The sequence below is a fragment of the Bos javanicus genome, chromosome 5, assembly GCF_032452875.1.
Source record: "Bos javanicus breed banteng chromosome 5, ARS-OSU_banteng_1.0, whole genome shotgun sequence".
NCBI lineage: Eukaryota > Metazoa > Chordata > Mammalia > Artiodactyla > Bovidae > Bos > Bos javanicus.
The window spans coordinates 38161192-38233280 of NC_083872.1; the positions used below are offsets into that span (position 1 = coordinate 38161192).

The 72089-nt window shown below is 39.7% G+C and overlaps 1 pseudogene; it reads left to right on the forward strand.

Annotated features, from left to right (window-relative positions):
- The first annotated feature begins 5310 nt into the window (after positions 1-5310).
- Positions 5311-31059, forward strand: LOC133248609 (NADH dehydrogenase [ubiquinone] 1 alpha subcomplex subunit 12-like; annotated as a pseudogene).
- Positions 31060-72089: the final 41030 nt, after the last annotated feature.

A 72089-nucleotide genomic window follows, 5' to 3' on the forward strand; every position in this document is an offset into this window, starting at 1 on the left:
TTTAGCCTAAATATTCCTGGCAGTCAACAGCCTGTCTGTGCCAGCCCCCTTCCCTGCTCCCACCAAGCTGTTCACATGCCCTGGGTCTTTTACCTTCTAAGATAGCACATTTATCTGATATGCATGTAGCAAGGATAGAATAAATGGCCTCTCCAAAACCAAAATGATCCATAAATCAAAATCAATAAATCAAAACTGCAACCATCCTGACTAATGTCTGAAGTAAATGCCTAATATGAATGAATATGTAATCATACAGAAGACTGACAATGGGTTCCCAAACAAGCAGTCAAAAGTCTCCCAATGCCAGATATTTTTAACCCAAGCCACATAATGGGGACTGCACTGGAAATTCTTTTATTTGTTTGCAAGCCACTTGTGGGCCCACCAAGGGTCCATAGATCTAAGACTTACTAAATCCTATGCATATGATATGAAAAATATATTGGTCAAAATGTGTGTTTCTCCAAAGCTCAGTAATCTTGATTATACTAAAAAATCCTAAGGACAAAACGCCTTGGAACAGATCATAGGACATTTGTTCATGGATCAAAGACTTTTCAACATAACATGAAATAAGTCATGACAAAGTGTTACTAAGAGCCATGTGTTTATTCGATATCTACACCAATTGGCTCTTACCATGGAAGTTTTTCAGTCCATAACGATTCCTCTTCCAGACTCTGGTAACTCAATTTCCTTGCATTGGTGTGCATTTTTATTAAGAATCAGTACTCTCTTGTCTCCCTTCATCCTCCTCACTAGCATTATAGCACATGCACACATGGCTTATATTTTGTATTGTGTGTAAGAAAAAAGCAAGGTATTGCATGAACATGGAAACAGTTAATGGGACTAACAAAGACTACTACATAGATACAATTACCCAAGTATAGATCCGATTGTCTTCATTTCAGGAAGGATTCTACTACTGACTAGCATTTTTGGTAAATCTTCCATTTTCAGCAAAGAAGGATCATTAAGACCTTGATCCACTACTTCTTTTAGGCTTCTCTGTGGGTAAATGTCCCACATTAGAAAACATAGAACCAAGTATTTGAAAAGTTTTTCTTTCTCTCGAGGACAGAGAAACAACCTTTAGAAACAACTTTGTTGTTGTTGTTGTTTAGTCGCCCAGTCATGTCCAGCTCTGTGACCACATAGGCTGCAGCACGCCAGGCCCCTCTGTCCCTCACAGTATAGGGGTATAGTCAGATGGTCTGGGTTTGAAACCTAGCTCCACCAATTACTAGCTATATGCTTGTAGATAAACTACTAACCTCTCAATACCTCTTTCTCCTCAACTGCAATAAGGGTTGTTGTGGGGGGTCATATGGGATAGACATGTAAGCACTTGGAACAGTATTTATCTCATAGCAGCTGCTCATTTTTGTTGTTTGTGAACAATAAGAACTATGTGACTGCCCCTGTTTACCTTCTCATTTTGACCACCAAGAAATTCAGGTCAAGTTTTCATCCCAATTACAGCAACTGATTATGCTTCGCAACCCTAGTGATATTTTGGACGTGAGTCTCAGTGAACTCCCGGAGTTGGTGATGGGCAGGGAGGCCTGGCGTGCTGCGATTCATGGGGTCACAAAGAGTCAGACACGACTGAGCGACTGATCTGATCTGATCTGATCTGACTTTTTCAAGTTTACATTTTTTGCCTGCTTGACTTTTTATGATTGTCTGTATTAACGTAATTTAAATTCTTTATGTAAGAGTGAAGAGAAAAAGAAGTAAAACTAACTCTAGAAATTGTCATTGTTTGTAGCTACAAATGTATATAGATTTGGAAGTTCCCAAGGAATTCTGTGTAACTAGGATGATTATGTGCTTTAAAGGAAGAAACTGAGGCACTGCTTTGTGGCCTGACATACAAAAGCATTCAACAATAAAGTTACTTTACTCCTCTAAGCATAAACTCCGTCACCTGTGAATGCTGGGCTTAAATGATCTCTACCTCTCAAAGTACTTTTGAAGATTAAAGGAGATAATATTTTTAAATTAAAGCATCAGATCAGGTCAGATCAGATCAGTCGCTCAGTCGTATCCGACTCTTTGCGACCCCATGAATTGCAGCACGCCAGGCCTCCCTGTCCATCACTAACTCTCGGACTTCACTCAAACTCACGTCCATCAAGTCAGTGATGCCATCCAGCCATCTCATCCTCTGTCGTCCCCTTCTCCTCCTGCCCCCAATCCCTCCCAGCATCAGAGTCTTTTCCAATGAGTCAACTCTTCGCATGAGGTGGCCAAAGTACTGGAGTTTCAGCTTTAGCATCATTCCTTCCAAAGAAATCCCAGGGCTGATCTCCTTCAGAATGGACAGGTTGGATCTCCTTGTAGTCCAAGGGACTCTCAAGAGTCTTCTCCAACACCACAGTTCAAAAGCATCAATTCTTCGGGACTCAGCCTTCTTCACAGTCCAACTCTCACATCCATACATGACCACAGGAAAAACCATAGCCTTGACTAGACGAATCTTTGTTGGCAAAGTAATGTCTCTGCTTTTGAATATGCTATCTAGGTTGGTCATAACTTTCCTTCCAAGGAGTAAGCATCTTTTAATTTCATGGCTGCAGTCACCATCTGCAGTGATTTTGGAGCCCAGAAAAATAAAGTCTGATACTGTTTCCACTGTTTCCCCATCTATTTCCCATGAAGTGATGGGGCCGGATGCCATGATCTTACTTTTCTGAATGTTGAGCTTTAAGCCAACTTTTTCACTTTCCACTTTCACCTTCATCAAGAGGCTTTTGAGTTCCTCTTCACTTTCTGCCATAAGGGTGGTGTCATCTGCATATCTGAGGTTATTGATATTTCTCCCGGCAATCTTGAGTGCAGCTTGTGTTTCTTCCAGTCCAGCGTTTCTCATGATGTACTCTGCATAGAAGTTAAATAAACAGGGTGACAATATACAGCCTTGATGTACTCCTTTTCCTATTTGGAACCAGTCTGTTGTTCCATGTCCAGTTCTAACTGTTGCTTCCTGACCTGCACACAAATTTCTCAAGCATAGTTAGCTTAAAATGTGGTGCTAGTTTCAGGTGTACAGCAAAGTGATGCTGTTTATATAAATATATTCTTTTTAAATTTTTTCCTTTATAAGTTATTATAAAATACTGAGTATAGTTCCCTGTGCTATATAGTAAGTACTTGTCATTGTTGTTTAGTCACTAAGCTTTGTCCAGCTCTTTGCAACCCCATGGACTGTAACCCATCAGGCTCCTCTGTCCATGGGATTTCCCAGGCAAGTACACTGGAGTGGGTTGCCATTTCCTTCTCCTATTTTCTCCTATACACACATATACATTAGTGTGTATATGTTAATTCCAAACTCCTAATTTATCCCTCCTTTATCCTATGTCTTTGGTAACTGTAAGTTTGTTTCTATGTTTGTGGGTCCACTTCTGTTATGTATATAAGATCATTTGTATCTCTTGTTTTAGATTTCACCTATAAGTGATAGCATCTGATGCTTGTCTTTGGCTCATTTCTCTTAGTATGATAATCTCTAGTTGCATCCATGTTGCTGCAAATGATATTATATTTTTTTAAGCTGAGTAATATTCCATTGTACATATGAACCACATCTTTATCCATTCATCTGCCTATGGATATTTAGGTTCTGTCCGTGTCCTGGCTGTTGTACATAGTGCTGCAATGAACACTGGGGTATGTGTATTTTTTTGAATCATGGTTTCCTCTGGATATACCCCCAGGGGTGGGATTGTAGGGCCATAATATAGCTCTGTTTTCAGTTTTTTAAGGAATCTCCATACCATTCTTAAAGGAGATACTTTTTGTTAAAATCTCAAACACAATATCCAGCACATCATAAATGCTTCTAATGATTATCGACTGTTTGTTTCTTCAGGTTCATTCTCAGCCCTTTCCTGTACTTCTGAGTGTCCAAGAGAATGATCTTGATGGAATATAAGCCTGTGCCCCTCAACTTTCCAGTTAAGTCAGCAGTTTGGAGACTGGGAGGAGGGAGAGGATGAGATATTGATTTCCTAAGTTTTTCCACCTCCTTCTCTCCACCTCCCCTATATCCAGCCCCCTCTCTGCTCATTATTGGTGTTTACTCACTAAGTCGTGTCCAACTCTTTGCAACCTCATAGACTGCAACCCACCAGACTCCTCTGTCTATGAGATTCCCCAGGCAAGAATACTGTAGTGGGTAGCCATTTTCTCCTCCAGAGGATCTTCCTGACCCAGGGATTGAACCCACATCTCCTGCATTGGCAGACGAATGCTTTACCACTGAGCTGCCAGAGAAGCCCCACTCTCTCTGCTGCTGCTGCTGCTGCTAAGTCACTTCAGTCATGTCCGACTCTGTGCGACCCCATGGATGGCAGCCCACCAGGGTCCCCTGTCCCTGGGGTTCTCCAGGCAAGAACACTGGAGTGGGTTGCCACCTCCTTCTCCAATGCATGAAAGTGAAAAGTGAAAGTGAAGTCACTCAGTCGTGTCTGACTCTTCTCGACCCCATGGACTGAAGCCTACCAGGCTCCTCCGTCCATGGGATTTTCCAGGCAAGAGTACTGGAGTGGGGTGCCATTGCCTTCTCCGCTAGGCCCTGGCTAATCACTGGCTATTCTGCATCGGTGCTACCACCCTGTCCCTGAATCACAGGTCTTGTTGGTTTCCTATAATAATTCCCTCCTCTAACTACAGTAATCAAGTTGTCTCAGTTTGCTGAAGGATTTTCCCTGCCTTATCACTAAAGTCATGTCCCAGAAACCCTTCCAGGCCTGAGCCAACAGGAAACAGTTGACTAACCTACCTCCCTTTGATCCCAAAGTAGAATAACTAACCTCTCTAGCCCTCCATCAGGTTATTTTCTAAAGTTACAGGCTTATGAATGATTTTTACTTTTATGGGGAGATTTCTGTATTTTCCAAAAGTAAATAAATCTGAGCAGAGCTCTGGAAGATGAAAACCTAGGCTGAACTCCAGTGATATGACCTTGGGCAAATGACCAGCTTTCTGGTCCTCTGCTAGATCATTTGTAAACTAGATGATTTTGCCTGCTGAAGTACTGATGTTGCCTTCTTCTAGAGGGAAAGCTATACCCATCATTACCTGTAGATCTACTAAGTCATGAGCTGAACAAGCAGCTTGAAATTCCTCTCCTGGAATTGCTCTGATTCAAGTCATCAATAACTTTCTTCTTGTCAATCTAATGTCCAATCTTCCTTCCTCTGACATTTGGTATGACTTCTGTAGTGAACTGTGTTTCACAGAAACCTGTATCCTAGTCCCAACCTCCAGTAGCTGGGAATGTAAACTTATTTGGAAATGGAGTCTTTGCAGATGCAATTAAATGAAAGATCTCAACATGAGAGCATCCTAGATTTAGAATGGGTTTTTAATTCAGATTGGTGGTATCCTTATAATGAAAAGAAGAGGGAGATTGAGACACAGAAGCAAAAGGATGAAGGTCATGTGAAGAGAAAAGCTGAGGCTGGAGTTGTGCTGCCCAAGCCAAGAAACACCAGGAGCCACCACATGCTGGAAGAGGAAAGCAAAGATTCCCCTGCTTCAGTAAGAGTATGAGTCTACTGGGCTCTTGATTTCAGACTTCTTGTCTTCAGAACTGTGAGTGAATAAATTTTTGTTTTAAGGCAAGCTTGTGGTAATTTTTATGGCTGCCTTAGAAAGCTAGTATACCAGATCTTCCTTGATTTTCAAGAGAGCCTTCATTTTTGTTCTCCTCTGACCCATATGTATATATAAGCCATTGGCTCATTGGTGAAGCCAATGACCCTTCATTGACTCACCTCACCCTTGTTTCTTATTATGACCTTTCCCTGCAAAGTTTTGTTCTTGGCTGTCTTCTGCATACTTTAGACAATTGTCCTTCAATGGAGAGTTCCCCATCAAGGTATCAGACTCCACCATGGGTGGTGATACCCAGTAATCTATATTTTGGAAGATTTCAGATACCTCTTTCTGGATTTCAAGTCAAATATGACCAATTTCAACTCATTATCATCTCTCAAAAACTTACTCCTATCCCCCACACCATATTCTCTAATTCAATCAATGACATCAACATCTACTGCTGCTGCTGCTAAGTCGCTTCAGTCGTGTCCGACTCCGTGCGACCCGTAGTCATAGACTGAAGTGCTAAGTCACTTCAGTCGTGTCCGACTCTGTGTGACCCCATAGACAGCAGCCCACCAGGCTCCCCCGTCCCTGGGATTCTCCAGGCAAGAACACTGGAGTGGGGTGCCATTTCCTTCTCCAAGTCATAGACTAGTAATTTCTATCTCAGAAAGATCTCTTAAAAACTGCCCGTCTCATTTCACCATCCCCAAAGCCACTAAGATCATGATTTCTACTGATCCTGGTCATGACTACTACCACCAGCTCTCCAGAACAAACATCTTTCCATTTCTTTCCCCTTCTCAGCATCACCTTCAAAGTTATCCTGAGAAGTCAAAATCATGTTCTCACTGTTCTACTTCAAAGTCTCTGTTGGATTTCTACCATCCAAAGCAGTGAGCTTCTTTTCTGCCACACACACAACAGGTGTTCACATTCATCAGTGGTACCAGTTATACACAGTTGTCTAAATGCTTGTCACAGCTCTGCCCCTTTCCCTCCCAGTGAAGAAACACATCAAAATACGAGCAAGGATGGCTTATTTACCTGGATAATTTCAAATCCCACTAGTTGAAAACAAAACTAATTATTTTAGAAAACTTCAGCATTTTATTATTCATAGTAAATTACTTACAATGTATCTCACAGGCACATTGTATTGTGACAGAGAAATTGAGGACAAACTGCCCAGAGAAAGTCTAGTTCTCTAACATGCCATACAAAACAGTCACAATTTTTGCTCGTTTTTCTTATTGTTTCTCATTCCCCACATCACTCCCTGTGCTCCAGCTACACTGATGACATAGCATTTTCTGAAGACACATTTGTTAACATTGAACTCGCTGTAAGGCTCCCTCTGCCTATAATGTCTTTTACCCCACTGAGCAACTGGTGAACTGATCTCCTTTCAAGACTCTGCTTAAGTGGTACATCTCTGAGAAGCCCTCCCTGAGCTTTTAGACACAACTGTTCTCTGATTCTTCTTTTAAACATATCTGTAATCATTTCCTAAGGTGGTCGTAACAAATTAGCATACACAGGGTTGAAAACAATAGAAATGTATTCTCTCACAACTCTGGAGCCCAGAAGTCCAAAATCAAGAGTGCGCCAGGGTTGACCCCCCATGGAAGCTCTGAGACGTGATCCTTCCTCACCTTTTCCTGGCTTCTCCTGGTTGTTGGAAACCATGGCACCCTTCAGCTGTGCTGTGCTTATCACTCAGTCTTTCAACCCCACAGACTGTAGCCCACCAGGCACCTCTGTCCCTGGAATTCTCCAGCAAGAATACTAGAATGGGTTGCTACGCCCTCCTCTAGGAGGTCTGGGAGACCTAGGGGGTCTTCCCAGCCCAGGGATCGAATCCAGGTCTCCCACATTGCAAGTAGATCCTTCACCATCTGAGCCACCAGGGAAGCCCCACCCTTGGGCTAATGTTGTTTAAATCCAATCTCTGCTTCAGTAATCACCTGGCATTCTCCCTGTGTGTCTCTGCATCTCAAGTGCTCCTCTCATTTCTCTTATAAGGACACCAGTCGATAATTCAGGGCCCAGTCTTAGTCCAGGGTGATCTTACCTCAAGACCTTTAACTTAGCTACATGTGCAAAGACTCTATTTCCAAATAAGTTTGCATTCCAGGCAGCAGGAGTGAGGGCTTGAACCTAGCTTTCTATGGAACACAACTCAGTTCACTACAGTTCCTCTGCCAGAATCATATAGTAATGATTCCTTCACATCTTATGCCTCCTCCATCACACTCTGGGCTCCTTGAAGGCAAGGGCCATCACCTACTCTTTTTTTTTAATTCCCACAGCTTATCACAGGTCCTAGTACCTAGTAGGTACTTAACAAATATGTTTTTTTTTTTTAATTTTATTTTATTTTTAAACTTTACAAAATGTATTAGTTTTGCCAAATATCAAAATGAATCTGCCACAGGTATACATGTGTTCCCCATCCTGAACCCTCCTCCCTCCTCCCTCCCCATACCATGCCTCTGGGTCATCCGAGTGCACTAGCCCCAAGCATCCAGTTTCGTGCATCGAACCTGGACTGGCAACCCGTTTCATACATGATATTATACATGTTTCAATGCCATTCTCCCGAATTTTCCCACCCTCTCCCTCTGCAACAGAGTCCATAAGACTATTCTATACATCAGTGTCTCTTTTGCTGTCTCGTACACATTGAAGAAGGAAAGGAAAAGCAAGTGAAACTGACTCTCTTTTCCTCACTCACAGCTTCTCTCAAGCCTTAGGTTTCCAAGAATCTTCCATGCCTAAGACATTTACATTTATTTATTTATTTAAAAATTCTACAGTGCTTTACAATGTTCAAAAATTTCACACACGATTTCCTACAACCCCATAAGAACCTTTTCTTTTTTAACATCCCTTGCCCCTATCTTGCCCACCCCCCTTTCTTCTCCCCACTGGGAGTCAATAGCTTTTTCTCTATGTTCTCTATATCTGTGAATCTGCTTCCTTTTCTTTTTATTCACTAGTTTGTTGTACCTTTTTAGATTCCATATATAAATGATATTGTACAGTATTTGTTTTTCTCTGTCTGATTTACCTCACTTAGCATCAGATCAGATCTGATCAGTCGCTCAGTTGTGTCCGACTCTTTGCAACCCCATGAATCGCAGCACGCCAGGCCTCCCTGTCCATCACCAACTCCCGGAGTTCACTCAGACTCACGTCCATCGAGTCAGCGATGCCATCCAGCCATCTCATCCTCTGTTGTCCCCTATTCCTCCTGCCCCCAATCCCTCCCAGCATCAGAGTCTTTTCCAATGAGTCAACTCTTCACATGAGGTGGCCAAAGTACTGGAGTTTCAGCTTTAGCATCATTCCTTCCAAAGAAATCCCAGGGCTGATCTCCTTCAGAATGGACTGATTGGATCTCCTTGCACTTAGCATAGTGCCCTCCAAATCCATCCATGTTGCCGCAAATCATGCCTAAAACCCTTAAAGGCTGTGACCAAGGACCAGCCCCAGAGGGCTAAGCAACACTGAGGGTTTTCCTGTCTCTTTACAGAATTGCAGATCTGAAAGCATTTGGAGTTCATTTGGTCTCTGCCTTGAGGCACATCTGCACAGTTGGATTGTCCTAGCATCTGATAAACTAGACTGAAGAGAATCAATCCTGTTTTTAAAACTCAACAGAGAGGTGTTTTTGAAAACCCTTTGTGACACTGTTCCCACTTATACTCAGTTGAAAAAAACAAAGCAATGTAGTGTCTCCTTACAGGTCCTGTTGCATTTCCCAGGTTCCCCTCCCTCTGCCACCACATAGAAGCTCACATTTTGAGACCAGCAGAAACACTTTTCAAAAGCTTCCATACCCTTGAAAACTGAGCACAGCTCAAGAGCCAGAAAATCTAGAGCTCTTGGCCTAAGGAAGACCACTGAGACTTCCAAAGGCTCTTTGGTGTACCTAGAAAATTCAGATAAGCATCACAGTACCCCTTAGAAATAGAGTAGTGGATCATGCAATTAATTATTCCAAAAATCTCCATCTACAACTATACACTAATTATCCATTTCTTTCACTCTTAACCCTGGGCTTTCAAGCTGCCTATAAAGCCAAGAATATTGTGTCTTGCTATTGCAAGATTAAGTTTCATATTTGCCCCAGAAAGAAGTCAAAGCAAAAAGGAAAGGGGGAGAAGGAAACACCTCTAAGCCATGCATAGTTAAGGATTTGGTTTCAGATCAACGTTAAAAAGCAGAGATAATTAGAAACATCATATGATTTGTGTACAACACAAGATCTGCATTGCTAACTAAAACCATAACTGACCTAATTTCACTGAATGTTCTAACAAAAATGACAGACATGTGAAGAAAGAAATATAATACAAGCAGTGGATGATCCATGTTTTCCTCTTGAGTTTCAAACATATTCCTTACCCAGCAGACAATACTGATGTGTTACTGACAAGAACACAGACCCTCGCACAGCCAGCAAAAGGGTGTGTGCACATCCCCAAACCCACAAGATTACAGCTGCTTGACCCCAATAAGATTAAGGTGTTTTTCTTTTTTTTAATTAAATTCCAGTGTACTCAGAGAATGGGACAGAAAGCTAATCAAAATCCAATCCATTACAAAATCTGTCTCTTTTTATCAAATCCATTAAGAAAATGTAAAGGAAACTATAATGGGAATTCATTTCTCTCTTTCAATATAGGATAAAATTAACAAAGTCTCTACCCTCTCCTAAATGATTCAAGAGTCTCCAACTGTACCCGGGGGTATCAAGACACAAGAGACACCTCAAGGTCTAATCTCTCTTGCAGACAGTTTCCTCTCTTCTCACTGTAGCTCTTCCCTTACACAAGCATGCTTGGGAAAAGGTCACATTGTGTAAGTTATTTCTGGTCTTCTGGCAGGATTTAAGCTCTAAGCTGGCATTTTATTTGCCTCACTCTACTTGGAAATCCCTTGCATCAATTCTGCTTTCACAAAGAAATCGGGCGGTGCCGCTTTCTCTTAAATGTTCTTTGCTATATATTTCCTGTTGGGTAAATGCTCATGGAATGTACCCAATAAAGTGTCAAAGGGAGAACAATGTCAGCAAGAACAAGATTTAGGAGACTCAGGGAAAATTCTTGTCCATACTAAATATGGGTGAGAGCACCAGGAAATCAGAAAGTCCCATCTCTGGGACTTCTTATCCCAATCTGACATGTGCTGCCTTGTCTAAGGCTGCTTATCTGCCTCCCTGCTTTTAAGTAAGCCTCACTTTTGCATTCTCAACTCCCATAGCTTTAGCTGTGAAAGATAGGAGACTCTCCTGCAGAGGTGACTGTGTTCTCTCCATTATTTAGAGCAAGCTCCTCTATTAGACAGGTTTTCTCACAGCAACTACATACAATAATATTCGTTCCCTGTTAACATGCTTATGTGGTACTATGTGTTGAAGATTCAGGTAAAGATAGCCCAGGCTCGTGGCTACACACTGGATGCTACCATTGCCAATATTCTCAAAATGGAATCAGTAGGGACTGCAGAACCTGGGCTTCTAAGTATGGCTAAGAGTTGTTCCCTTTCCCCTGGAAGGCGACTATCTCTTTCACATGAATACAGCCTTGTGCTGATTTTCTAGAAATTATTCTGCAGGCTGTTCACTCATTCAAGGGAGACTGATTGAGCCTGAGACAGTGCTTGATGCTCGAGAGCATCACAGTGAACAGAAAAATCTCCCTTGCAGTGTGGCACATGGAGAACGATTCAAAAGGAGATCATCATAATCTACAAAGACTAAGGCTAGAATGGATACAGGGTTCTGCTGTGGAAAGAGTTAAGACAGAACCAGGGTCAGATTCCAATTCTTCAGTGTTTCCTTGTGGGATCTTCAATAATCTTGGGTAGTTCCCAGCTCCAACCTCCTGGTCAATGTAAAGAGAATATCGTTTTTATAGATTTATTTTGCGAGATCAGTGAGAAAATGTATGTAAAAGGCCAAGTACTGTGCCTAATACACAGGAGATAGTCAGCCAAAAGTGACTGCTATGACTGCTTTGGACAGAGGAACATGGGAGAAGTTGGGGGAGATTAAATCTGTCCCCCAAATATGACACTTACTGCCCATGATCTTGAAGGATATTGTTTCAGGTGTTTAGTACTATGTAACAAACTACACGAAAACCTACTGCCTTAAAGCACTCATCTTATTTTGCTCATGACATTGCTGGTCAGGAATTCAAGAAGAGCTCAGGTGAGTGGTTCATCTCTGACCCATGGGTGTTAGTTGACGCAGCTAGGGCAGAGCATCCACTACACGAGGCTCCCTCCCTTGTCTCCCTGGTACCTCAGTGTCCCCTGGCCTCTCCCTTTCTTCACGTGCCATTTCACCCTCGATGGCCTCTCCACAGGGCATGGGCTTCTCACAGGCATGGCAGTCTCAGGGGAGCCAGACCTATCACGTGACAGCTAGTTTCCTCCAGAGCCCGCATTCCAAGAGATAGGAAGTGGAAGCTGCCAGTCTCCGAGGCTTGGGATCATCAGAGTCTATCAGTCAAGTAGTCACAGAGTCAAACCAGATTCAAAGTGAAGGGATACAGACTCCATCTCTCAATGAGAGGATTAGCAGTCATCTTTAACCTATCACAGACGTGTGGGAAATCATCAGACAGAAAAGTGGAGGGAAGCATTTCCAGACCTAGAGAACAGGCTGAGTGGACAGAATTTGGAGGTGAGCCCTGCATTTATCTCCTCCCCCTCTGGAGTATCGGGCACATGGTTGGAACTGGGAGCAAGGTGGGGCTATTGCCTACTGTTGAATGTTTTAAATCCTGACTACAAGTTGCACCTGTGTGGAACTATGAAACATCATCACCTCACTGGAAACAAGGGAACTGATTCTCTAATTCAGCATTTCTTATCTCTAGTTTCAGCAGTATCTAGTGGTAATAGGAAAAGTCAAATATTCAGTGATTATAAGTCAAGTTACTCGGTGACCACACTCTCTCCTCCTTCTGCCTTTACAACCAAATAATTTATGACCTATTGTCCCCTGGGTCACATATAAATTTAGGATTTATTGCCATATATTGACATCATAGACATTTTTCACTCCAGAGACCCCCACTGAACCATAAGCATCTACGTTTGGACTTCCATCTACCCATCACCACCCTAGCACCATGCCTGATCCACTGGCTCAGAAGCCATAGGCAGTTTGAGTTCTGGGAAAACATAAGATGGAATTTGTGTCCTCAAGGGACTTTTCTTGTTGGGCAGTGAAAAGAAGACAGACCACCACAGTGTACTGTAACAAGCACAGACCTGGAGGAAATGAGATGTGCTTCAGCCCGCAGGCAGACTTCTTTGGGGCCATTATAGGCTTCCAGGTGACTTTATAAAAAAATAAACACACACGTGCATGCACACATACATGCACACAGTCAAAGAATACCTAGGAATCAAATTTAGAACAGAAAAAACATTCTCTGAGTAGCATTTTAAGGAGAAGCATATGTTTTAGGGGTGTGACATACATTGACCACACAAATGATATTACTAAACGTTTTGTTAATTCTGGAAATTTTTGCCTCAAATGACATTATGGGGCATTTGGGATTAGCAGTCATTTTTGTCTGTTTTTAACTACTGCCCCTCTGACCTAATGTTCCATTATTTTAACTATCACTTAAGAAACTTTGTGAACAAAGGTCCTTCTAAGCAAGGCTATGGTTTTTCCAATAGTCGTGTATGGATGTGAGAGTTGGACTATGAAGAAAGCTGAGCACAGAAGAATTGATGCTTTTGAACTGTTGTGTTGGAGAAGACTCTTGAGAGTCCCTTGGACTGCAAGGAGATCCAACCAGTCCTTCCTAAAGGAAATCAGTCCTGGGTGTTCATTGGAAGGACTGATGTTGAAGCTGAAACTCCAATACTTTGGCCACCTGATGTGAAGAGGTGACTGACTCTTTTCAAAAGACCTTGGTGCTGGGAAAGATTGAGGGCAGGAGGAGAAGGGGATGACAGGGGATGAGATGGTTGGATGGCATCACCGACTCAATGGACATGGGTTTGGGTGGACTCCGGGAGTTGGTGATGGACAGGCAGGCCTGGTGTGCTGCAGTTCATGGGGTCGAAAAGAGTTGGACACGACTGAGCAAGTGAACTGAACTGAACTAAGGAACTAATGAATTTCAGACTAAGCCTGTCATTTTCAACCAGTAAAACTCACCGCCTTCCTTTTCAACACACACCCAGCCTTTCCTTGTGGTGTGAGATCATTCAAGGTATCGTGGAGAAAGCTACCGGAAACAGAGGGAGGAACGAGAGCCAGGCTGCTAGCCACGAAGAGCCACCCTCACATCATCCCACATGTTCTCCACTTTTTGGGTTTTCTTCCTCTGCTGTTTTGCTGCCTTTCTCTCTATCATCTGTTTCATAGAACCCAGCTTAATCAGCTTTTTACAATTTCTATATAATGTAAAGGGAAGTCAAAGAACATTCCATTTAATGTCTCACTTTGCAGGGAGAGAGCTGAAGCTCAAATATACTGACTTGCCCAACATCACAGGGTCAGAGTTTCTCACTCCACTGAAGCCAGTTGCCTTTCAAGCCATGTCCAAGAAATAGAGAATGAAATCCATCATCTTTCCTACAAAGCATTGTGAACAAGGATTACAGGAAAGTTATTATTTTAAAAACATTATCTGTTCTGTCTATTTCATTACATATGGCTTGAGAATATCTCAAATTTAACCCAATTCAAGATAACAGACTTTCTAAAGCAAGTCAAGACTTCTACTGCAGGTTAAGAAATTGTCAGAAATACATACTCAGTAAAAAAAAAAAAAACAACAACACACTATACATTCCAACATCTTTTCTAACCGGAAAGAACCTTGGTTAATTATTTTGTATTGAAATTAGTTCTTAAGAAAATTCACTCTAAGAATAAGGCAAGGCTATGTTTTACTGCAAATGTAAAATTCTTACCTTCCATAGAGAGGTAATGATAATGTTGAGTAAAATTTTTTGAGTATAAGATGATGGATGAATCCTGAATGATACAAATAGTGTTTTATTAACCAGTGACATTGTAGAACTGTATAAAACAGTCTCTTCTTTAACCAGAAGAAAGGAAATCAGTTTACATAATGGCAATTATATAATTAGGAGAAACTACAATAACATTTGGCTATCCTGACTTAATAACTGTGTTATGATAGAAACAAAATATTATTTATGTTATCCTCTCATTGAAGCCAATAAAAATTATAAGGCAGCTGATTTTATTTATGGATGTCTATTTATTACAGATTTCTTTTAGATTTAGCTACCACAAAAATGACTCTTTGGCAATGAATATGGATGATTGGATAATTTAATACCATACTATCTCAGCCAAATTAAATGAAAACATATTGGACTTTTATCTTCCACCCAAGTAATTTTTCTTTAACTGTCTTTTTTTCCAAATACCCTTGACATGTCCTGACTTGCTTATTGTCTAACTTTCAGTTAGTGACCACAGCCATCCACAAAGACAATGTGCAGAACATTTAGGAATCAATCTTGCAGACAGGTGTCAGTCCCATGCTGGGAAGTGGTTCTCTGCAGGATAACGAGCTACAGCGCAGATGGTCCGGAGCAGCAAGACTGGGGGAGGAGGGGAAAAAGTTAAAAGAAGATCCTTGTTGACCAGAGTTCAGAGCTCGACTAGGTTGGCAGAAGTAGACTCTCTGATCCAGGAACACAGGGAATCACATTATTTGTCAAGCAGGCACCTTTCAGCCTCTGCCTCCACAGGGAGGCCTGTGTGTTCATGTACAGAGTCCTGACCCTTCAGTTATGGTCAAGACTGATGGAGACTATTGGTGGGAGTATCCTGAGATGTGATAAGTAGTGAAATGAGCAAAGTTCCACAGTCTATCCCACCCAGGAGTCAATTTTTGAGATGGAGAAATGGATATAAATAAGTGAAATATGAAAAATAAGTGAATGATCTAGAGAACAAGGGAGAAGGCAATGGCACCCCACTCCAGTACTCTTGCCTGGAAAATCCCATGGACGGAGGAGCCTGGTAGGCTGCAGTCCATGGGGTCGCGAAGAGTCAGATATGACTGAGTGACTTCACTTTCACTTTTCACTTTCATGCATTGGAGAAGGAAATGGTAACCCACTGCAGTGTTCTTGCCTGGAGAATCCCAGGGACAGGGGAGCCTGGTGGGCTGCATCTATGGGGTCGCACAGAGTCGGACACGAATGAAGTGACTTAGCAGCAGCAGCAGCTAGAGAACAAAGAGCAATATACCTAAATACAAGGAATGGTAACTTCATGAGCCATTAAAGTGAGACATTGGGACTTCCCTGGTGGTTCAGTGGTTAAGAATATGCCTTCCAATGCAGGAGACATGAGTTCAATCCCTGCTTGGGGAACTAAGATCCCACATGCCACAAGGCAACTAAGTCTGCATGCCACAACTAAAGAAGCCTGTGCACCACCACAAAACCCCGCACAGCCAGCAAATAAATACATGTGTGTGTGAAGTCGCTCAGTCGTGTCTGACTCTTTGTGACCCTGTGGACTGTAGCTGCCAGGCCCCTCTGTCCATGGGATTCTCCAGGCAAGAATACTGGAGTGGGTTGCCATTTCCTTCTCCAGGGGATCTTTCCAACCCAGAGATCGAATCTGGGTCTCCTGCTTTGCAGGCAAACACTTTATCCTCTGAGCCACCAGAGAAGCCTCAAAACAGAGGGGATTTATATATACCTATGACTGATTCATGTTGAGATTTGACAGAAAACAACAAAATTCTGTAAAGCAATTATCCTTCAATAAAAAAAATTAGTTAAAAAAAGAAAAGAAGAATATCATCAAGCATACAAGAACCCAGAAATTTTGTTCTTCTTCTTACTCCTTATATAAAAGGTAACTTCTTTGTGAGTTACTTGAAGAAATGAGATTTTAAAAAATTAAAATGAAGTGGAATATTGAAGCTCCTGCCTAAAAGACATGGCTGGGTTTTTTTTTCCATTGAAAGATCATTAAAATAACTAGATCAAGCTTTGGATCTCTTTTGGTCATTAGAACACACTTTTTCTAGATTTTACTATTTTCTTATCTTCACAGTGTTAAGATGAATGCCAAGCTCATTTTCTATTCAGTATGGCTTAAAATAAGAATGTAAGTTGTGTGAGGACATGAAAAAAATATACTATTTCATATCTCACAAGATAGTTAACAAGGTACTGAGTGTTTAATTGGCTGTTTCTGATACCCAAATGTTTTAATCCCAAGAGGAAATGAAATGACTTATCTTAAACAAATTATTTTATATCTTATCATTCCAAGATAGCATTTACACATCAGTGCTTTTATTCAAGAGTGAGTAATGGGAATGGTTAGCACAATGGCTGATTGAGGTGGGAGTCAAAGACTGAGATGTTATGAAGCACAGAACTTTTGGAGAAAGCTTAAATCTCAAAAGAGAGGTGTGTGCCTCCTCCATGGCTCCTAAGGCCAGACATGGCTCTGTTTCCGGTATGAAACAGCCAAACCAAATATTTGGTTAAAATGATATGTTCACCATCAAAACGATTGCCTTTCTATTGCATAATGTCATTTCGTATCAAAAGATACAATAGTCCAAAAACCATTATCCTAAATAATGTTTAGTCGATATCAATCAGGATACAAAGATTATAAGAAGTTTCTGTGTAACAAAGGACTCTCACAAAATTTATCCTGTTTTGTCTGTAATTGAAAGCATTTTCAAGCTATTCTGAGTTTTTACATTATCCCATTCCAGCGGACATTGGAGTTGTCATACGAAGACTCTTCCTCCTCTGGGATAACAATCAACAAAGAGGGGAAAAAACTACTTTTGCTAGTAGGATACTGTTTTATATGATCCTATATTTAACTGCACATTTTATTACCTTTTTAATATTTACATGGATATGTATTTAAAAGACATTGAAATATTAAATACTTGTCAAGTGTATATTGTCTCCTTGATAATAGCTTCTTTGCTTTTTTTTTTTTTTTGATGCATTATAGTCACTTGAATTGCTTTGAAACATTGAAAGATCCTGGTTGGAAAGATATATAGAGTTAGACACTTTGTAGTCTAGTCTAAGTAATGAGATTCAGGGACAACAATAAAAAAAATTTTAGAAGTGCAATTGTTCTTAGGATTTTATTCTTATACCATCAATTATGTGCCAGCATTAGGGAAAAAAAACTAGTGTTTTTACTATAACTTTCTTTCTCTATTCCTGCCTAGTCCTTGATGGAAGTGCTAAATGCAAAGAAATGACAAAAATAATAGAAAGAAGAAATCAGAAGTAGAGTAACAGATAATTCACAACCAGCTTCGGACTCAACTCAGTAACTGAGTATCTGTAGCTGTATCAAAGAACTAAGCTTTGGGGGCCGTAATAGCCTTGGTAGTCTCAGTTTTTTAACTATTGTTTGACACAGAAGAAATTTTGGTCTTGTTTGATTAATTGATGAATTAACTAATGATTCTACAATCTGTTTATCTATAACTTGTCTCTCTTATTGAAACAGTCTCATTCCTAGCACTGGACTATTACCAGTTCTCATATTCATTCACCTGGATTTTTTCCAGGTTGTCTGCAATTATTAGCCTACTACTTATTTTTCTCCTTTGCAAATTAATCATTATCTAGTCATTAGGCCCTCTTATCTTTTCACTCATTTTATAGGAGCTTTAAACAATACCCATAGTTTTACTTACCTGTATGTAAATGACACAAAATACGTCTTTCTAGCCCAGAACTCTCCCTGAATTCTAGCCATATATCCATCTCCCTTTGGACATCTAATAAATATTCATGATTTGCCCCACCCCATGCCAACCAAATATGCTCTTTCTAGTGTCCTTATCTCAGTAGATGACACTACTACCCATGCATAATTCTTGACAACTTCCACATCTTTGAATGCACATTAAGTATCTTAAAAACTACTTATTCTTTTCCTCTGCCTCTTCTAGTACCACCTAGCCTAAGCTGCTATCATCTTTCACCTTCACTACTAACTACTTTGTCATTACTACATCCACTGATACATTAAGAAAAGTCAAGATTAAGTGGAGCTATTTCCTGCAAGTTCAAGACCATGGCAATTGCTCAGTACTCCAGGATAGCAAGAGTAACAGGGAAAACCTTCAACATGCATGGCTCCCAGCATTTGCACCAATGTACATACAAATTACATACAAGGGGCTTCTCTTGTGGCTCAGCTGGTAAAGAATCGGCCTGCAATGCGGGAGACCTGGGTTCTGTCCCTGGGTTTGGAAGATCTCCTGGAGAAGGGAAAGGCTACCCACTCTAGTAGTCTGACCTGGAGAATTCCATGGACTGTATTGTTCATGGTGTTGCCAAGAGTCAGACATGACTGAATGACTTTTACTTTCACATACAAATTAAGATCCACAAAACAGCACGTTTGCCAACTATGAAAACTTTAGTACTTTTTAAATTAAATTATAGCTGATTAACAATATTGTGTTAATTTCAAGTAAACAAAGTGATTTTGTACAAATAGATATGTATATATCTATATTCTTTTTTGTGATTTTTCCCCATTATAGTTTATTACAAGATATTGAATATAGTTCTTTGTGCTATACAGTAAATCCTTGTTATTTATCTATCTTATATATGGTACTATTAAGTTCATACTCCTAATCTATCCCTCTTCTATTCCCTTTTGGTAACCATAAGTTTGTTTTCTATGTCTGTGAGTTTGCTTTGTAAATAAGTTTCTTTGTATCATTTTTTTTTAGATTCCACATATAAGTTATCACACAATATCTATCTTTCTCTCTTACTTCACTTAGTATGATAGTCTCTAGGTCCATCCATGTTCCTGGAAATGGCAATACTTCATTCTTTTTTATTGCTGAGTATATATATACACAACAATACCATATCTTTTTTATTTATTCATCTGCTAATGGACACAAGTTGCTTCAATGTCTTCCCTATTGTAAATAGTGAAGTTTCTATGTTTTCACTGTTTATTTTTCTTTCTGTTTGTATATACTAGTCTTGCAAACTTCCTAATGCATATTTTAATCACAAGGTCCAGATCTACAGTTGCTTTATCTGATTGAGTACTCACTCAGATGAATGCCAGAGACTTTTAAAGCCCAGAGCTGAGCTGATTTAGTCTGATGGCTGGGTATTAGATTTTATATCTTTATTTTCACTTTTTCAGAACAGGCCTAAAATAATGAAATGCATCTGGGTAATCTACACACCGCAGTATTTTGGAAGACAAGCTGGTGTGGTGGACTTCAGCCTGCAGAAACCAGGGTCTGAGCCCAGCTCCACCACTTACTAGCTGGCTAATCTAGGGCAAGTACAATTCTATACAGTCCCAGTTAAACTCCTTTTAGACGTTCAAGCACTGGGTTTGAAATCTGAAAAATTTGGCTTCAAGGCCAAGTCTTTCACTTACAAAAATTTAGGAAAGTTTCTTAACCTTCTCTGGATCCCAATTTCATCATCTATAAAATGGAGATATTCTACTTACTTCACAGAGTTGTTTTCTTTTTTTCTTTTTTTGACCATACAGCATAGCTTGCAAGATCTTAGTTCCCCAAGCAAGGACCGGATCCAGCGCTTGGACAGTGGGAGTGCCAAGTCCTATCCACTGGACTACCAGGGAAGTCCCGCCTCAGTGTTGGTTTAATGATTAAATTAGTTCAGGGACAAGTGCTTATGACAGTGACTGGCACCAGGAGCTGCAATGGGGAAAATAAACTAAAAGCAGGTGAGACACATGCTTAGCAGGTCCCTGACCAGGAAAAGGTGAGAGGTTCATGGGGCAGGTTGCCAGCAGCCAAGTCAAAAAGCAGAGTGAGAAGAGAAGAGTGAAATCAGAAAACGGAGTTATTGAGCATCAGGAATCTATCATCAGTTAGTAAAAAAAACAGAGAGAGAAAGAGAGAATGAAGAAAACACTCAGAATAAAGGGAATGGGAGAGCCTATAGTCCCAAAGAGAAAATATCAGTAGCTTCCTGACAATTTTCAATTCCTGAGGACCCAGCTAGAATTCACTTTGTGAGGTTTCTCTGAATTATTTCAACAACAACAAAAATTTGTTATGAGTAATTTTAAAGTGGGGAAACCCGACAACATTACCTCTGCCAGGCAATCAAAGTCAACATCAACAGTGAAAAGTCATATTGATAGCACATAACCTTGGCATGATGTAATAATGACAATGCTTTATGTCTGTGTTCCTCCTCCCCAAACATATAACCCCAGTCAAAGTATGAGAAAACCACTGGCAAGCCTTGGTTGAGGGACCATCTACAAAATACCTGACCAGTATGCCTGAAAACTGTCAAGGCCAGCAAAAACAAGGGAAGTCTGTAAAACTATCACAGCTAAGATGAGCACCAGGAGACAAGATCACTAAATTTCATATAGTATCCTGGCTGGGATCCTGGAATAGAAAAAAGACTCTGAATTAAAACCAAGGAAATCTGAATGAGGAATAGAGCTTAGTTCACAATAATGTATAAATATGGACTTTTTCATTATGACAAAAACTATTCAATATGTTAACAATTATTTTTAATTATGACCAAGAAACTATACAATTATGTTAACAAGTGAAAGTAAGTGTTATGTATAAGGGAACTCTGTACTCACCTCACAATTTTTTGTGTGACATATTCTAAAATAAATTAAAAAAAATAATAATAAAGTAAAACGCTCTTTTGTTCCTTGAGCTAGACTGAGATAAGGGCTGACCCTGCAACCAAACCAAATTCTGGCTTAGGTACTAATCGAGACCTTGAACAAGTTACTTAAAATCACCAGCTTCTTTATTCCTCTGTAAAGCAGACAGAGTACGTTTAAAGTTTGCTGGAAGAATTAAAAGGCTAAATGTGCGGACAGAGCAAGAGCTTATTAAAAATAAAATTATTTTTGCTATCATCATCCATCATTGCTGTTTTTGTGTGCTGTGCACAGTCATGTCTGACTCTTTGCAACCCCATGGACTGTAGCCCATCAGGCTCTTCTCTCCATGGAATTTTCCAGGCAAGAATACTGAAATGGGTTGCCATTTCATACTCCAGGGAAATTTCCCACCCAGGGATTGAACCCATGTCTCTGGTGTCTACTGCATTTCCTGCATTGGCAGGCAGATTCTTTACCACAGTGCCACTTGGGAAGACCCATCATTGTTATCATTATTTAGGTAAGGTACATTACCTAAAACATGGAAGGTGCTCAGCAAATATCGTCTCCTTTATCCATTCCCCCTCGTTGGTTCTTTATAATACACACACACACTACCCTAGAGCATCAATACATCTCAAATGTCTGTATAAACTCTTTATTAACATGAGCCAAATATACGCAATTGACCACAGAAAATGTCACTCTAAACTAGGGTGATTCATCCACTGAAGGAATCTTCTGTGGAGAGCTTGTCCTGTATCTGCTTGCTCTTGACCAGGGCTGCCAGGCTGACAGTGGGCCAGGGACTGGCCTTTGTCCCTTTAACCTTTTTCTCACTCTAGGCTGCCTGGCCTCAGCCTTGTCTACTCATAAAATATGCCAGTGTTTCCCACAGGGTCTGGCCCTCTATTCCACCACACAATATGGAGAATTTTTAAAAGGCAACAGGGTAAACGGGCTATCAACCCTGTGCAGGGAACTTCAATAATAATATAACATTTTATGAAGATTTTTTAAAAGACAACTTTCTAACACAGGTCATTAAGGTGGCCTGTGTGTTATTTAGGATCATATAAGCATAGAAAAGGAAGAAAGTAATATTTCGGTCTTTTTGCTATTTTCCTAAGGAAACATACTTTCTTTTAAGCCTAAAACACAATGTAGTTAACTCATTTTTGATAATATAAAATAATCATATCATAGAAAATACACTATGAACAGAAGAGAAAATCTTCTCCAAGATTGAAAAGCAATTGTTACCCTATCTTAAGTCTGATGTTTAAAATGTTCAGAATTTCTTTTGTTTCCTTTATCAGCAGACTGTTTTTCAGGCTTTCTCCCAACCCTGCCCTATCAGTTAACATGTAATTCAGTTTCCCTTAGAGCAAAAACATTTGGAGGATATGGGATATGTACTTGGCATGGTGTTAGGCCTTGTGAGGACACAGTGGAGAAAAGACACAATCCCTGCCTTCAGGTGGCTTATTATACAGCAGAGGAAATAAAACATGATGATAATTATAATATATGCTTGGCTAGAATCTTATGAAGCCTATAAAGGATGCCTATTCAAATCCCCGTCAGAGGCAATCAAGGTGAGGGGAGCTATTTCCAACCAAGAGGGATCAAGAAACATATGAATAAGAATTGTCCCTGAAAAACAAGGACTATTTTGACTCCTGGAGAAAAGGCAGGAGGATCCAGAAATGAACCTCACATATATGAGGATGTTCATGGAGCCAGTAAAGTGGAGTTCACAATACAGTTTACTTTTAACTAAGTAGTTAAATTCCATACCTACAGCAGTTTGTTGCTTATTAATGATAATACTCCACTTTCGTTGAGTTCACCAGACATGATTCTTCTTTATCAGTCGTTGTAACTGGGTGAAGCTCAGTATTCAATTTTGCCCTAATTTCTGCAGAAACTTCCTTTCTGGGCCTCTCTCTAGCCTTTTATAGAAGAGACACATGATGTCACTGTGTTTGTCCCTATTATTCCATTTGTCAGGTTTTGTTTGTGTGAATAATTCAACATGACTCAGAAACCTGACTTTTAAAGAATCAGTACTATTGTGAAACAGGCAGCACATGCTCTCCAGAGTTATTTAGTATGACTCTTATAAACCGAAAAATATATAAAAAGAGACATCAACACAAATGTGAAACTCAGAAAAACTGGCCCTGTCTTTCTTGCCATCAAATGTCCTAATGTATTCCAGTTCATATATAGGTCCAACATCTTAGAATTGGAGAATGTTTCAGTTGGACAATATATGACCTTAGGAAAATTTGTTTAAATCTCCCTGAACTTCAGTTTTTCATGGGTAAAATAAGTCTGAGATATCAATGTGGAATCAGAACATCAATGGATCAAAACTCTAGAATCTGTTGAGAAGTATGCTTGCTGCTGCTGCTGCTAAGTCACATCAGTCGTGTCCGACTCTTAGTGACCCCATGGACTGTAGCCTACCAGGCTTGAGGGTATAGTTAAAATCTGATCATTTTAAGACCTGTGTCTTGAGACCTTGTTGTTGTTTAGTTGCTGAGTCTTGTCTGACTCTGCAACTCCATGAACTATAGCTCTCCAGGTTCTTCTGTCTGAGGGATTTCCTAGGCAAGAATACTGGAGTGGGCTGCCATGTCCTTCTCCAGGGGGTCTTCCTGACCCAGGGATCAAACCTGTATCTACCACATTGGCATGCAGTTTCTTTACCGCTGAGCCACCTAGAAGCCCATCCTGGGAACTTGGCTAATTCTAAATTTCTCAAAACCACTTAATGAGACATGGATGATGAAACAGCTCACCTAGGAGCTAACTGACTCTCTGTGAAGCAATGTTGTGGTCTTTAGGGTGGCCTAGAACAGGACTGTCACTGCTGAGAATGCCTGAGGTCTGTCCAGGGTGGGTCCTAAGGGCTCTCCTTTCCTTTCCCTTCTTGTCTAATTAGCTCCTCAGAATAGAAATGCTCTCCCCTAGACTGTGGTATCACCAAGAAAAATCCAACTGAATTTGTATAATTGTATTTTGGGGGTTGGATCACAGGGGTCATGGTGCACTCAAATATTACACAATAAATCAATTAAATATCTTGATAATTATATTCAAGGTGCACATCACAGGAGGGAGAGCAAGGGGGTCAAGTTGAGTCTGGTAGGAATTATCAACGTCCTCTACCTTAGTTGAGAAAGGCTTTCTGAAGAAACAGGATTCACTTTAATAACCACTGGGACTCCATCGGCACCTGGTATGTCTGGTTAAACCCAGTCTGGCCAGGACTCACAATCAGACTCAAGTGGGCTGGGACACAGGAATTCCAAGCTTTGAGGGCTTGACATATGCCACCTCACCTAGAATTAGTTGTGCGTGTCTTGTTCCTCTACTGGAGTGCATGCTTCCTGAAGGCAAGAATCTTGACATTACTGAAACCTTTGTGAGCCCCTAGACAGTGTCTGGTACCTGGTACTTGGTAGCTGATAGGTGTCAAATAATTGAAGTAATTCATTTAACCCCAGAGCTGGCATGGTTTGAAATCAGAGTTACTATTCTTTGAACCTTTTAGAATGGCTAGACTCTCTTCCCAGCCATGACCCAGGGAAGAAGAAGAATCCTTTTCGATGAGGAAGGAAAAGTCTAGAACTGAAGCTTTCCTTGTTCCTCCCTGGTGCAAATGTGCCTTAAAAGAAAGCAGGAAGGTGAGCAGACAGGCTGGGCCTCTCACGGGATGCACACGAAGTGTACTTTTCCCCTACCCCATCCCCATCACATCCCACTTCACCCCTTCTTCATGTCTGCAAAGTCTGGAGTATAGAGTTAAATAATGATGTTAAACTGAATTCCGTTCACATATCCTGGGTGTACGGGAGATTTGGCACTATTGTTCAAAACATGTGCTGCTCTTCCTTGTGAGAGAATTCTATTTCCTTTCCTCACTGAAGCAGACTTGGCTGCCTCACTGGCTTTGCAATGGAAAGCAAGTGAAGGTAACTCTCCCTCTGAGCAGAAGCTTTAAGACCCAGCTTGTGACTCAACATCTCTCTTCTCTCTTCCATGAGACCTGCCACATTCCAGATTTTAAAAATGCTCATTTGTCTAGGTTCCAGATTAAACAGGAGGTGGGACAGTGCCCAAGCTGACCAACTCTGGATATGTGGTGCAAAAAATAAAAACCCTTTTTCTTACAAGCCACCAAAATTTGAGGGTGGGGGTGGTTTATTACTGCACCATCATAACAGCCTATACTGTTGATCCAAGTATACTTTCCAGGTGCCGGGAACTGTGCCATGTGCTGGTATATAAAGGTAAATGGCATGGACCATCATCTTTAAGAGACTCTAATCTGTGATGGAGACAGAAATATACTCAGCAAAGTATTATATAAGTCAGATATGTGAGGAAAACAGACTCGTAGAGTCTCTCTTGATAAACTATCTTGAGAAAAAGCCTCAAGGAAGAACAGTTCAGGGCATATATGCAGCTAATCAGGTAATTTGGTTACTGTGCCCAAAGAGTGGCATTTGGAGATCACAGTGTACAGGGGACCCCAGGGGATGTTTATTATTCACAGTATATCCCAGTTTGAATTTATGCCATTTGTCTTATGGCACAAGACATAAGTGTCTTGCGGGACTATGAATTTAATCATTCATTCTCCTTACTGCATCAAGTATCTCAATTTAGATAATAAATTATATAATCACCTTAACATTGATGTGCTAGATCTTATTGGTTGTTCATGCTCTAAGGCTGGCATCCTGGACAGGCCATGCTTCTCAGACAGGCTGACTGCACAGGTCAAGTTCCATGATGAGCCATGCCTACTGACAGGATGAAATATCAGATTGCCTACTACACCTACAGATCCCTACTGAGAAAGTAGCCCAGGGGTCTCTTTCAGAAAAATACTCTTGTGCTATTGCACTGAGACCCTAATTTACGGCCCTGATACTTCAGCCACAGCCAATTAAACCTGAGAATATGCAGCCAAAGTTGGCTGTGGACAGGCTGGAAGAAAGGAAATCAACCACTTGGGAGGTGACACATTTTAGAACTGATTTGTTCATTCATTCAAGAAATATTTACTGAGCACCTGTTCTGTAGCAGGTCATCCATACTGAACAGAGACAAACTAGCCCAGCCACGTGCTTTCTTGGGAAATATGACAGCAAGATGCACGGGGAGCAGGGATGGGGGGAAGAAAAGCAGCACCCAGTGGGCTCCCCTTCTGAGAAGGTAACAAAAGGGCACTCGGACTGCTGATAAATCAGAACCCAGTGGTTCTAGCACTCCTTCTCCCCACGGAGCACCCCGATGCTGAGGTGGGTTAACCTACCTCCTGATTCTCACCTGCACCCTGAAAAATCAACGACCACCTAGGGTTGCCAAATTTGGCAAATAAAAGCACAGAATGCCAGTTACATTTGAATTTCAAATAAACGATGAATACTTTTTAAATCTAAGTACATCCATACAATATCTGGGACATAATTATACTAAAGATTATTTGTTGTTTATCTAAAATTCAAATGAACTGGGTGTCCTAGATTCTGTCTGGCAACTTTACCCTTATGGCATTGGCAGGGATGGGCAGGGAGGGAGGGTGGGCCCAGGGAGTGGGATTGGCAGAATCTTAGTGGCTCAGGGATTTTATACTAAGTCAGCCCTAGTGCTGTTTCCACCTTCACCATCCCCAGAACTTCTGATCTGAAAAATTCCCCACATAGTACCTGCGGAATCTGGGGCCTCTCCTGTCTCATCATCTCTCTGACACTCACAGGAAATGGGAATAATGATACCTCACAGGGTTGTTGAAAAATGTACGCTCACTCACTCAATCAACAAACATTTACCAAAGGTTTATATGCCAGGTACCCTGTTCAGTAATCAAGGCATATACAAACCTTTCTCTCCAGGAACTCGCTATCCTGTGACATGCACTCGAGTGAATAAACAGATGACGTGCATTATGACAAGAGCAGTGACGGGTGTACAGAACATTGCAGCCCAGTGCCTGCCTCTGTTGCTCCATAAATGCTGGCTGATATGACGAGTCTGTAGGGATAGAGCTCTGGGCTCTCCTTCCCACTCCATCTTTGGACTCCTTCAAGAGTTGAAGATTTGCTCTGGTTTTCAGCCCTGGAGTGAGGTCCCCTCTGGCAAGGGTCCCTGACATCATGGGCTGCCTTTCCAACTTCCACCTTTAATGCTCTGTCCACGTCTCCTGCCAGGACCTCCTGCTGCCTCCCTCTAGGCCTCCTTGATGCTGACCTCCCACTCTGTCGGCTGGCCCTCACCCAGCAGTTCCATTAATCTGACTTCCAGGCATCAGGCATCCGCAGGAGAGCTTGTCCAAGTGAGAAAGAGTCCTGCTGTACCCTTTCACTTAGGCAAAAAAAAAAAAAAAATGCCTGTGTCACAAAGCAATTCCCTGTATGACCTTGTGAGTGTGGGCAATCACTGTGAGATGAGCCTAGTGTCGATGTTAAAGGTCTGTAAGACTTTCGGGATGGAAATGAAATATGATCCAGGTTTTCCAACCCAGAAGAGAGTCTCTTCAAGGAGCTACATCTTTCACGCCACTTCAACTTTCTAGTTTCTGGGTTGGCTCAAGCCATGTCAAACCTGTGATGCAGAGCCGGCAGCTTGAGTGTGGGAGTGTCAGCGCAGATCTATTTCTGTGGCAAGTTCAGTACAGGCTGAATTTAAAATATGAAAAACAAAAGTGAGGCTCATAACTATGTTACCCAAAGAGGGGGAGGGGATAAAAACACAAGACTTCTACAGAAGCACCACTGCCCCTCTCCAACTGCAATTTATTACAAATGTGTCTCTATTCCAGCTCCTAACATGATGTGCCAAGCTGAAAAAGAGGCAAATCATTGTGAGGTTTCACTGTGCCTGCTTTTAGTAGCCAGCTCTAGTCCTGCCAACCCTTCTATCCTCTAGCCAAATAGAAAGTTGCAACACAGAGGAAATTGTCTTTTGCTCAGTGGAGGAATGGCAAAGTCCCCACAAACTAGGTCTTACTGTTTGCTTGGGGTCCAAATGGAAAAGAGAGGTGATGCTACTGCTGTGTTTCAAGCTGACACAGATTCTCCAACATCCCGGGCAGGGGAGGGAGGAGGGGGAATGACCTAGGGGCAGTTGTGTGTGTGTGTTTTAGCCTAACTACCTAGAGGTACCTCCATCAATAGCTGGAGTCTAACATCAGTGAATAAGACTGAAATGATCCAGTTATAACATTAGCATTTCTCGTGTTAGGCAGTCTTGTTTTGTGGCAGTTGCTTCCTGATGGGAGGCTAATATATCCTCTCATACACCCATATAGGACTAAAACTAACAGAAATGCAGCTAACTGAAGTGCTATTGACCTGGCCTGCTCTCTCCTGGCATTTTCATCCATGGACGTTAGCTGGGCCTCCACAGTGACTTGACAGCATGATCATTTTACACCACAACTAGTTTTGAGGGGCTCGAACAAAACTGGTCATTTTTACTCATAATGAACAAGGAGTTTGTGAAAAAAGTCTTATAAAGGGAGAGGGAGAGAGGCAGGGAGAAAGGCAGGGAAATGTTCGAACTAGCCCCCATCTGTTCCCTGAGGTCTACCCTTGGATTTGCATCATCTTTTCTCTGGATCTCATGAGTCTTCGTTGTTTTGAGTAGTGATTTGTGGTGCATGGCTGCTGACTAATTTTCCTTTCTCTTTAAATTCCTGTGTCTGCTTTTTTGGCATTTTTATCTTTCCATTTCTTCTTCATGGAATGTACTTCAAACAGAAATGGAAAAAAAAGGGATCTTCAACACAAGAACTCTTGCATTCCCAGCTTTTGCAACAGAACTCTTATTTGCAACATAAATTCTTTCATCACTAGACTGGAAGAGATACGTAAATTCCTCTAACCAGTATATCATTGACTCAGATTGTCTCCCATTTTTTTTAGTATAACTTCTCAATTATATAAGGAAATTTCCAAAATTGAAAATATATTTTCAAATTTGCACATAATGATATTTGCTGTAGGCCATGTAATTTTAATTCACTCATTAACCCAGTCAATAAAATGTTTATTGAATACAATGTGCCAGACCCAAAACTAACTATTCTAAGTTTAACAGTGAACAAGACAAGCACGGTCCCTGCCTTCAAGGAATCAGACTTCATTCTTCCATTCATTCTTTATTTCATAAGTATTTGAGTCTAATAATCTACAAGACATTTTGCCAAACCTGCTGACAGAGGAGCCTGGTAGGCTGCAGTCCATGGGGTCGCTAAGAGTCAGACATGACCGAGCGACTTCACTTTCACTTTTCACTTTCATGCACTGGAGAAGGAAATGGCAACCCACTCCAGTGTTCTTGCCTGGAGAATCCCAAGGATGGCAGAGCCTGGTGGGCTGCCATCTATGGGGTCGCACAGAGTCGGACACAACTGAAGCGACTTAGCAGCAGCAGCAGCAGCAGAGGATATAAAACAATTTCCTGGTCCTCATGGTATCTCAGTGTTCTTGATTTTTTTCCTCAGTTCTAATAGCATATTTTTCATATAAACTTTTGGTTCTACAACTGAAAAATAATTGTCATTACAATTACCAGTAGCCCAGGACAGTGTATTTCAAAAATTTCAAACTCTATTAATTTTCAGCAGTTTTTTTCATATAATTAAATCTGCTGAAGGTGAAACTCCAATACTTTGGCTACGTGATGCCAAGAACTGACTCACTGGAAAAGACCCTGATGCTGAGAAAGATTGAAGGCAGGAGGAGAAGGGGACAACAGAGGATGAAATGGTTGGATGGCATCACTGACTCGATGGACGTGAGTCTCAGTGAACTCTGGGAGTTGGTGATGGACAGAGAAGCCTGGCATGCTGTAGTCCATGGGGTCGCAAAGAGTCAGACACGACTGAGCGACTGAACTGAACTAAACTGAAACCCAAGTCAGACTTGTCCCGTTTGAGACTTCATTAAAACTGAAGTATTTGCTGTTTGAATGCTATTTTGTAAAGTAAACATAGCCAGAAAGAATAAGAATTGTCGGAATGTGCTTTGTCAAAATGTGCTTCATTTTCCAGAAGGTTCTGCTTCCCTGCTCTGCTCATCCTAAGTTTTAGAATTTTGCTATAAAATATACATTTGTATATTCATCCTAATGTGTTTCCTAAATTAAATTTTTATTATGACAATGAAAAGAATTAGTTTTAAATGCATAAAACCAACTTCTAATTCTTACAAAAGAAGACATAACCTGGTGGCTTCCCCAAATGGGTTTTTGTGTGGTGCACCCTGGAAGCTGGCCCCATAGGACATGACAGAGCTCCTGTGAGCCCTAAATGCAGGCTGCAGCAGGTCAGAGGCCATGGCGACCTCAGCAGCAACATATGAATTTTCCTCAGGGCAAATGATGTGAGGACTGGTACATAGTGGGGAAGACAAATACGGAAATAAATACTCTGAAGACAATAAACAGTTTTTTGACCATCACTGAGGGGTCATACACACTATAGAAATAAATGGCAAAACCATATCATGGGATGTGAAAAGAAGCATGGTGCCACCAGCATGGCTTCCTTGGCTTCTCTGTACAACCAATGACCCTCCAACAATAAGACCACAACTGCTGGTAAGTTTATTTGGACAAACCATAAAAGCATCAAACTGGCACTCTCAGAACAGTGTGTAGTTTATTCTACCAGAAAGAAGAGTCAGGAGTGGGCTCCTGCTTCAACACCTTACAAGTAAAGACAATGAAAAACAATTTAAACACATAAAATATAGGACTTTTCATGTAATTGCACTTTAACTGCTTACTATTAACTTGATTAAAATTTTTTGACTATGGGAAAATAGTGTCAAATTAGAGTCAAATAAAAAAGTGGAACTAAAGTATACTGATGTTATTCAAATGCAAACTACGTAGATTCCTCATAAATTATAAGGATCAAGGTAGGAAGGAAAGAGATGCAACATTGATGGAAATATTCCTAAAGTAACAGGCCAAATAAGTTTAAAAAATTAAAAGTTTGACTCTTAAGGCATTGGGCATCAGGCAACACATGGGAGTGATTTGTGAGAAGAGACCCTATGATTGTCCCAAATTGCGGCCTTGGGAGCCTTTCCGGGTTGCAGTACAGGGACAAGGGAGGAAACCAGGCTGAGTCCCAGAGCTGCCCTGAGTTGAGGAGACAGAGTTGATTGTCCACAGAGGCCCAAGCAGCTAGAATTCACAAGGCAAATGATGGTAGAATGAATGAATATCCATTGCTTCAGTCGTGTCTGAATCTCTGCAACCCTATGGACTGTAGTCCACCAGATTACTCTGTCCTTGCTATTCTCCAGGCAAGAATACTGGAGTGGATTGCCATGTCTTCCTCCAGAGAATCTTCCCAATCCAGGGATCGAACCCACATCTCTTATGTTTGCTACATTGGTAGGCAGGTTCTTTACCACTAGTACCATCTGGGAAGCCCTAAGGACAGTAGAGGAGAGAGATATTGTTTAGGTAAAGAAGAAAGCACCTTTTAGTTTGCATAAGAACTACAAATATTTCTTCAGCCGTTCAGAGGTAGTTGGTCTAGGGTCTTATCCTGTATAAAAGAAACAGCTCTGTCATCCCTTTGCCTGAAACAAAACAGTATTACAGCTTGATAGGTAGGGCCTAGATTCTCAAATTAATTGCATTTGAAGGAAACCTCCTTCCTCTTGCCACTTTTATTCAACATAGGTTTGGAGGTCCTAGCCACTGTAATCAGAGGGAAAGAAATAACAGGAATACAAATAGAAAAGGAAAAGTAAAACTGTTTGCAGAAGACAAGATATTTTACATTAGAAATCCTAAAGATACCACCAGAAAACTACTAGAGCTTATCAATGAATTCAGTAAATTGTAGGATATAAAATTAATATATAAAGTCTGTTGCATTTCTATACACTAACAACAAAGTATCAGAAAGAGAAATTAAGGAAACAATTCCATTTAACATCAAATCAAAAAGAAATAACTACGAATAAATCTACCTCAGGAGGTAAAAACCTGCACTCTGAAAACTATAAGATGAAAAAAATTAAAGACAACATAAATAGATGGAAAGATATACTATGTTCTTGGATTGGAAGAATCAATATTGTTAAAATGACCATATCACTCAAGGCAATTTACAGATTCAATACAATCCTTATCAAAATACCAAAGGCATTTTTCATAAGACTAGGACAAATAATTTTAAATTTTGTATGGAAACACAAAGGCTTACAAATAGTCAAAGCAATCTTGAGAAAGAAGAACAGACTTGGGAATGCACATGGTCTGACTTCAGACTATACTACAAAGCTACAGCAATCAAAATAGTATGGTATTGGCACAAAAAACAGACACATAGATCAATGGAACAGGATAGAGTCCAAAAATAAATCCACACACTTATAGTCAATTAATCTATGACAAAGAAGGCAAGAATATACAACAGAGAAAAGACAATCTCTTTAATTAGTGATGCTAGGAAAACTGAATCACTACATGTAAACAAAGAATGAAATTAGAATATATGTATATGTAACACCATATACAAAAACAAACTCAAAATGGATTGCAGACATAAATGCAAGGTTGGAAACCATAAAACTCCTTGAGGAAAACATAGGCAAAATGCTCTTTTACATAAACTGCAGCAATATATTTTTTGAGTGTCTCCTAAAGTAAAGAAAAGAAAAGAAGAGAAAAAATAAACAAATGAGGCCTAAGTAAAGCTTTTGCACAGCAAAGTAAACTATCAACAAAATGAAAAGACAACCTAGTGAATGGGAAAAAAAGATATTTTCAAGTGAAACAATCAATAAGGGATTAATATACAACATCCATAAATAGTTCATGTAACTCAACATCAAAAAAACAAAGAACCTGATTTTAAAATGGGCAGAAGAACGGAACAAACATTTTTTCAAAGAAAAATACAGATGGCCAACAGGCACATGAAACTATATTCAACACTACTAATCATCAGAGAAATACAAATCAAAACCGCAGTGGATATCACCTCACACCTATCAAAATGGCTATCATCAAAAAGAACACAAATAACAAATGTTGGCAAGGATGTGGAAAGAAAGGGAACCTTCGTTCACTGCTGGTGGGAATGTAAATTGGTGCAGCCACTGTAGAAAACAGTATGGAGGTCTTTCAAAAACTAAAAATAGAACTACCATGAGATGATTATGATTTTTATTTTTCGTTTTGTTAAAGTGGTAGATCAGCATTACGTTGATTTGAGTTTGTTGAAACATTCTTATGACCCTGGAGTAAATCCAACTTAATAGTGGTGTATGATCCTTTTTACATACTGTTGGATTCAGTTTGCTAATATTTTATTGAGGACTTTTGCATCTATTGATTATTTATAAAATATTGGCCTGTTATTTCATTTCTGGTAGTGTCTTTGTCTATTTCTGGTATCAGAGTAATGATGGTCTTGTTAAATAAACTTGGGAGTATTCCCTCTTCAATGTTTTGGAATAGTTTGAGAAGAATGGGTTCATATAGGTTGATCCATAGTTTTATCTACTTTCTTTAAACGGATAGTCATTTAGTTCAAAAACATTCTAAAATATTCCATATTTTACTCCCCTCCTCCACATTTTGTGTTTTTGATGTCATATTTTACACCTCATGCTTATCCTTTTACTAGTTATTGTAGTTATAGCTGCTTTTACACTTTTTATCTTTTAATCTATGTGGATTATTTAAGTGATCTTCAACCCTTACTGTGGATTTCCCTGGTGGCTCAGATGGTAAGAATCCACCTGTAATGCAGGGGCCCCAGACTCAATTCCTGGGTGGGGAAGATCCCCTGGAGAAGGGAATGGCTACCCACTCAGTATTCTTGCCTAAAGAATTCCATGGACAGAGGAGCCTGATGGGCTACAGTCCATGGGATCACAAAAAGTGAACACAACTGACTAACACACACACACACACACACACCCCTTATTATACATTATCTGTTCCTATTGGGAGTTTCTCTTTCCTATAGATTCTTACTTCCTTTCCACTTACATAAGACCCTTTAACATTTCTTTTAGGGTAAGTTTACTACTGCTGACTTCTTTTAGTTTTGCTTCTCTGAGAAATTCTGTTCTAAATGATTATCTTGCTGGGTAGAGTATCCTAGGTTGCTTTTTTTTCCCTTTTAAGACTTTGAATATATTATGCCACTCCCTTCTTGCTTGCAAGGATTCTACAGAGAAATCAGTTGGCAGCCTTATGAGGATTCCCATGTATATATGATTCTTTGTTTTTTTCTTTTCTACCTTTAGAATTCTCTCTTTAGATTTAACTTTGGTCATTTTAATTATGATATATATTGGTGTGAGGCCTTTTCTATTTATCTTGTTTGGGACCCTATCTGCTTCCTTTATCTGGATATCTGTTTCCTTATTTAGGCGTGGGAAGTTTTCAGCCATAACTTCTTCAAATACATTTTTATCTCATTCTTTCACTCTTCTCCTTTGGCTTCTACAACGTGAATGTTGTCCTGTCTTATGTTATCCCATAGATCCCTTATATTGCTTATTTTTGTTATTCATGTTTCTGTCTGCTATTCTGATTGGATGATTTCCATTATTCTATTTTCCAGATCTCTAACACCTTCTTCTCTGTCATTTAGTCTATCACTTAGTCTGGATATTTGTTTTTGACTGAGTCTTCTCTATATTCTCTAGCTCCTCATCAAAATGACTTGTGCTTCAGTTCAGTTCAGTTCAGTCGCTCAGTCATGTCCGACTCTTTGCGACCCCATGGACTGCAGCACACCAGGCCTCCCTGTCCATCACCATCTCCCGGAGTTCACTCAAACTCATATCCATTGAGTCAGTGATGCCCTCCAGCCATCTCATCCTCTGTCGTCCCCTTCTCCTCCTGCTCCTAATCCCTCCCAGCATCAGAGTCTTCTCCAATGAGTCAACTCTTCGCATGAGGTGGCCAAAGTACTGGAGTTTCAGCTTTAGCATCATTCCTTCCAAATAATACCCAGGGATGATCTCCTTTAGAATGGACTGGTTGGATCTACTTGCAGTCCAAGGGACTCTCAAGCGTCTTCTCCAACACCACAGTTCAAAAGTATCAATTCTTTGGCCCTCAGCTTTCTTCACAGTGTAACTCTCACATCCACAGATGATGCAAGAAAAACCATAGCCTTGACTAGACGAACTTTTGTTGGCAAAGTAATGTCTCTGCTTTTCAATATGCTATCTAGGTTGGTCATAACTTTCCTTCCAAGAAGTAAGCGTCTTTTAATTTCATGGCTGCAGTCACCATCTGCAGTGATTTTGGAGCCCAAAAAATAAAGTCTGACACGGTTTCCACTGTTTCCTCATCTATTTCCCATGAAGTGATGGGACCAGATGCCATGATCTTCGTTTTCTGAATGTTGAGCTTTAAACCAACTTTTTCACTCTCCTCTTTCACTTTCATCAAGAGGCTTTTTAGTTCCTTTTCACTTTCTGCCATAAGGGTGGTGTCATCTGCATAAATATGGTTATTGATATTTCTCCCGGCAATCTTGAGTGCAGCTTGTGTTTCTTCCAGTCTAGCGTTTCTCATGATGTACTCTGCATAGAAGTTAAATAAGCAGGGTGACAATATACAGCCTTGATGTACTCCTTTTCCTATTTGGAACCAGTCTGTTGTTCCATGTCCAGTTCTAACTGTTGCTTCCTGACCTGCATATAGGTTTCTCAAGAGGCAGCTCAGGTGCTCTGGTATTCCCATCTCTTTCAGAATTTTCCACAGTTTATTATGATCCATACAGTCAAAGGCTTTGGCATAGTCAATAAAGCAGAAATAGATGTTTTTCTGGAACTCTCTTGCTTTTTTGATGATCCAGTGGATGTTGGCAGTTTGATCGCTGGTTCCTCCGCCTTTTCTAAAACCGGCTTGAACATCAGGAAGTTCACGGTTCTCATATTGCTGAAGCCTGGCTTGGATAATTTTGAGCATTACTTTACTAGTGTGTGAGATGAGTGCAATTGTGCAGTAGTTTGAGCATTCTTTGGGATTGGAATGAAAACTGACCTTTTCCAGTCCTGTGGACACTGCTGAGTTTTCCAAATTTGCTGGCATATTGAGTGTAGCACTTTCACAGCATCATCTTTCAGGATTTGAAATAGCTCAATTGGAATTCCATCACCTCCACTAGCTTTGTTCTGTGCTTAGATCAGTTCTTTTCCTAATTCAATTAGCAATTTTACTCCCAATATTTTGAATTCATTGTCTGGTAGTCATTTTTTCCCAGGAGTTTTCTCCTGCTCTTACAATTGAAAGTAGTTCCTTTGCCTTTTCATTTTACTTAACTGTCTTTGTCTGTCTGAATTTAGATGAAGAACTTAGGTGTCTTCCTAAGCTCCCCAGCATGGGCTGAGTAAATGCCACAGCCTTGCTCACCCCATGCCACAACTTGGCACTGGATCTAGGATGGCCAGGACTTAGGGAAAGAATCAACCTAGTAATTCAGAAGTGACCTGTGGGGCTGGGGTGTGGTCTAGATGGAGTGGCAGTGGTGTGTGGTCTAGGTGTTGGTGTTCAGTCAAACAATGCCTCAGAAGCAGCCCAGACTCTGATGGTAGTGCAGCTGCTTGAATTCCACAACCACCATGCCATGTTCCCATGAACGGTGAATTCGTGGTCTTAAAGGGGTGTTCTTAAGTGGCAGTGTCCCTATGTAGACTGCATGTATCCAATTTCTTTGGTGGGAGGGCTGGGTCTGATGTAGATGCCAGTCACATTCTTCCTCAGGGTGTGCTGGCTGCTATCACCTTGGTAGGAGGTATGGCTTATGATGGAGAAACTAGAGCCTGCACAGAGTATGAGGTGCCACCCTATCAGGGGCACAATCTGCTCACAAGTTGCTGGAGTGGAAGCCCTGAAGGTTGTGTTCAGTTGACTCTATTCCCTTTAAGTGTGTGCTTTTCCTTCTCCCCACACTGAGGCATTTGCCCTAAAGGAGGGGAATGCTGAAGCAAGTGGGACTCGTACACTTACAGAGGTCCAATGCACTGTCTTTGTAGGCATGTGTAGCTCTGCTCAGATGCAGCCCAAATTTGCATCTTTTCCTCTGTCATGGTCACTTCAGATCTAAAGTTAGACTGTGGTGTGGATTAGGCAGGGCTGAAGCGTCTGCTTTGCTGGGACTAGAGAACATGGCATGGTGGTTGTGGAATTCAAGCAGCTGCACCACCATCGGAGTCTGGGCTGCTTCTGAGGCATTGTTTGAGTGAACACCAACAGTGGCCACTGCCACTCCATCTAGACCACACCCCAGCCCCACAGATCACTTCTTAATTACTAGGTTGATTCTTTTCCTAAGTCCTGGCCATCCTAGATCCAGTGCCAAGTTGTGGCATGGGGTGAGCAAGGCCATGACATTTACTCAGCCCATACTGGGGAGCTTAGGAAGACAGCAGTTGCTAGGTAAGATTTCTCTCTGCCCTGTTTGGGGGCAAGATAGAACCCAGACTTTCCTCTTGAGTGGAGTCTAGGCTTCTCTAGCCTTTTCATCTGTCCCAGTGGTTCTGCCATCAGACAAGGGGGCTTGTCTCCTACACATGGGACCTTAGGACCTGGATGCCCAGTTTGTGGCTCTACTCTCTCTCTCCATGGCAAGTGTCTACTTGTGCAATCTCATTTTTTTTTCTTGGTTTCCTCCCAGGGGCACATGTCCTGACCTAATACTCTTCTTCCCATCCTACCCACTTACATGTGTTTCTTTCTTACAGTTTTGGCTGTATAGGAGTCCTTCTGCCAATTTCCAGTTAGTTTTCTGTGAGAATTTCTCCACATATAGATGTATTTTTAAAGTTTTTGTGGGGAGAGATGAACTTCATACCCTCTTACTCTGCCATCTTGATCTCCCCAATACAACAAAAATCTTAATAGTGACCAGAGAAGAAAGACCGATAACCAAAAAAGGAACCATAGTTAGTGCAGTAGCAGAATTCTCACCGACCATAATAGAAGCTAGAAGATAATGAAAAATAAACTTTAATGTTAATGGAAAAATAACAATTATAACCAGGAAAAGTGACATAATTCAACTCAATAATTGAAGAAATTTCAGTGAAGGAACTAGCTACAAAAGTAAGGGTAGGATTTAGAAAAAAACATCAAGGAATGTTATAGCATCACAGGCTTAGGCTTAATAACATCTGGAAATTATACACCTCTTAAACCTGAAGAAATAGAGAGAAAAGCAATTATTGGAACCTGTAGAAAGTTGGTGGGGAAGTTCACCTAATGGTAGCTTTGGCCTTTGGTCAAGGGAAGCAGTCAACCTATAGTAACTCCATCAGAGAAGAGTGGAGGAAATAAATATCCAATCATCCTCCTCCTCCCTCCAATGAGAGACTCCAATGCCAGACCCATCCATTGCTTTAACCAATTTGAAGTCAGAGATATTGATTCAGTTTCTATAGCTCAGCTTCTTGATCAGTGAGAATGATGTCGAATAGTGGAGAGTGAGTCTGCTTAGACGAAAGGGTGATATCCTGTCCAACTGTCATCCCGAATGTCGTACAAACTAAACTTTCAAATATGAGGTCAAAATAAAGATTTTTCCAGATGAAGACTAGTGATCTTTATGTACCAGATACCTGAAATAGCTGGCAAATAATATATGTATTTTAAAATAAATAAAATAATCCCAAAAGAAAATTATAGGTTAAAGATAATTTACCAAGCAACAAAAATCTAAAGCCTTTAGTAAACTTACACAAGCATAGGTTGTTATTATAATAATAGTAATATTATTAATAAAATAATGGGAAAGGGGTAAAAACAATGCCAAACAATTATTTGGAATCCAAAAGGCAATAATAACTAATGATAAAGTACCTATATTGGAGAGAAGGGTAGAGATACAGACTAGTTTTTTACTTAACACTTGATGTTAAAAAATTTAATGCTAGCTACAAAAAGAACAGAAATAGAATGTTTAACTTCCAGATAAGTAAAGAGAAAGCAGATAATGATGAAAATGTAATCTGTCCAGTAAAAAATAGCAAAATAGGAGGGCAGTGGGGCACGGAAACCACTGCAAAAAAAAAAAAAAAAAAACACAATAAAATACTAGAAACAAATTCAAATAAAAAAAATAGGGAAAAAGATTGTATATGTACAAGAAGGTAATTTAAATGTAAATGAAGTCATCTTTCTGGTTAAAAGACAAAATATGTATCCTGCCATGCCTCCTTGGTATCTGTCCAAACACTTTCGCAACGATACACTCACCAGACTCTGTCTGGCTCAAAATTTTACAGGATTCTTTTGACTGTAAATTACAGAAATCCAACTGAAACTTGCTGTAGCAGAAAAGGAAGTGGAATTATTTGCAAAACTGGAAAGAGAGAGCCAAACCACCCTGAGAAGATTCTCTTTATTTCCAGGGTGCCAGGACTGACTCTTCTTTGCAGAGTTTAGCACTTCTTTATATAAATATATAATAGCAATTATGCATTGTTCCAATCGTTCATCTACATATCTGGGCCCTGTCCCAGTTACCCAATCTTTTGGGAACAAATACTGTGTTCTCATCTTCATATTCTTATCCCCTAGCATATTTCCTGACACAGAGTAGTCGGCTAATAAAAGCTTAATGAAAAATAAATGAATGAATGTCTCAGATGGTTATTTCTATACATGATCTCTCTTCCCTATTAGAATGTCAGCTTCTGGAGGTGCTCTCATTCCATCTGTTTATACATTCAATTCTACTGCTTTTCATGCAGTAGGTAGCCAAGTTATATTGGGTGATTGTGTGAAGAAAAAAATTAAACACTTTCTTCTTTTTAAAGATAAGTGGCCTGTACATATTAAATGCTATAGTGTGTATGTTCAGCTTTAAATTTTCAGATGTACTTCTCAAGTAATTACAAGGGTGCTTGTACCAAACACTGTGGTCAGGAAGTGGTGACTCAGCCAAAACAACTGGATGGAGCCATGTCCTTCTTCTGCACCCCAGATCCAAGGCTGTCTGTACAAATAGAAGCTCATCCTCCACGGGGCCTTTTGTACCACAGTTCAGCACTTCGTAGGCATTCTTTACAAAGACACTTTCAAGCTTCATCAGTAATGTTGAATATCCTCACATCAATCAACAAGAGTATTACCCATTTACTCTAATATGCAGTCAAAAGAGGATATTGATTTGGATTTAAGAACCTTAATTTAGGTAGAACCTTAATTTGTAGAATTAGCAAAAGAAATGAATTTTAAAAGCCATCAATTAGTAGAAATGTAGGTAATCATATGAAAGATTAACAGAGGTGCAGATTGGATGGGGCAAGAAATGAGTGCGGGCAGGGCGAAACTTGTCTGGTTGAGCAAATTCTCACCCTCCTGGTTCCTCCACCTTCCTAACAGACATTAAAAGCACTTAATTAAAACCAGTAAAGAAATTATAGCAAGGAAAAAATGGAAGGCACCAGATATAATTAGCATTTTAAGTACCTTAGAAAGCTTGCCTAGAATAGTCTTTTCCAAGCTTGTCAAGTTTCAGAGCTCACAAATCTTGTCCCCAGGCTCAGCTCAGTTCCTGGTCGCCCATCCCCTCTACTATTCTTCTTAGCCTCCTGAGAAGGCATGTACATCCATATGCTTATTGTGTGTCTCATAAAATGCATTGCTTCTATATGAAAAATGTATGAGACTTATCATACTGTGCAAAACAATGTCTCCAAATTGGCCAATTATATTTTGTGCAAGTTCAGAATTGTTCATGATGTCTCTAAACCTCAGTCAACTCCTAGCTGTGAGAACTGTGCTCTGCATAGTTAAAACAGAGGACTTAATAGCTTAATTGTGTCTAATGAATGAAAAGGTGTTTAAAAATAACATGGAAAGTGATGCCAGTGTTTTTTTAAAGGTGTGCTTTAGTATTTACAAATTACACAATCCTTTTGAGAAAGTGGGAACTATGTAATTTTTAAATTAATGTAGTAGTTCTTTTGCCCTACCCCCCTCCCGTCTTTCCAAAAGAGGAAGCAAATCCCCCATCCAATATTTCCATTCCTTCTTATCTACTGCTATATATATCCCAGGTGGCTGTTCCTCTCTTCTGATCCATCCTGCTGTCTGGTGTCCATATGTTAATCTCAGCCATCCACTTATCCCATGGACCTGCTTCCTATGTGTCTTTTTTTCTGTCTTCTTTTATTACTTAAATACATATGTCCTGTTAGCTCTTTTCTTTCTGATTCTTTCACCAAATTGCCTTTGTTAGATTCCACCTTGGCTTTTACTTATTTCTTATCATAATTCTTCGAGTTTTCCCAGCTGTTCTCTGAAGTCATCTCACATTTCAAATGCTATCACTGAATTGCAAATCTGTATATTGTCTGTGTACAGATCTATAGGTTTTGTAAAGCCCTCTGATAACAAGAGAGAATTACAATGATCTTTTCCTGAAGATGTTCTAATAGCAATGCTGTTCTTTTATTCAGAGATGCCCTTTCTCTATTCCCACTGAAGCCTCACCAAGAGAAATTTATATGAACTACAGCAATAAATGGGCTTCCCTTGTGGCTCAGCTGGTAAAGAATCTGCCTGCAATGCGGGAGACCTGGGTTCTATCCCTGAGTTGGGAAGATGTCCTGGAGAAGGGAAAGGCTACCCCCACTCCAGTATTCTAGCCTAGAGAATTCCACGGACTGTATAGTTCATGGGGTCACAAAGAGTCAGACACGACTGAGCAACTTTCACTTTCACAACAATAAATACCTCTTTCTTTAAGCAGAAAGAAATTTCATGGTTATTCTCTTGCAAAAATGGTTACCAAAACAAATTAAAACTCCTTTCTGAGGAGTTCTTAAAAATTGAAAATCTTCTCTAACTCCATTCACAGGGATAACCTCCTTTTTTCCACTCCAGGGTATTTATAACTTAAGCTACTCAGCTCAACAACTAGTTACATAATTCCTTATATCATTATCTGATTATTTCGTGGATATACATGTTTTCTCTGTGGTTAAATTATAAGCTCTTTGGTGTAACAGTTTTGTCTCCAATTATATCACTTGTAGATGTGTGTGTGTGCTCAGTTATGTCCAACCCCATGGACTGTAGCCCACCAGGCTCCTCTGTCCATGGAATTTTGCAGGCAAGAATACTGGAGTGGGTTGTCATTTCCTTCTCCAGGGGATCTTCCTAATCCAGGGATGGAACTCTAGTCTCTTGCTTCTCCTGCACTGGCAGGTAGATTCTTTACCACTGAGCTTCCTATCCTTTAAATAATTTATGTAAATGCTCTAACTTTATCAAATACATTCATGATGACTGATTGGTTTTGGGTGGGTTTTTGTTTTTGTTTTGTTTTTTTGGTTTTGTGTTTTTTTTAATTGAAATACAGTTGATTAGTTTCAGGTATACAGTAAAGTGATTCAGTTATACATACATATATATTTTTTTCCACATTCTTTTCCCTTATCGTTATGATATAATATTGAGCATAGTTTCCTGTGCTATACAGTAGGTCCTTGGTGGTTATCTATTTTATATTATCTGTTCAGTTCAGTTGCTCAGTCGTGTCCGACTCTTTGCAACCCCATTAATCACAACACGTCAGGTCTCCCTGTCCATCACCAACTCCCAGAGTTCACTGAGACTCACGTCCATCGAGTCAGTGATGCCATCCAGCCATCTCATCCTCTGTCGTCCCCTTCTCCTCCTGCCCCCAATCCCTCCCAGCATCAGAGTCTTTTCCAATGAGTCAGCTCTTCGCATGACGTGGCCAAAGTACTGGAGTTTCAGCTTTAGCATCAGTCCTTCCAAAGAACACCCAGGGCTGATCTCCTTTAGAGTGGACTGGTTGGATCTACTTGCAGTCCAAGGGACTCTCAAGAGTCTTTTCCAACACCACAGTTTAAAAGCATCAATTCTTCGATGCTCAGCTTTCTTCACAGTCCAACTCTCACATGGATACATGACCACTGGAAGTGAAAGTGTTAGTTGCTCAGTCATGAGAAGGCAATAGCACCCCACTCCAGTACTCTTGCCTGGAAAATCCCATGGACAGAGGAGCCTGGAAGGCTGCAGCCCATGGGGTCACTGAGGGTCGGACACGACTGAGCAGCTTCACTTTCACTTTTCACTTTCATGCATTGGAGAAGGAAATGGCAACCCACTCCAGTGTTCTTGCCTGGAGAATCCCAGGGATGGGGGACCCTGGTGGGCTGCTATCTCTGGGGTCACACAGAGTCGGACACGACTGAAGTGACTTAGTAGCAGCAGCAGCAGTCCAACTCTGCAACCCCATGGACTATAGTCCACCAGTCTCTTCTGTACATGGGATTTCCCAGACAAGAATACTGAAGTGGGTAGCCATTTCCTTCTCCAATGTATATGTTAATCCAATCTCCTAATTTTGCCCTGGGGCTTCCCTCATGGCTCAAATGGTAAAGAACTTGCCTGCAGTTCAGGAGACCTGGGTTTGACCCCTCGGTCAGGAAGATCCCCTGGAGAAGGAAATGGCAACCCACTCCAGTGTTCTTGCCTGGAGAATTCCGTGGACAGAGGAGCCTAGTGGGCTACAGTCCATGGAGTCACAAAGAGTCAGACACAACTGAGTGACTAACACACACAATTTTCCCCTCCCATTCTTTTCCCTTTGGTAACCATAAATTTGTTTTCTATGTCTGTGGATCTACTTCTGTTTTGTGAATAAGCCCATTTGTGTCTTTTTCTTAACTCCACATATAAGTTATGCAATATATTTGTCTCTGTCTGGCTTACTTCACTTAGTATGACTATCTCTAAGTCTACCCATGTTGCTGCAAATTATATTATTTCATTCTTTTTATGGCTGAGTAATATCCTATTGTATATTTACAGTAAATTCCCTATGTAGGAACAAATTCCATTCCAAGAGCATGTTCTTAAGTCCAGTTTGTTTGTAAGTCAAACAAAGTTAGCCTAGGTACCCAACTAACACAATTAGCTGTATAGTACTGTACTATAATAGGTTTATAATACTTTTCACACAAGCAATACATTAAAAAAAAATACAAAAAATAAAGACAACATTTTTAATCTCACAGTACAGTACCCTGAAAAGTACAGTACAACAGCTGGCACACAGGGACTGGTATCGAGTGAACAGGAAAGAGGAGTTAATGAGCGGAGAAGGGAGAGGAGGTGGGAGATGGTAGAGCTGAAGGATCGTCAGCAATAGGAGACAGAGGGCAAGCTGCATGATTGGACTAACATGATTGGACATGTGAACACACATTCACATCTTTGAAAGTTCACAACTTAAAGGTTCATATGTAGGGGACTTACAGTATACCACATCTTATGTGATGGATGATTGTTTAAGAAATACTGTCCTAATTAAAGAAAATACACAGAATACAACCAAAAATCACCCAGGATTCTTGCCAGTTTTATGATATTCCTGTCTGCTAGCTCTTTCATGAATTTCCCCCCAAATCACATGCTGCCACACTTTACTGGCTTCCTCTCTTCCATAGACCTCTCAGTTCCCTTCTCATGGGGTTTTGTGATAAATCTTCTGCGGAAATAGGACTCAAGTTCAGATGCCAGTCAATCTTTCAATAAGAACCATTTTTCATTTAAAATGGCTATAGTCACATTGAAATTTTTGGAATACAAAGTCCAGTCAACTCTGTGGTTCAGTGTTTTAAGTCAGTGTTTTACCAAATATGTGCAGCAAAAAAAGACAATGAATTTACACACAAAATTTTCCATAGCAAAACAAAGTTTGGAAAAGCTGATTGAAACAATGTTAAAGGAGTTTCCTGTAGGATTGACCAGAATCTTTTAGGTGAAAATTATTACAGAAAATCTCAAGGGGCAACATAGTGTGTAGAGTTTACCTAACAACAGAAAGCTTTTCTCAGCAGAATGGGCCCCAGAACACATTTTGAGAAATATTTCAAGACTAAATGGATGAATAAAATAATTTTTGAATGAGTTAGTTCACTGGCATCTGTCCTTTATTACTGGGACATTTATGTCTGGGCAGCACATGTTGCCAAATTTTCACTGCCACTTAGAATTCATCAGGCCCCTTAAACTGATTTTACTTTTTAGAATTCCTCTTTTGTAGCTCTTAACTTGTCACACCTCTTGGGCATAACAATACACAATAAGCATTGGGGGGAAAAATCAATATTTCATAAGTACTTTAATGATATGAAACACATTTAATGTTTCTTCCTTCTCTCTATTTTCAAGATAGACGATGGCAATCAGTTCTATATCTAGAAAGATAATCAGGATTTTGAGGGGAGAGGGAGCATGTCATATAATGAAAACTTAAAGGGTAATGAGGGTTACACAGCTATCTTCGAAACCTGAAATGGATGAGGATTATTCTGTTTCATTCCAAAAAATACTGAACTACAATGGATGAATATAGCAGAGAGATAACTAAGTTCAGTATAAAGAAGAATCTATAGCCCCACAACTGTCCAAAAATTGCAGAAAGGTGATAACTTTTCAATGATTCCCTTTTGACAATGCTATTGATTGTAGAAAACACAATTTTGGGGAAACACTGATACGCTGTATCTGAAAAGAAATAGAACATTATTCGTGTCAAATAATGACTATATTACCTATTATATAGGATCAACTTTACCAAAAAAAAGAAGAATTAATTTGAAAAAATAATCCAGTTTGCTCTACAGTAGTCCTTTGTTGGTTATCTATTTTATATATAGTAATGTGTATATGTTCAATCCAACCTGCTAATTTAGCCATCCCCCATCTCCCTTTGGTAACCATAAGCTTGTTTTCTATGTCTGTGGATCTATTTATGTTTTGTAAATAAGTTCATTTGTATCTCTTTTTAAAGTTCCACATATAAGTGATAACATGTGATAATTCTCTTTCTCTGTCTGGCTTACTCCACTTTGCATGATAATCTTTAGTTCCATCCATGTTGCTGTAAATGGTGTTACTAATATTTCATTCCTTTTTATTGTTGAATAATATTCAATTGTGTATATTTATACACCACATCTTCTTTATCCATCATCTGTCAATGGACACTTAGGCTGCATCCATGTCTTGTAAAATAGCGTTGCTATGAAAACTGAGGTGCATGTATCTTTTCAAATTAGAGCCTTCTCTGGAATATGCCCAGGAGTGGGATTGTAATATCAAATGGTAACTCTATTTTTAGCTTTTGAAGTAAACTCCATATTGTTCTTCATAGTAGCTTCACCAGTTTCTATTCCCACAACAGTGTAAGGAAGTTCCTTTTTCTCCACACCCTCTCCAGCATTTATTATTTTGCAGATTTTTAAAAATGATGGCCATTCTGAGCAGAATGAGGTAATACTTCATTGTAGTTTTGATTTGCATTTCAATAATTAGTGATGTTGAGCATTTTTTCATAGGTGGGTTCAACCCCTGGATTGGGAAGATCCCCTGGAAGAGGAAATGGCAACCCACTCCAGTATTCTTGCCTGGAAAATTACATGGACAGAGGAACCTGGTGGACTACAGTCCATGGGATGGCAAAGAGTTAGACAGGACTGAGCACCACAATGATGAGATAGAACTGAATCACTGTGCTGTACACCTGAAACTAACACAACATTGTAAATCAACTATACTTCAACTTTTAAAAATTGAAAAAAATACTGTAATTATAACATAAACATAGCAAATAAACTTTCATATAGTATGGGCTCAACAAATGGGGCTGTTCTTGGATTGCTAGCTTCTTATACTAATTGTTCCACTACAATTCTTGTAATCACTACTCTCACGGGTTTAAATTACTTTTATCTGGCAGACTTCAAGGTTTATTCCAGCTTTAAAATTCCATGGGTTCTCTGTCTCCTAACTGTATTTCCAGGTAAAGCATTTCCCCTGAGAAATCTCTGGCAAAGTGAATATTACAAGAAATGAGTCTTGATTCTATACGGCTCCCCTGTCTCCTCTGTAGAAATGTCCTTCCTTCCTTACATATCTATTCTCTACTTCCCTCTTTGCTAACAGCAACTTATCTTAATATTCTTCCTCACTCAGCGTCAGTTGGGAGTGAAAGCTCTACCACAGGAACAGGAATTAAAATGAAAAACTATCAACAAGGAGTGAACGAGACAAAAAGCCTCCACACTGACACGTGGCTCATCCCGGTCTCATCTGAAGTCAAACACTGATTAGTGGTAAATGAATGCAAGGATCCAGTAACTTACAGAAGCAGTATCATTACTTCATTGCTGTAGTTACACTTCAACATACACATCTCAAAAAATAATCAAGCAGGAGGAAATCATTTTTTACCTTCTATTGAACTCTTACATTCCAGAACCTGTTCTAAACACTTTATATGTACTAACTCAGAAATGTTTCAAGCCAAGCTTGTTTCAAACTGAAATTACTTTATAATTCTTGATGTATAATTTATCACTTTAATTGATATCTTATTGTATCTTATTCATACATTTTGCACAAAATATATGAAACAAAAAAAAAAACATGTAAATTTTACAACTAAATTCAAATAAAAGGGAAAGTCACTCAGTCGTGTCCAACTCTTTATGACCCCATGGATTATACAGTCCATGGGGATTCTCCAGGCCAGAATATTGAAATGGGTAGCCTTTCCCTTCTCCAAGGGATCTTTCCAACCCAGTGATTGAACCCAGGTTCCCACAGTGCAGGCAGATTCTTTACCAACTGAGCCACCAGGGAAGCCCCAAATTCACATAGCCCATTATTAAAGATCAAAACTCAGTTCACGGTATATACACTTAACAAGCTATAGGGCATGCCTCATACTATTTTCCATTCATATATATTAAAAATGTCCTGAAATACCCTAAAGTGATGTCAAATTAATAAATGTGTTTCATTTCTAGTGTTATCAGCAAGTTTTATAAATCAAAGACAATGTGTTAAAGGAAATTATAAAAGAAATATATCTAAAAGAGATTGATGCTTTAAATAAGATGCCTGAAACATAATCAGGCTTGATTTTTCAATCTAGATGTTTTGATTCTTATGTAAGTTGTTTTTACATTTAGTATACTCAAATAATACACAGGTGTATTGTTCATACTTCAACAGTTATTATAGTTGTTACAGATCATTTTGGGGAAAGCTTGAAAATTATATGAAGTCTCTATCTTCATAAAAGTAAATATCTGACAGTAGACCCAGTCTAGAATAATTTAGTATCCAGTTGCAAGATCACATACTTCTTTTGCTACCTTATTATTTCAGGACATTTTTCTTGAAATATTTCCTAAAATTAACACTTTAAAATGAATTTATTAATTTCCACTTCTGACCAAAATGAATTAAAAAGAACTGGATGCACCCTCTTGCCTAAAAAAAAAAAAAAAAAACTGAAACAGCAGTTGTCAAGACACTGGACATTGGAGCAGAGATGGAAAACAAAAGAGGGGAGCACTATGATTGCACTAACTTACTTCCCTGAGAAAGATTTCAAGAAGTGGAACAGAAAAATGCATAACACTAGGCAGAGGCTGGTGGACTATCTGACTTGAGAAAACAAAATAAATAGTCCATGGAGACCAAGGTGTTCAGAGTCCTGGAGAGAAGAGAGTTGTACAGGAAGGAACTCCAGAGATCTCCAGAGGTCACCTTGAGTCACTAACATACTAATCAGGGCAAATTCATGGGAAAGAAAAAAAAACTTGAGGCCAGGGAAAGTACTACCCAAAGGATTAGAGGAAACACTAATCGCCCAGGGCAAGAAAAAGTGTCTGTTCCCATTAGTCAGACTGAAATACATTATTTTTGCCAGTGATTGAGTACTCAGAAGGGACTCGCATCAGCTGTGAGAAATATCTAGCCCTAGATTAAACAGTGCTCTGGTCATACCTAACGACTCTCAAAAACAAAACCCATGAAGACTAACTGATTACAAATAACCTAATAACACCACAGATCAAAGCCCAAGATGATAGGTCTACAAAAGTATCTAGTACGCAAAGGTAAAAAATATAGTGTTTGGAATCCAATAAATAATCCCCTGGCATGCAACACAGCAGAAAAATGTGACTCATAATAAGGGAAAGTGTGACTCCTAAGGAGGGGAAAAAAAACATCAGAAAACTCACTGGGAACTGATACAGATGTTAGAATGGGTACATGAAAACATTTTAAAAGTTATGTTCAAAAAATTAAGTCAAAACATAGAAGAGATATTTGAAAGAGCAGATGGTGATTGCAGCCATGAAATTAAAAGACGCTTACTCCTTGGAAGGAAAGTTATGACTAACCTAGATAGCATATTCAAAAGCAGAGACATTACTTTGCCAACAAAGGTCCATCTAGTCAAGGCTACGGTTTTTCCAGTAGTCATGTATGGATGTGAGAGTTGGACTCTGAAGAAAGCTGAGTGCAGAAGAATTGATGCTTTTGAACTGTGGTGTTGGAGAAGACTCTTGAGAGTCCCTTGGACAGCAAGGAGATCCAACCAGTCCATTCTGAAGGAGATCAGCCCTGGGATTTCTTTGGAAGGAATGATGCTAAAGCTGAAACTCCAGTACTTTGGCCACCTCATGTGAAGAGTTGACTCATTGGAAAAGACTCTGATGCTGGGAGGGATTGGGGGCAGGAGGAGAAGGGGACGACAGAGGATGAGATGGCTGGATGGCATGACTGACTCGATGGACGTGAGTTTGAGTGAACTCTGGGAGTTGTGATGGACAGGGAGGCCTGGCGTGCTGCAATTCATGGAGTCTCAAAGAGTTGGACATGACTGAGCCACTGAACTTAACTGAACTGAAAGGTTTACAAGAATATCCAGCCTTCAAAGATCTAAATTCCACAATATCTGGCAACCAATCAAAAATGATCAGGCATGGGAAGAAGCAGGAAAATGTAACCCATGATGAAGAGAAGAGTTGATATCAACAATACCTGACCTACATATAGAGTTAGCAGACAAGAACAATAACAATTTAGTTCAGTGCTCAGTCATGTCTGACTCTTTGTGACCCCATGGACTGCAGCACACCAGGCTTTCCTGTCCATCACCAACTGCCGAAGCTTGCTCAAACTCATGTCCATTAAGTGGTGATGCCATCTAACCATCTCATCCTCTGTCGTCCCCTTCTCTTCCTGACTTCAATCTTTCCCAGCATCAGGGTCTTTTCCAATGAGTCAGTTCTTTGCATCAGGTGGCCAAAGTATTGAAGCTTCAGCTTCAGCATCAGTCCTTCCAGTGAATATTCAGGGTTGATTTCCTTTAGGATTGACTGGTTTGATCTCCTTGCAGTCCAAGGGACTCTCAAGAGTCTTCTCCAACACCACAGTTCAAAAGCATCAATTCTTCCACTCTCAGCTTTCTTTATGGTCTCTCAATATCCATACATGACTACTGGAAAAATCATAGGTTTGACTATAAGGACCTTTGTCAGCAAAGCACTGTCTCTGCTTTTTAATATTCTGTCTAGGTTTGCCATAGTCTTTCTTCCAGGGAGCATCTTTTAATTTCAGGCTGTAGTTACCATTTGCAGTGATTTTGGAGCCCAAGAAAGTAAAGTCTGTCACTGTTTCCATTGTTTCCCCATCTATTTGCCATAAAGCGATGGGACCGGATGCCATGATCTTAGTTTTTTGAATGTTAAGTTTAAGCCAGCTTTTTCACTCTCTTCTTTCACTTTCATCAAAAGGCTCTTTAGTTCTTCTTTGCTTTCTGCCATAAGGGTGGTGTCATCCACATATCTGAGATTATTGATATCTCTCATATCAATCTTGATTTCAGCTTGTGCTTCATCCAGTCTGGCATTTCACATGACATACTCTGCATAGAAATTAAATAAGCAGGGTGACAATATACAGTGTTGACATACTCCCTTCCCAATTTGGAACCAGTCTGTTGTTCCATGTCCTGTTCTAACTGTTGCTTCTTGACCTGCATACAGATTTCTCAGGAGGCAAGTAAGGTGGTCTGATACTCCCATGTATTTAAGAACTTTCCACAGTTTGTTGTGATCCACACAATCAAAGGCTTTAGCATAGACAATAACAACAAATATAACTCTATTGATACATTCAAAAGTTAAGTCAAGACATAGAAGATATACAAAAGACACAATTCAAACTTCTAAAGATTTAAACAACTACGTTTGATGTGAATAATACACTGAATGTAATGAATAACAAGCTAGACACTGAAGAAGAAAACATTAGTGAACATGAACATACAGTAATAGAAATTATCTGATTTCCTGAACAAAGTTCAAGAATATTTGTAGGAATATAAAAGTTGTAGGAATACAAAAATACAAAAGGAATACAAAACTACACCAATGTACATCATAATTAGTTAACCCAGAACTGTGATAAATAGAACACCTTAAAAGTGGTCAGAGAAAAAACAGGACATATTATACACAGAGGGACCTAGATAAGAAGTCCAGAAGATTTCTCATTGGCAACAATGCAAAGAAGAAAACAGTTGATAAATACCTTGAAAGAACTAAGAGCAAGCAACTGCCAACCTAGCATTGTGTATCTTGTGAAAATATCTTTCAAACATGAAGATTAAATAATGTCTCTGTCAGACATCCAAAAGCTTGAAAAATGGGTTTGATGACTAGTAAACCCCTATCAGGAGAAGGCAATGGCACCCCACTACAGTACTCTTGCCAGGAAAATCCCACGGACGGAGGAGCCTGGTAGGCTGAAGTCCATGGGGTCACTAACAGTCAGACATGAATGAGCGACTTCACTTTCACTTTTTACTTTCATGCTTTGGAGAAGGAAATGGCAACCCACTCCAGTGTTCTTGCCTGGGAAATCCCATGGACAGAGGAGCCTGGTGGGCTGCCATCTATGGGGTCGCACAGAGTCGGACACGACTGAAGCGACTTAGCAGCAGCAGCAGCAGCAAACCTCTATCATGGGGCTTCCCAGTTGGCACTAGTGGTAAAGAACCCACCTGCCAAGGCAGGAGAGACATAAGAAAACCAGGTTCAGTCCCTGGGTCAGGAAGATCCCCTGGGGAGGGCATGGCAATCCTCTCCAGCATTCTTCCCTAGAGAATCCTGTGGACAGAGGAAACTGGTGGGCTCTGGTTCATAGGGTTGCAAAGAGTTGGATGCAACTGAAGCAACTTAGCACACGTGCAAACCCCCATCGTAAGAAATGTTGAAGTCCTTGTGGTAGAATGAAAATCATATTCTATGTAGGTTAGGACATTTACATAAGTAAATAAATAAGATGTTTGTATTAGCCCCAAACTAAAAACAATTCAGATGCCCATTAACTAGTGAATAGAGCTATTTACTCCAGTACTCTTGCCTGGAAAATCCCATGGATGGAGGAGCCTGGAAGGCTGCAGTCCATGGGGTCACTGAGGGTCGGACACGACTGAGCGACTTCACTTTCACTTTTCACTTTCATGCATTGGAGAAGGAAATGGCAACCTACTCCAGTGTTCTTGCCTGGAGAATCCCAGGGACGGGGAGCCTGGTGGGCTGCTGTCTGTGGGGTCACACAGAGTCGGACACGACTGAAGTGACTTAGCAATAGCAATAGCAATGCGGTAATATAACCAGTAACGGCACAGTACAGCTGCTCTATGCAAAGATGTGTTTGTCACTTCTGAAGAGTACTATACATTTAGTTTTGATTTCCTCTTTAGCTGAAGAAATTATGAATGTATTCACTTTCACATCTTTAGTACTTTTAATTTCTTAAATATTCATTCCTGTCATTATAATTGATATCTTTATGCTATGTGCATTTGTCTATATCCACTTATTTTAAACTGTTTTTATAATAAAAGAAAGACTTTACACAATAAGTTAAAAAAAGCAGAGTACAGAATTGTACCAGTTAAAAGAAAAAATCTCTCTCCCCTTGGCACTCCCACTCTGACTTCTCTAAGAAAACCGCTCAGTGGTTTCTAGCCTTAGTTCTTCTAGGGAGCTTCCATTACTACATTAGATAAAATGCTTTAATCTCTACTCCTTGGTTTACAAAACTCCATCTATTTTTTTCTCTTTTACGAAAAACAACACACACTGGGACCTACCTCCTATACTTACCTTAAATCACTATTTGCTTTTTATATTATTGTTGACAGTTCTCTTATTCATCATTTGAGGTGGCCTTTATAACTCTGAATAACTAATTGAAACTTTCGTATAACTCTTTACTTAAGAAAATATATTAACTCAATCTAGACTAACACACCATGTTCTTTATAGCTATTTATATGATCTGCTTTTAAAAATAGGTAAGATTTATTTGGAAATGTCTTTTTACTTCAGAATGAGATTACAGTGCTTGGTGTGAAAGGAATGCTAATTCCCAAACTTTTGTCTTTGAAAATTTCTAATGAAAAGCTTGAGCTCAGAGAGGAGTTAGGACTAGTAAGGAATAGGGAAGAAGGGAAGAAGACTAAGTGGAGGGTTTCCAACAGTGAAATCCCTGAGCAAGACTGGAGAGGAAGGAATGACAGAGTGAGTGAGTGAGAGGTCAGTGCCATTCCTCACTGAAATCCTTGCCCAGCAGGTCTGGGAGGAAGAGATATATTGGTAGCGCCTATCTTGGATTTCTATTCATAATAGCATTCCACTACCATCAACATCAGTAGGATCATAGAAAAAGCAAGAGAATTCCAAAAAATATCTACTTCTGATTCAATGACTACACTAAAGCCTTTGACTGTGTTGATCACAACAAACTGTGGAATATTCTTAAAGAGATAGGAATACCAGACCACCTTACCTGCCTCCTGAGAAATCTGTATGCAGGGCCAGAAGCAATAGTTAGAACTGGACATGGAACAACAGACTGGCTGGAAATTGGGAAAACAGTATGTCAAGGTTGTATGTTGTCACCCTGCTTATTTAACTTATATGCAGAGCACATCATATGAAATGCTGGGCTGGATGACTCACAAGCTGGAGTCAAGATTGCTGGGAGAAATATCAACCACCTCAGATATGTAGATGATACCACCTTAGTTGCAGAAAGTGCAGAGCAATGAAAGAGCCTCTTGATGAAGATGAAAGAGGAAAATTAAAACTCAACATTCAAAAAACTAAGATCATGGCATCCGGTCCCATCACTTGATGACAAATAGATAGGGGAAAAGTGAAAACAGTGTCAAATTTCATTTTCTTGGGCTCCAAAATCACTGTGGATGGTAACTGCGGCCACGAAATTAAAAGACGCTTGCTCCTTGGAAGAAAAGCTGTGACAAACCTAGACAGCATATTAAAAAGCAGAGACATCTCTTTGCTGATAAAGTTCCATCTAGTCAAAGCTATGGTTTTGCCAGTAGTCATGTATGAATGTAAGAGTTTGACCATAAAGAAAGCTGAACAAGGAAGAATTGATGCCTTTGAATTGTGGTACTGGAAAAGACTCTTGAGAGCTCCTTGGACAACAAGATCAAAACAGTCAATCCTAAAGGAAATAAACCCTGAATAGTCATTGGAAGGACTGATGCTGAAGCTGAATACTTTGGCCACCTGATACACAGAGCCAACTGATCGGAAAAGACTCTGATGCTGGGAAAGACTGAGCGCAAGAGAAGGGGGCAACATAAAATGAAATGGCTGGATGGTATCACTGACTCAATGGACATGAGTTTGAGCAAAATCTGGGAGAGAGTGAAGGACAGGGAATCCTGACGTGCTGCAGTTCATGGGGTCGCAAAGATTTGGACACAACTCAATGACTGAACAATAATAGCAACAACCACCACCATTAACAGATTCTATGGATTCAAAAACAACAAACCAATAACAATGGTAACTATCATAATGAAAACAACATATTTTCAATATTAAGCAGAAAGTATATCATGTTGACTTTTTTAAATTAAACTGATAGACCATTTCAAACTGGCATATTGACCTTCTGTTCATTTTCACACATCTTCCTTTACGTATCTTTACTACAGCACACCACCAATATTCAGAGCCATGCATAATAATATTCAATGCATTTCAATAGGGTATGATATTGCTGTCACACACCCCAATCTCTAACTTGGGTATAAGAAAATAGCATAAAAGAAATATTTCTAGTGGACACCTTGAGGAGATGTAAAATTAAAAGCCCATAAAATTACAACAGGTTGTAAATTACAGATCCCATAGAGTTTCGTTTAGTCTCATAACCACATCTGATGAAATGTACCAGATTCACTCTAGTACCTCTCATTGCTCATTATCTATGTCACCTGCCCACTTCCTTCCTTTCTATCCTGGATCGCCCCAGCTTCTGACTTTATTACCCATGCTAGTGACCTGCTGCTCATTCTCACTGATGGGATTTGATATGTGGGACTAAGGGCCTCTTGAGGCATGACCTCTACCTTTGGGTTTCCATGGGGGAATACATAGCTCAGTTTTACCAGGCATAGGGACCCCTACCTCTATACCATCCAACTTCTACATTGAGTAGAACCTTTACTAGATTGACCCAAGTCAATCTTCTTAATATGGATTAAGAAAATCCATATTTTTAAAAATAACAAATAAGAAATTATTAATCCTTCTCTGCCATACTGCTAAAGGTTTCAAAGAGATCATGTTCTATACTAGGATAATAATGATACTTGATATTTGCATAGAGCTTTTCAGTTTGCTCAGTGCTTTCCCATGATGATCTAATTTGAGTCTCACAATAATCTTTAGCATTATTATACCATCTTACAGATACACATGATGTATAAGAATCATATAGATAATAATTTCTTTCCATATTAATGGACAAGTGTGTTGCAGACCACTCATGATGAAAAGCAAGAAAAGCCAAACTATGTATATATACACACATACAGATATTGTTTCTTTGAAGACATGAGAGGTTTCAAAAGCCATGAGGATCAAGGGGTCAAGATTCCAAAAGAAGGGAAATTTAGGGGGGCAACAACAACATTTGGTACTGTTTTTGCCCTTAAACCATTTTTGGGGGGTTCCCTAGGTGATGACTTTGATATCAGGAAGCTGAGCAAAAAGTGGCAACTTGGGGCTTCCCTGGTGGTTTCAGTGGCTAAGAATTCACTTTGCAATGCAAGGGACACCAGTTCTATCCCAATCCCACATGCCACAGAGCAACTAACCCCATGTACCACAACCACTGAGCCTGCACCCTAGAGCCAGGCAGCTGCAGCTAGTGAGCGCCCATGAGCCACAACTGCTGAAACCACATGCCTGGAGCCTGTGCTCTGCAACAGAAGAAGCTGATGAATAGCAATAAAGACCCCAGCACAGCCAAAAATAAATAAATAAATCTTCTTCTTTTAAGTGGCAACAAATGAGGCTAAAAATCTGAGCAAATTCCTCAGTTTTATGACTGAGGGACAAAAGTTGGAGTTCAAAAGGAAAAGTCCATATTAAGCTATGCAGACACAGAAGCCTTTTACCTTAAACCAAAATTAAATCAGTGCCTGCAAAGAGTGAATACCAGACTTGAATTAACTCAATCTTTGATTGGATTAAGGTGATTGACCCTCAGTGCCTGACAGATGCAAAACTAAATTCTCCAGTGATGCAGAAAGCACCATTCAAAGGCTCAATTTATCTCCACAATTGTTCATATCTGATGTCCTACAGTCAATTAAACATTAAAAGGCACATCAAAAAATAAGACTACATAACCAAAACCAAAGATAAATAAAAGAGAAACAGACTCATAAAAGAGAAGATATGAAGTTATCAAATATGTATTTTAATATATATTTATTATTGACAATATGCTGAATAAATTAGATGATTAATAAACTTCTTCCAAGTTTATTAATAAATCATATAAAAATTCTAAAACTGAGGGATACATTAGCTAAAATTAAAACTGTAATATATAAGTTAACAACAGAAATAGACACAAAGAAATTAATAGTGAAATTAAATGTTAAAAGAAAATATTCAGACAGGTGCATACTAAATAAAAGGACATATGATATCCCAAGATAATGTTTGGGATCCCAAAGGGAGAATAAGGAGAATTTAGTTCAAAAGTAATTTTGAAAAAGTAACAGACTTAAGGTTTGCTACACTGAAAGAAGTTATCAAGCCACAAATTGCAAAGTGCTTACAAGTCCTAATCAGAACAAGTTTGAGGAAAACTATACCTAAGAATGTAGAGGAGGAAATGGCACCCCACTCCAGTTTTCTTGCCTGGGAAATCCCATGGACAGAGGGGCCTGGTGAGCTATATAGCCCATGGGGTCACACTGAGTTGGACATGACTTGGGGACAGAGCATGAAAATGCACATACCTAAGAATAATAGTAAACTACTGAAAACCAAAAACAAAAGAATTCTGAAGTAACAAGTTGGTGGAAAAGGGAAATATTTCCTTTAAAAAATAACACTGAGGACTGACTAAACTATTATATATATAGAATAGATAAATAACAACGTTGGCTTCCCTGGTGGCTCAGACGGTAAAGCATCTGTCTACAATGCGGGACACCCAGGTTCGATCCCCGGGTTGGGAAGATCCCCTGGAGAAGGAAATGGCAATCCACTCCAGGACTACTGCCTGGAAAATCCCATGGACAGAGAAGCCTAGTAGGCTATAGGCCATGGGGTTACAAAGAGTCGGACAGGACTAAGCAACTTCACTTTCACTCACTTTCACTGTATAGCACAGGGAAGTATACTCAATATCCTGTGATAAACCAGAGTGGATAGGAATATGAAAAAGAATATATATGGATAACTGAATCACTTTGTTGTACTACAGATATTAACACATTATAAATCAGCTATGCTTCAATTAAACATTTTAAAAAGACAGGGCTGACTAGTCAGCAGAAACAATAGAATCCAGATGACAATATGAATATTACAACTGCTGAAAGAAAATAACTAATTACTAAATGCCAATCTAGAATCTGTTTCCAACAATGCTGCTGCTGCTGCTAAGTTGCTTCAGTCGTGTCCGACTCTGTGCGACCCTATAGACAGAAGCCCACCAGGCTCCCCCGTCCCTGGGATTCTCCAGGCAAGAACACTGGAGTGGGTTGCCATTTCCTTCTCCAATGCATGAAAATGAAAAGTGAAAGGGAAGTCACTCAGTCGTGTCCGACTCTTAGCGACCCCATGGACTGCAGCCTACCAGGCTCCGCCATCCATGGGATTTTCCAGGCAAGAGTACTGGAGTGGGGTGCCATTGCCTTCTCCATTTCCAACTATAGTATTTATCAAAGCAAAAGCAAAAAGGACATTCTCAGGAAAACAAAATTAGATCCATATTAAAAGAATCATTAAAGCAAGTACTTCAAGAAGAAGGAACAAGATAATAGTATGGTGCAGGAAGGAATAAAAAACAATGTAAAGGGTAGAAATATACATACATCTAAATTAATATTGACTGTACAAAATGACAATAATGTCTGTGTGCTTAAAAATCTATGGAATAAAAATACATGACAACAATACTATAAGATGTGAGAGGAAAAGTGGAATTAAAGTACTCTAAGACCATTTCATTATCTGGGAAATTGTAAAAGTACTAATTTATATTAGGCATTAATGACTCAAGACTATGGTCATAGCAAACACCCTCTTCCAACAACACAAGAGAAGACTCTACACATGGACATCACCAGATGGTCAACACTGAAATCAGATTGATTATATTTTTGCAGCCAAAGATGGAGAAGCTCTATACAGTCAACAACAACAAAAAAGACCAGGAGCTGACTGTGGCTCAGATAATAAGCTCCTTATTGCCAAATTCAGACTTAAATTGAAGAAAGTAGGGAAAACCACTAGACAATTCAGGTATGATCTAAATCAAATCCCTTATGATTATACAGTGGAAGTGAGAAATAGATTTAAGGGACTAGATCTGATAGATAGAGTGCCTGATGAACTATGGACTGAGATTCCTGACATTGTACAGGAGACAGGGAGCAAGACCATCTTCATGGAAAAGAAATGCAAAAAAGCAAAATGGCTGTCTGGGGAGGCCTTACGAACAGCTGTGAAAAGAAGAGAAGTGAAAAGCAAAGAAGAAAAGGAAAGATATAAGCATCTGAATGCAGAGTTCCAAAGAATAGCAAGAAGAGATGAGAAAGCCTTCTTCAGCGATCAGTGTAAAGAAATAGAGGAAAACAACAGAATGGGGAAGACTAGAGATCTCTTCAAGAAAATTAGAGATACCAAGGGAACATTTCATGCAAAGGACAGAAATGGTATGGACCTAAAGAAGCAGAAGATATTAAGAAGAGGTGGCAAGAATACACAGAAGAACTGTACACAAAAGATCTTCATGACCAAGATAATCACAATGGTATGATCACTCACCTAGAGCCAGACATCCTGGAATGTGAAGTCAAGTGGGCATTGGAAAGCACCACTACAAACAAAGCTAGTGGGGGTCATGGAATTCCAGTTGAGCTATTCCAAATCCTGAAAAATGATGCTGTGAAAGTGCTGCACTCAATATGCCAGCAAATTTGGAAAACTCAGCAGTGGCCACAGGACTGGAAAAGGTCAGTTTTCATTCCAATCCCAAAGAAAGGCAATGCCAAATAATGCTCAAACTACCGCACAATTGCACTCATCTCACACGCTGGTAAAGTAATGCTCAAAATTCTCCAAGCCAGGCTTCAGCAATACATGAACCATGAACTTCCAGATGTTCAAGCTGGTTTCAGAAAAGGCAGAAGAACCAAAGATCAAATTGCCAACATCCACTGGATCATCGAAAAAGCAAGAGAGTTCCAGAAAAACATCTATTTCTGCTTTCTTGACTATGCCAAAGCCTTTGACTGTGTGAATCACAATAAACTGTGGAAAATTCTGAAAGAGATGGAAATACCAGACCACCTGACTTTCCTCTTGAGAAACCTATATGCAAGTCAGGAAGCAACAGTTAGAACTGGATATGGAAAAACAGACTGGTTCCAAATAGGAAAAGGAGTACTTCAAGGCTATATATTGTCACCCTGCTTATTTAACTTATATGCAGAGTACATCATGAGAAACACTGTGCTGGAAGAAGCACAGTGGGAATCAAGATTGCCGGGAGAAATATCAATTACCTCAGACATGCAGACGACACCACCCTTATGGCAGAAAGTGAAAAGGAACTAAAAAGCCTCTTGATGAAAGTGAAAGTGGAGAGTGAAAAAGTTGGCTTAAAGCTCAACATTCAGAAAACAAAGATCATGGCATCCGGTCCCATCATGGAATAATTTTCCATTATTCATGGAAAATAGATGGGGAAACAGTGGAAACAGTGTCAGACTTTATTTTGGGGGATTCCAAAATCACTGAAGATGGTGACTGCAGCCATGAAATTAAAAAATGCTTACTCCTTGGAAGGAAAGTTAAGATCAACCTAGACAGCATATTCAAAAGCAGAGACATTACTTTGCCAACAAAGGTCCGTATAGTCAAGGCTATGGTTTTTCCAGTGGTCACGTATGGATGTGAGAGTCTGACTGTGAAGAAAGCTGAGTGCCAAAGAATTGATGCTTTTGAACTGTGGTATTGGAGAATACTCTTGAGAGTCCCTTGGACTGCAAGGAGATCCAACCAGTCCATTCTAAAGGAGATCAGTCCTGGGTGTTCTTTGGAAGGACTGATGCTAAAGCTGAAACTCCAGTACTTTGGCTACCTCATGTGAAGAGTTGACTCATTGGAAAAGACTCTGATGCTGGGAGGGATTGGGGGCAGGAGGAGAAGGGGACGACAGAGGATGAGATGGCTGGATGGCATCACTGACTCGGACGTGAGTCTGAGTGACCTCCAGGAGTTGGTGATGGATAGGGAGGCCTGGCATGCTGCAATTCATGGGGTCGCAAAGAGTCAGACAGGACTGAGTGACTGAACTAAACTGATATATAAAACTAACCAGTCAACAAAGAGGAGAAATAAAATAATACAAAAGTTTTAATTCAAGAGAAGTTAAGAAAGGATTAAAAACAAAGAAGCATAGAAAAGTTGGAATAAATAGAAAACAAATCATAATTTTAAATATAAATATGAGCTTCCCAGGTGTCATTAGTGGTAAAGAATCTACCAACTAATGGAGGAGACATAAGAGATGCAGTTTCAATCTCTGGGTGGGGAGGGCATGGCAACCCACTCCAGTATCTTGCCTGGGGAATCCCATGGACAAAAGATCCTGGCAGGCTACAGTCCATAGGGTCACATAGAGTTGGACACAACTGAAGCAGTTTAGCATGCACAAACACAAATTTGTATGTAACTCATCATTGGATAGAGGCTAAATACTCCAGTTAAATATAAGTGAAGCATTGCATTAAAAAGTAAAGTTTGTGCTGCTTTAGGAGACATACCATAAATACTAGAATACAGAAATTTTGAAAAATATATATGTATACACACAAATGCACAGCTGAGCCTTGTACAACATGGGTTTGAACTATGCAGGTCCACTTTTATGCAGATTTTTTTTTTCAATAGTAAGTAAGTACTACACAATTCATGGTTGGTTGAAACTGCAGATGCAGAACTGGGGGAAAGGATGGAGGGAAGAGATAGTTGGGGAGTTTGGGATCAACATGTATACACTGCTGAATTTAAAATAGATAACCGGGATTTCTCTGGTGGCACAGAGGATAAGAATCTGTCTGCCAGTGGAGGGGACACAGGTCTGATCCCTGGTCTGGGAAGATTCTACATGCTGCGGAACAGCTAAGCCCGTGTGCCACAACCACTGAGCTGGTGTTCTGCAACTATTGAAGCCCGCCAGGCTGATGGCACCCCACTCCAGTACTCTTGCCTGGAAAATCCCATAGATGGAGGAGCCTGGTAGGCTGCAGCCTATGGGGTCGCTAGGAGTTGGACATGACTGAGCGACTTCACTTTCACTTTTCACTTTCATGCCTTGGAGAAGGAAATGGCAACCCACTCCAGTGTTCTTGCCTGGAAAATCCCAAGGACAGGGGAGCCTGGTGGGCTGCACAGAGTCGGACATGACTGAAGCAACTTAGCAGCAGCAGCACGCCCTACAGCCTGCACTCTGCAACAAGAAAAACCACCACAATGAGAAGTCCATGCACCCCACTCACTGCAACTAGAGAGAGCACGCACAAAACAATGATCAAGTGTAGCCAAAAAAATAAATGAATTTTTTAAAGGTGTAAAAAAGATTTTTTTAATAAATAAAATGTATAACCAACAAGGTCTTATTGCACAGCACAGGGAGCTCTGCTCAATGTTATGCTGCATCCTGGACAGGAGAGGAGTCTGGGGAAGAATGGATACATGTATATGTATTGCTGAGTCCTTTTGCTGTCCACCTGAAACTATCACAACAATGTATTAGTCTGCTATACTCCAATACAAAAGTTTTTAAACTACACTCCAAAATAAAATGTTAAAAAAAATAAAAAATAAATTAACAGTATAATATAAACAAAATATACAATAGGATCAATAAAGCCAACAGTATATTATAAACCAAATATACAATAGAATCAATAAAGGTGTATTCAAAAGTCTAATAAAATTAATTAATCTCTAGTAAGACTATCCAAGAAAAAGATAGGAATCACAACTTACCAATATATTAAAAACTAAAATTTAGACATCACTATTTACCCTACAGACATTAATAAAAGATTACAAAAAGCTTCATACTAATAAATGTGACTATAAGAACAAGTACATAGAGTTAACATACGTTTATACTCATTTTCTGACTCTAATCCAGTACTATCAGGTTCATTTTAGTCTTCCTTGCTGCTATTGATGCTAAGTCGCTTCAGTGGCGTCTGACTCTGTGCAACCCCATAGACGGCAGCCCACCAGGTTCCCCCGTCCCTGGGATTCTCCAGGCAAGAACACTGGAGTGGGTTGCCATTTCCTTCTCCAATGAATGAAAGTGAAAAGTGAAAGTGAAGTCCCTCAGTCATGTCCAACTCTTAGCGACCCCATGGACTGCAGCCTACCAGACTCCTCCATCCATGGGATTTTCCAGGCAAGAGTACTGGAATGGGGTGCCATTGCCTTCTCTGAGTCTTCCTTGCTAGTTTGTCTATAATTCTTCACTGATGAGAAACCTGGCACTTACCACCTATTATTTATTTACTTATTTGTTTAATAAGTATACACCTAAAAGCAGTTTTAGAATTGTTTGCTTTATCTAATAAACTACTCTACCTCCATAAGAAAGAAATTCACCAACTAGAATACAGTGTTTTTGTACAGTTCCTTTTGTGTGCAGCCTTATAATTTTTAATCAAAACATCAATTTTCAAATGCATGAATTGGTTTGCACACATTAGACAACAATTGCTTAGAGGCATGTCCATCACTCCCCAATAGTTCTTTCACCATAAAGTTCCCTGTAATTCTCTGTGGAGTCAACAATTCCCCTACTCCTAAGCTCTGCTGCTGCTGCTGCTAAGTCACTTCAGTCGTGTCCGACTCTGTGCGATCCCATAGAGGGCAGCCCACCAGGCTCTGCCGTCCCTGGGATTCTCCAGGCAAGAACACTGGAGTGGATTACCATTTCCTTCTCCAATGCATGAAAGTGAAAAGTGAAAGTGAAGTCGCTCAGTCGTGTCCGACTCTTAGAGACCTCATGGACTGCAGCCTACCAGGCTCCTCCATCCATGGGATTTTCCAGGCAAGAGTACTGGAGTGGGGTGCCATTGCCTTCTCCGACTCCTAAGCTCTGGTAACCACTAATCTATTTTCATTTCCTGTAGTTTTATCTCTTCCAGAATGTCACATGAATAAAATCATACACTATGTGGTCTTTTGAGTACAATGTCTTTCTCTTAATACAAAGCATTAAAGATTCATTTCTGTCAATGTGTGAATCAAAAGCTCATTCATTTCTGTAGCTGAATAGTATTTCAGAGTATGGTTGTATCACAGTTCATCTGTTCCCTTGTTAAAGGACATGTTGGATGTTTTCGTTTTTTTGCAATTAGGAATAAAGTTGTTAGAAACATTCAGCAGCCTTTTTTGGGACATAAATTTTCAAGTCACTTTGGTAAATTCCTAAGAGTGTGATTGTTGAGTGGTATGATGGGTCTGGGTTTAACTTTTTAAGAACTGCCAAATGTTTTCCAAAGTAGTTTTACTATTTTTATTATCATCACCATTTAATGAGAGTTCCTGTTGATCTGCAACCTTGCCAACATCTATTTTCAGTTTTTTAGAATTTAATAAGTCAGAAATATCAATATAAACTCATACTTAGCCTATATATGTGTGTATATACATGGATAGATGCAGAACAATTATAAATGTGTATATGCATGGATTAGTATTCATAGACAAATGCATACACATACACATATACGTACACATATTTGTGTTTATATGTTTGTGTATGCATGTGTGTCTACATATATAAATATATTATATACAATACTATTCACTGAGAGGGCCTAGAAGCAATGGTAACAATGAGCACACCAAATGCCCAGATCTTGGTTTCTAAATATCGTTCTCCAATAAAAGAAACAAGGGCTCATTGGAGAAATCACTGATTCTAGGTCTACAGTGGGGCATATAAAAGATAGGCCTGGAGTATCTTATAGCACCAAGAAGTAAGGAAATGCTTCAAAACAAAATTATAGAGATATTAAGTGGACACAGGAACCAATCTGAAAAATTTCCCTATTTACTAAGAATAGCCTTGCCCACCAGAGCAAGACCCAGTTTTTCCCACACCCATTTCCTCCCATCAGGATGCTTCCACAGGCCTCTTATCTTCATCCATCAGAGGGCACAATCACAGAAAACTAACCAAACTGATCACATCAATCACAGCTTTGTCTAACTCAATGAAACTATAAGCCATGCCATGTAGGGCCACCCAAGACAGACGGGTCATAGTGGAGAGTTCTGATAAAATATGGTCCACTGGAGAAAGGAATGTTAAGCCACTTCAGCATTCTTGCCTTGAGAACCCCATGAACAGTACGAAAAGGCAAAAAGATATGACACTTAGAGATGAAATCCCCAGGTCATTAGGTGCCCAATATGCTATTGGAGAAGAGTGGAGAAATAGCTCTAGAAGGAGCGAAGAGGCCGAGCCAAAGCAGAAACAATGCCAAGTTGTGGATGTGTCTGATGGTGAAAGTAAAGTCCGATACTTTAAAGAACAATATTGCATAGAAACCTGGAATGTTAGGTCCATGAATCAGGGTAAATTGCAAGTGGTCAAACAGGAGATGGCAAGAGTGAGCACAGACATTTTAGGAATCCGTGAACTAAAATGGACTGAAATGGGTGAATTTAATTCAGATGAACTGTGGTGTTAGAGAAGACTTTTGAGAGTCCTTGTACTACAAGGAGATCAAACCAGTCAATCCTAAAGAAAATCAACCCTGAATATTCATTGGAAGGACTGATGATGAAGCTGAAGCTCCAATACTTTGGCCACCTGATGGGAAGGGCTGACTCATTGGAAAAAGACCCTGGTGCTGTGGAAGATTGAGGGCAGGAGAAGAAGGGGTGACAGAGGATGAAATGGTTTGATGGCATCACTGATTCAATGGACATGAGTTTACAGAGACAGTGAAGGACAGGGAAGCCTGGCATGCTGCAGTCCATGGCGTCGCAAAGAGTCAGACAAGACTGAGCAACTGAACAAAGCCAACAAAAGCTGGGACAATTTGAGCAACAAAATAAAGTGGTATTGGGTTATAACCGAAAATATAACATAAACATAATGAATGGTTAGATGAAAGAATGAATGAATGATTGAATAAACAGAAAAGAAACATTCTTATGGAAGAATTCCAAATAATATATGAAGATAGTGCATCCTACCCAAGATGGAGGTTAATACCACCCCTTCATCACCACCTCTAGGGTGGGCCAGTCTTAATGACTCACTTCCAAAGAATGAAGAAAGAAAAGAAAAATATAGCTTTAAATTGAGCAACTCTGGCAAACAGTACTTTAACTACATGATGAAGGTTGACATCACCAGTAATTTCACTTGGGTATCATGTATTCCCTGATATAATGTGATAAGACGTGTACTCAGCTGTGTTGTATTCTTTTTTAAATTATTTTTTATTTATTTGTGGCTGTACTAGGTTTTTCATTGCTGCAAGAGGGCTTTCTCTGGTTGTGGTGCATGAGCTTCTCATTGCAGCGGCTTCTTGCTGCAGAGCACCAGCTCTAGGTGAGCGGGCTTCAGTAGTTGCAGTATACCAGCTCAGTAGTTGCAGTGCATGGGCTTAGTTGCTCCAAGGCACATGAAATCTTCCTGAACCAGAGACTGAACCCATGTTCCCTGCACTGGCAGGCAGATTCCCATCTACTATAACACCAGGGAAGTCCATCTGCTATATTCTTTACTAAAACCCCAGAAGTATCATAAGAAAAATGATAGAATACCCGAGATGAGAAACATTCTACAGATGAATTAATCAGTACTCCTTACGACTACCAAAATCATGATGAAAAATAAAGGCTGAGAAACTGTCCCGTATCTGAGGAGACTAGACACACATGACAACTAAATGCAACTAAATGTGGGGACTAAATGTGGGGACTTCCCTGGCAGTCCAGTGGTTAAGACTTCACCTTCCACTGCAGGAGGTGTGGGTTCAATCCCTGGCTGGGGAGCTAAGATCCCACATGCCTTGCAACCAAAAAAATCAAAACATAAAAAAAGAAGCAATATTGTGACAAATTCAATAAAGACTTTAAACATGGTCCACATCAAAAATATATTTTTTAAAAAAGTGCAATGTGGTATACGGAATTGAATCCTAGAAAGGAAGAGGACATTAATAGAAAAACCTAGTTAAATCCAAGTAAAGTCTGAAGTTCAGCTAAGAGTAATACATCACTGTCAGTTTCTTAGTTTTGATAAATGTACCACAGTAATATAAGATGTTATTTTGAGAAAATGGATGAGGGGCATATGAGAATTCTATTATCTATGCAACTTTTCTGTAAGTATAAAATTATCCCAAAATTTTTAAAATATGCCAACAGATTTTTTGTTGTTGTTGCAGAAATTGACAAGATAACTCTAAAATTTACATGGAAACTCCAGGGACTAAGAACAGCCAAGATCTTGAAGAAAAACTGGAAGACTTATGCCACAAGACATCAAAACATTGCAAATCTATAGCTTTAAAACATTGTGGTAATTAAGAATAGATCAACAGAACAATGGAATATAATAGTAAATCCAGAAACAAATCTCTTTATATAGACTATTGATTTATGACAAAGGGTGACCAATGAACAAGGGGGAAATTTTAAGGATGTTCCTTTCAATAGAGAGTCCTGTTCAACTTGTTATCAAAAAAAAAAAAAAAAAAAGAACCTAGACCCTATCTCATACCATACACAGAATATCAATACTAGGAGTAGTGTAGATAGATGTACATGTAAAAGAGGGAGGGGAGACTTCCAGGAGGTAACAGATACATATATTTTAATGACAAAACAGCCAACAATTTATTAATTGAACACCCAAAAGCACTAATTGTAAAGAAAATAGGTTCTAATTAGATCAAAAATTAATAATAAAATTTTAATTAAATAAAACAGATGAAAATCATGAATGAGAATTTCATCATGATAGAATGACATGGCATAAAAAGTTATGATAAATATTTCCTTAATGTTATTAGTCATCAGGTAAATGTAAACCCAAACCACAATGAGCTATCACTACATGCTCAACAGAGTAGCTAATACTCAGAAGCCTGAGATAACCCAGTGTTGATAACGATATGAAGCAATAGAATTGTCAAACAATCCCAGTGGGAATGTAAATGGGTACAATCAGCTTGAAAAATTACTCTTGCATTATCTACTAAAGCTAAATACATACTTACAGTGTGTCCCAGCAATCTCCCTTTTATGTACTCAAGATAAATATCCAAAAAGTGTTCAAGAATCTTCATTGCAATTTTATCCATAATAGCAGAATATTGGAAACAATCCAAATGTCAATTAACAATGGATCAATAGATAAATGATAATACACTTATACAATAGAAAATGACATAGCGAATAAAAGTGAACATGCTACATTTATACAAAAGGTAGTAAATACATCTCATATACATAACCTGAACAGATAAGACCACAACATATATACTTCAAAAACAGACAAAATTAATATAAGTATTAGCAATGAAGCTAATGCTACCTTGGAAGGGGATTCAGAGGGGAATTCTAGCATGCAGGTTGTGTTCCATTGCTTTATCAAGGTAATGGCTACACAAGTAAATTATTTATCATAATCTTCAAGCATAATTCCTCAATATATATGATTTTTGTACATTTCTGTATGTATATTTATACTTAAAATTAGAAGTTATTTTTAAGTAAAAGAGGAAAATAAATTGTATAGACCTACAATGTCTAAAGATCATATGGTAAAAGAAGTATACAAATTCTGGAGATAAATTCAATACCTAATGTTAATGAAACAAATGAGATTTGTTTGTAACTCAATTCAACAAACATCAAACAATAACCTACATATTAAAGTACTATACTTAGTGCTATAAAGAGCACTAAAGAAAGCAAGAAGCTCTATTTCTAGCATGAAGGTAAATTTAAAACTAGGTATTTTTATAAGTGAATATTTATTCCCAACTTCTACTCTACTCCAAAGGAAAGAAAAGTATATAACTTGCACTAGCAGCTTCTTCATCAGTCTCTTGCAGAAGCAGGAGAAGCTTGACGGATTAATGAATGAGAAAAGTACAACTAGCATTTTAAGTCCATCTGTCCATATGTATCTTCTAAGGTTTGGAATTTAGAAATGAGGAAATGATTACTTAACAGGCCTCCCTCCCACCCCAACATGCATCATTATAGATAATTTACAGATAAGGAGAGTGAGATTCAGAGAAGTTTAGCTACTATCAACACCAAGGTAAGACCTAAAAGAAAAAAAAGTGGAGTCGCTCAGTCGTGTCCAACTCTTTGCGACCCCATGGACTGTAGCCTACCAGGCTCCTCAGTCCATGGAATTTTCCAGGCAAGAATACTGGAGTGGGTTGCCATTTTCTTTTCCAGGGGATCTTCCCGACCCAGAGATTGAACCCTGGTCTCCCGCACTGCAGGCTTTACCATCAGACCACTTTACCGTCTGAGCCACCAGGGAAGCCTTAGGACCCATGACTACCTAACTCTAAAATCCAGGCTCTTTCTAACGTATCACACAGCTTTCAAAATAAATAATATAAGAATAAATGGTGAGTAGAGATTAGTTCCCAGAGAAGGCAATGGCACCCAACTCCAGTACTCTTGCCTGGAAAATCCCATGGACGGAGAAGCCTGGTGGGCTGCAGTCCATGGGGTCGCGACTGAACTTCACTTTCACTTTTCACTTTCATGCATTGGAGAAGGCAATGGCAACCCACTCCAGTGTTCTTGCTTGGAGAATACCAGGAACGGTGGAGCCTGGTGGGCTGCCGTCTATGGGGTCGCACAGAGTTGAACACGACTGAAGCGACTTAGCAGCAGCAGCAGAGATTAGTTCCAACTGGCAAGATCTGAGAAGGCTTCTTGGAAGAGCTGGGATTGGTTTCACCTGGGTTTTGAAAAATAAACTTGTCTTTAAGAGTGATGATAAACAGCCACCTTTTTCCTAACTGGAAAAATAGCCTCCTTTTCTTTAAAACCACACAGTTTTCTAAATTTATATGTGGGTAAGGACATCTGTTTATGTGGGAAAATGCAAGATGAAACACTCATTTACCCAGTTCAGGCCTAATCAAGGTAGAACTAAACGGTAGACATAGTGGTGGGTTGGCAATCTGTGCAACCCAAGCTCCAGGTGGCCTTCTCCCTTTCCCTCAACAACCCAGAAACAGAAAATAACTATAATGTTACTATTTGTTCATTGCACAAAGCTCTATCTGCCATAGATAGAGAATATTATCCAGCTGCCTTTATAGAGGTCATGCAATTCCATGCCTTGGTTATAGGTCTAAATCCCCTGAATTCCAGTGTGCAGACATAAGACAAAATTTAATTTGGAAATTCATCTTCCTAATAAATATTTTGGAGCATCTTCTGCATTTCAGGCTCTGTATTGTGAGCCATGAAAAACACAGACATGAGTCGGATTTTTGTCCCTACTCCCCAAGAATTTTAACTCTTTCATTTCCATGTATTTCACTATATGTTAATTATTCCTAACTTCTGCTTTAATTTCACATGTGAAGTCATGTTCATAAACACAAATGCCTACTAAAAATCTCCTCTTGAAAGCACTGTAGGCACCTCAAATCCATTATGTCCAAAACTAAAATTACTTCCCTTCTTCAAAGCTACACAAACATTCATCCCAACATCCTTTCTGGAATTATGGGAATCACCCTCTCTGTCTCTCTATGCCTTTTCATCTACAACCACTCAATAACCAAGTTTTTTTCCTTTCTTATTTCTTTCCGATTCTTATTTCTCTACCTTTTAGATTCCTGGTCTGATTCAGGTCCTCATTATTATTGGCAAAGACCACCTAAAATTGTTTTTCATACTCCACTTGCCACACTAAATATAGCTTAAAATGCAAATCAGACCAACTCTTCCATCTTAAAATATATCATAGAATCCCTCACATGACATAATAAAGAACAAGTTCCTTCCATGACATTTAAAGTCTCCCAAGTTCCAGCTACTACTTATTTTCTTAGCCTCCTTTGCCACCAAGACTTTAAACTTAATATTCTAGTTAAGTTCTTAGCATTTCATCAGAGAAGGCAATGGCACCCAACTCCAGTACTCTTGCCTGGAAAATCCATGGACAGAGGAGGCTGGTAGGCTGCAGTCCATGGGGTCCCTAAGAGTCAGACACGACTGAGCAACTTCACTTTCACTTTTCTCTTTCATGTATTGGAGAAGGAAATGGCAACCCACTCCAGTATTCTTGCCTGGAGAATCCCAGGGATGGCAGAGCCTGGTGGGCTGCCATCTATGGGGTCACACAGAGTCGGACACGACTGAAGTGACTTAGCATTAGCATAGCATTTCATATGTTATTATCTGTCTTCATGTTAATTCCTCTTTGTTCTGCATTCATTCATTTTTTTATGCTGATTTTTATTCTCTTGAAAGGCTCAGTTTATCCTAAATGTCCCTTCTCTATACTCATGAATATACCTCTCCCTGTCCTAGCCTTATTATATTAACTTCATCTGTTTATATAAATATCTCATCAGAACTATGTCTTAATTAGCACTTTTACCCTCAGCACCCATGACAGCAAAGCATAAGGTAAATGGCCACCATATGTCTATAGGTGACAAGGTTTTTAGTGAAGATAAATAACACTATAATTATGGTAGAGTCATAGAATACTGCTGCTGCTGCTGCTAAGTCACCTCAGTCGTGTTCGACTCTGTGCGACCCCATAGACGGCAGCCCACCAGGCTCCCCCGTCCCTGGGATTCTCCAGGCAAGAACACTGGAGTGGGTTGCCATTTCCTTCTCCAATTCATGAAAGTGAAAAGTGAAAGCGAAGTCGTTCAGTTGTGTCTGACTCTTAGCGACCCCATGGACTGCAGCCCACCATGCCCCTCCGTCCATGGGATTTTCCAGGCAAGAGTACTGGAATGGGGTGCCATTGCCTTCTCCAAAAATAGAATACTACACAACAATAAAAATTGAATTTTGGACCCATGAAATAACGTGGATGAAAAGAAACCAGACAAAAAAGACTAAAAATACTATAAACTGTATGACTCTATTTATAAGACATTCAAGGCAAAATTATATAGATACAGATCCATTCTGTTAATATACAGGATCATACAGGATCTATGCAATGCTTCCTTCCTAAGACACTTAAACAACAACAACAAAAAATTTTT